Here is a 60948-nt window from a genome sequence, read left to right on the forward strand (position 1 = left end):
GATTATTTAGGTGGCATTCCTGAAATCCAAAAATTTTCCTTCCAAGATAATGTGAATAAAGGAAAAGTTGTATCTGTGACGTGCCTAGCCGTTTCGAACACAAAACCTTTGACTTTTTCGTGGTTCAAGGATGGAGCACTATTAAAGAATGGAAAGAGATTGAGAATCGAACACAGCACTGAATTTTCTGTACTGATTTTAGACACTGTGGACCAAGACAGCGAAGGAAACTACACATGTACCGTCTCTAACAGAGATGGAAACGCCAAACATTCTGCTTACTTAAGAGTGAAAGGTAATTTCATACCTCAAATACACAGTCCCTGGGGCCATATTATGAGACGCACTATTAAGATTCTATGTAAAATCTTAATAATCACGTGATACTTTACAACGTTTATTGTTTTTACGTGACTGTTTGCACACTTGTTTGCGTTCGTGTATCAACGGATTAAATTAGACGATATATAATATAGATTCGACAATTGGATAAATTGGGCGATATATATTACGTAAATATAAAATATTTATTACATCGGGTATTATATTAGTATATTATAATAATGAGACCCAATTATTAGACACAGTGTAGAGTTTTAGTAATGACATGTTTAGCTCGAGTTTTAGTGCAATACTTTTATATTTAAACATACATGTAATGGGTTTTTATTCAGGAGATTTTTTATGCACTTCCTATTTGTATTTATTTCTAACGTATTGCATTGCAATCTTAACCAATTAATACACGAACGTAAACAAATGCAAACCGGTTTCAGTTTCCTAAAAATAATAATGCTGTACAGTATCACCTGATAATTAAGATTCTACGTGGAATCTTATAGTGCATGTAATAATTTGGCCAGGCACTGCAGTGTCCAGTTCCTTGAAGTTTCAATAAAGGAAAAAACTCTCAATCCAAGCGTTCATAATGTGAAAATTTTGGAATGCTTCTTTTCTTAATATTTCCTTTTTAAAGATATTTCTTTCCGTACACAAGTGATCAAAATTTTTTGAAAACTTTATAGATAATCTTTAGATTTCCGTTACTACTGAATAAAATCTCTGCATTTTTATATCATTATACATACATATGTTAAATAGTTGATCTATGGTTTCAATTGCATTTTAAAATGTAATTATTTCTGTTATTGCGTGTTATTACTATGATAAAAAGCTTTTTCTACATTAAAAATTGCTATTGCAAAAGCTTTCAAAAATAAAATGTATATACTGAAATATTGACTGCAGCTCTAACTTACTGCAAAATTCTGTGAATATTAAATATACAGTCTTCAACATAATAACAAACTCTTCCAGTATATAGATTTATTTCAATAGGAACCAAAAATTGTTTTGTTTTTTTTTAAATTTATCTACTTTTTCTTACGAAAAATAATATTATAGGATTACGTAAATTGCAAAGCTAGTGGTTATTTTTCTTAAAGACTATGACAAAAATGACTCGTTTTTAAACTTCCAAATAAAAATTAACTATGAAACCACTAGAAACTAGTCACGATTATCCTTTTTTCGAATATCAGAAATATTTTTAGTAAACAGTCAATAAATTCTTTATTTTAATTTGGAAGTAAAAGATATATATTTCTCATTATTTAACGACTAAGCGTTTTTTTTTTCTTTTGGAAGAAACGCTTTAACTTCTATAAATATTTTTAGAAGCTAAATACTTATTAATTTATTTTTAATATAAACATTTAATGCAACGAAAAAATCACTTATCTCAATGCAAAAATTTAAATTTTTGAATTACAGTGAATTTTTTTTAATGTACTTGTCTTTTTTGACAGTTCCGCCCAAGTGGTCAAAAATTCCAAGCAATGCGATCGTTTCTTTGGGAGAATCTCTTAAGATGGAATGTGAGGCTACAGGTTCTCCCTTACCTCAAGTGGAGTGGAGAAAATACACAGGTAAGCATCAAATCTGCTTTATTTTTAGTTATTAGTTTAATTCAGTGATCGTGTGATTGTCATATGACATTTTACAGCTTTCTATAATATGTATATCGTATAACGGTTAGATAAGTGATTCTCAATTTTTTTTTCCGTCGCAGCACACATTTAACGATTTCGACATTTGACGGTGGTCAAGGAAAAAATTATTTTTAAAAGTTATTCACTTATCTGTAATACACTGTGTAAAATAATTTATGATAATAATTTTGAATGCAGAATAAAATATGTTCTACGAAAAGACGTTTATTAAGAGATTAATTAGCTTTTCTACTTGTGCAGTTCTTATTTTGCCTTCGTACCTTCGTTCCCTGAGTAGTTCGTTTGTTTAGTTATTAACTGTTAGTTTTATTTGTTTGTTTATTTTTTTGCTAGTTATTAATTGTTAGCTTGTTTCTTATTAATTGTTAGCTTGTTTCTTATAGGCATTAATTACTAGTTTTTTTTTAACTTAATTGTTTGTTTTCTTGTAATTCCTTGTAAATTTTTTTTTTTTAAAGTCAAATATTCTTAGCGTATTTTTTTTGTTACTAACCTCTGTTGATTTGTTTCTATAACTATTAATTGCGTAGCTAATTTTAATTGTTAGCTTTTATTTCCTTTTGTAAATTAATATTTAGCTTGCTTTCTTTTATTTATTAATAAATTTTAGTAGTCCTTCTTATTTTAAGACTGTAAGAGACAGAACTATTACCAACAAAGATGTCCACGCCGTTTAAACGTGGAAAAATTATATATATATATATATATATATATATATATATATATATATATATACTTTCATTTAACCTTTAATCGTAATAAAAAAGCATCATAATTTTCACTATATCATTTCTAGAATTTGGCGACACACAAAAGTGGCACTGCACAGTGGTTGGGATTTCTCTGGGTTGAATCATGCTTGACATGCTTCTGGGACGGTACTAACTTCTGATGAAACCCTACTTGTAAAGTATTTAAAATAAAATAAAAAAGGAACACCTTAATAATTTTTTATCTAATTGTCAGATTTTAACAAGCTGATGTGTGATCTCGACTAGACGAGGGCATAACTTTAACTGTGATATTTTAAATTACGAAATCAGACATAAAAACGTACTTTCTTTAACGTACTCTGTTCTTTTTCTTTTATTTATTTATTTTTTTTCTGTTGATGGATTTTAAATTTCAAACATCAAAATAAGAGGGGTCGTGCGTAATTTGGAAAATGGAGTTCCAATACTACAGCCAGAAAAAAGTTTCCAGTGGCGCTATCTAAGGCCAAGAATTCGACTTCTGCCAAACCCATTCGTCACACCAGCTTAAAAGGCGGATCCATACATCCATTAGTCCACAGATCCTAATTTGGACCTCAACCAGAAAATGATCAATCTCCAATTTAGTACCCCCAGAGGTGTAATTTGTTATAAGAACATGGTGGACTTTGTGACCCGACAGATTTAACGTGCACCAAGTCACCGTTTACTACACGGAGTCTTCGACCGGCTGAATTCGAACTCCCGTTCTCACGAACGCCTTGCTATCCCAGCCACCTCGTTATGTTAAAATCCCGTTCTGCGTAATTCACTACGTCCTTGAATGCGTTAAGTAAATCACAAACTTTGTGCGTACAATTGTAAAATTTGTTCATCCAAAGGTGCAAAAAGTTATTTTTTACTAAATTTTTATACAGCGAAAATAATTGCGGTACGCAAATAAATTTTTGAGCTATTTTGATCTACGTAACTTTAAATGACAGAATCTAAAATGCGAAAGGCATCGGTCGAATAGTTCTTGAGTGATAAAATGTTAAAAATACGGCCTCATTGAGATGGCGAAATAAGAAGTGAAGTCAGCTCTTAGAGGGGACCGGGAAAGCAATTTCTTTTTCCAAACTGTGGACGTATTTTGAATTCAAATTCACTGGGGGAAAAAATTTATGTTCGTTCAGAGAAAGTACGTTGTTGCGTTAGTCGTATGTACTAACTAATAAACATATTTGATATTAGGTCTTTGACCAATTAAGATCATTAAAATCTGACCATTAGATTAAAAGTAATTAAGGTATTCTGGTTTTTATTTCTATTATACTAATTTTTTCTCCTTTATTTTATCCTAAAAACTTTAAACGTAATTTGGTCGTATAGTTATATGGTTTCTCTATTACTGGCCAGTATATTATGAATTGATTGGTTAAAAAGTAATTTTAATTTTTTATTGTGGCTAAGTGTATGTATATATATATATATATATATATATATATATATGTGTGTGTGTGTGTTTATATATAAAATAATCACTTAGAATCTACTTTTTATCTCTTATGCTTTTCATTCTGTTTTTATTCTGTAGGCAAAGACCTAACATCGACTGTCTTGTCAAGTATCAAAGATGTATTACATTTACAACATGTATCCTATGAAGATGCGGGATTGTACGAATGTATAGCTTTTAATAATGTAGAATATAATATTAGCACTAATTTTTCCATCATTTTACGCGGTATGTTGCTTTTCCTATCTATCTATATAAGTTGTATTCATAATCAAATCATTGTATTTCATGTTAATTTTCACTAAACGGTTAATTATATTAACGTGATTAGCACAGAGGCGTATACATATGTAATTAATTTACTCTTTAAGAAAAATAACCTAATTTCTCATGGGATTCTTTCAATCATTGCAGTAATCAAAATGTTTCATATTTTTGCCATTGTGTGGCGCTGCAATACCTTCATCCGTGCATCAACAAGCCATGTTGGAAAGAACGCTGCCTACTTTAACGATATTACAAATGATGTTTTGAACTCACAATTATTACAAACCGAGATTTAAATTACGTAAGAATGAAGATTTCGGCATTCGTTGTGTGGTTACTCGTAATCAGCTGCTCAACTTATACGAAGGCGGAAGGTAAGTTTCATTATTATACCAAATTTGTGAAACTGTTAACACATATATTATCTAAGACAAAAGTGTATATAGAATATCTTCAATGTTTTAGCTTGTTACTTTTACATAAATAGTTACTCCATGTAGAATTAACTCACACTTTTTTTGAAAATGTCACATGTATTTAAATATTTGTATTTATTTATTCTGATAACGTATTAGAAATATATATAGAGAATGTTTTAAACAAATTGCAACCTTTTCATAACTTATTTTTAAATTGTCATTATTCATAGTATTTTTAATAACATTAATTGATTGTTGTCTTAATAAACTGCGACTTATAAAATTCACGTGAGCACGTTTTTAAGAAAAAACCTTTATTCCTATATTTTTGTTGTTAGAAATAGTAATAGTTGTAAGTTGTAAAGTTGTAATAATCGCTTAAAATCATACATTTCAGTTCATTAAAATCATACATGCATTCAGTTTTATCAGACGTTATAAATAGTAATTGATTTAAACAATACATTTCAGAATAAACTGTGCCTCAGTTGTAATAAATATTAATAAATGAAAAATCATATATTTTATTGAGAATTGAACCCCTTTTTTATTTATAGTAATTGCTTAAAATTGTACATTTGATTCAGAATTGTATCCATTGTTATCATTAATAGTTGGTGAAAACTACTATTTTCTATTTAAATTATGCCCCAGTTATTAGAAATAGTAATAATTGAAATATCATACATTTCAATGAGAATTTAGGCGTAGGTGTTATTAAATTGTAATTGTTGAAAGCATCATCGATTTCAGTGGCAATTAAGCCTTAGTTGTTATAAATAATAATTTATTTAAATTGCAAAATTGTGTCCCAGTTGTAATAAATAGTAATTGATTTAAATTATAAAATTGTGCCCAGTTGTAATTAATAGTAATAGTTGAAAAATCATAAATTTCAGTCAGAATTGAACCCTGCTTGTTATAAATAGTAATTGCTTAAAATCATGCATTTCAGTCATAGTTTTACCAGCTGTTATAAATGTAAATTGCTAAAAATTATTCAATTCTGTTTAAATTGTACCCAAGTTGTTATAAATGGTTATAACTGAAATATCTAGGTGTTTTTTAAATAGTAATAGTTGAAAACATCGTCCATTTCAGTGAGAATTGAGCCCTTTCACTTCATGCGGAGGTACAGAGTGGGCGAGAAGGCGCAGGTGACTTGTTTTGTTTCAACTGTTGCCGATGCCGATGTGATACAATTCCGTTGGATAAAAGATGGCGTGGGCATCGCATCAGAGACATTATCAGGAGTGCGATTAAAAAGCAGTAATGATTACTCTATTCTGATCATCAATCCCGTCACTCCGCATCACTCAGGAAATTACACATGTACTGTCTCTGACGGAAGCAGTGAGGACAGCTACACGGCCCAGCTCAACATAGAAGGTGAGTCTTCCTTCTTTTTATTTATTTTTTACCATAAGAATTTGCATACAGTAACATACTAAAGAAAAATATGTTAAATATATTCGAAAATGTAACATTAAAAAAGGAATTACAAAAGTTTAGCCGAATCAGAGCACTAAAGCAGCATGAGCATCTTCTAAGCATCTTCATATTTCATTTTATAACCGTCATTGAACATTCTACCCAATTTAGACTTTACGGCTACTAATGTTAAACTCCGTAGCCTTGTCATTTTGAACCGAATCCAGAAGACAAAAGAACTCCTGGATCAGATATTGGGAAAAAGTTGCCTTCTTGGAGCACTTTTTTAATAAAGCTAGCCAGCACTTGCGTTACATGGAGAGGAAAACCACGAGAGCCATACACGATTAGCTTGATGACAAAAGGACTCTAACCTATGATCCGTCTTCCACTGAGAATATTTTACGTTAGTGCTGTGGTCGGTGCTAGCCGGGTGCGAAATTCGTATAGGCCAGCCATCGGTGGGATTCGAACACGGTTCATCTCATCTATCCCTTGAGCCATCACGGCTCAGCATAAGAATATAAATTGGCATACAGTAACATACTACAGTCGAACCACGTTGTAGCAAAATCGGCTGAACTATCATAATTATTTCATGCTAACCGAATTTCGTCATCATGAAAACAATTTATCACGTACTATTAATACATGTTATGTATTACATTAATGCATGCAAAAAATACTATTATGAACCAAACAAATTAAAATAAGCTTTAAAGTTATAACTACTTTAATTAAACTATTTTATTTATTTGTCCATCTGCAACTTCTAGCAAAGGAAGAAAATAAATTGCGATAGCATTCCTCAAAATAAAGTATGGGGATTTTATTCACATGCCTATTATCTGTGCAGTGTCCAGTAGTTTCCTTTCATGTTAAGTGATAATCAGCTTGAAAATTTCATGTTAAACATGCAAAATACAACGATAATTGTTTGAAGACTCACGTGAGCAAACATGTCTCGTGTAAAGTGATATTTCATGTTCAGCGGTTTCGCATTAGTGAGGTTCAACTGTCAATAAAAATGTTAAATGCATTCGAAAATGTATCATTAATAAAGGAATTACAAAATCTAAGCCTAACTTGGGAGAGCACTAAATCAGCATAAGCCTAAAATTTGTCTTCAAATATATTTATAAAAATTAGAGAATTAATTAAATAGAAATAGGAAAATAATAGAAACATGAATTCAATGCATGACTTTATCAGGGGACGCCATGTATGTGGGAACTTTTCTGTAAATAACTTTAAAGAAGAAAAAAAGCGAGTTAGTGGTGCCCCAAAGTCTCATTTGGAAATTACATAAAAATAGAAGAAATTCGCATTCAATACTTGAAAGGCAAAACAATCTGTAGGAAGTAAAAATCTTATGATATTCTTATTGTTTTATTGTTGAAATCTTACTGCATCTATAATTCATTCATGTTTCTTTTATTTCATTTTTATAATTGAGATTAATTCTCTATTTTTATAAATTTACAAATTGGCACGTTTGCAACTGATGAATGTTAAAAGTGATTAGGAAATAAATTGTTTATATGAACTGTTAAATTAAAAAGATGTTTGTATCAAATGTAATATGCTTTGTCTTTAATATTGGTATTAAATGTCTTTAATATATAAACGTAGATTTTTAATTTTAATGATTGTTTCTTTTTCGTTCATATTAACGTATGTAACGTTAAATATTCTTAAATAAGTAGAATATTTTGTTTAAAATGCGTTTTGATTTTTAAACAGGAATGCATTATGAATTACTTTGGTAAATAATGCGAATGATTTTAGATAAATAGTTTAGGAGTTTTACTGTTGCAAACAAATAATTAAACTATAACATTAAGAAAAATAATTCATTCACTCATTGGTTTGATTAAGATTAAATTTAGAATGCATATTTAAAAAGTAGAATTGTATTTATTTTCGTTGAAATTACAGTTTAGATTTTATAAATTCTTTGCACGTTAGCACTTGTATTAGTCTTTTCCGTATTTATTGTTTTTTTATTGTTATTGTTTCTTATTGTTATTGTTTTGTTTCTTTTTTTTTTGTATTAGTTAACAGTTCGCATCAAATGTTTGTTGAGTAAAATCGCACTAAATTTCAAAGATATATTTATCCAAACCACAACAGTCAAGATTTCAAAAAAAAAGAGTAATTTAAATAAAAATAACGGTTTAAAAAAAATAATATATCTAAATCATAACACATTTTTTGTTTAAACTATTTAAGAGGTTTTCTTATTTATTTCTCTTTAGTAATTTTTACAAAATCCCTTAGACTATAGATCCAACATTATTTTATGTTAACGGTAAAAGGAATGAAAATACATGTTTTATTTTTATTTCACTTTTCAGCTCCCCCCGAGTGGCTAGAAGAATCAAAAAATGTAACTGCAACTCTCGGATCCACTGTAACTGTGCAGTGTCTGTCGACAGGGCATCCAGTACCACTTGTAAAACTGTACAAATATGCAGGTTTAAGGAATAAAACTCCAGTTTCACTGTTTGTATTTTTTGTAAATTAACCACGAGTGCTGATTTATTTTCTTCTCCTTGTATGTGTTGTGTAGGGTCTGGTTCAAAAAAGGAATTATTCGAATCTGTCAATGGTACTTTTGTGCTCATACTGAGTGACCCAGACTACGAAGGTGTATACAGCTGTGAAGCAAATAATGGTATCGAAAATACTATTCGAAAAGATTTCGCAATAAATATTGAAGGTGAGTTTATGACAACGAACCTGTGAACTGCCTTTGCACATACAAACCAAATGACACAAATTTATACAGAGAAAGTTTACAATATATAAGTGTACCGTCAACATTTTACCTTCTTATAAATGTTTTTTTTTTTCATTCCGTTTAATTTGCTCGTGTATCTTATGTAATTGAATGTAATGATACATTTGTGAAATTTTGTGTTAGTTTCTACTTTGAAACCTTGCCAATATGTGGCGCTGTACGTTCTGTCCATCGAAAATAAATGACGCCATATTCTGCTTGAACAGCATTCGAGGAACAGCTCAACCTCACTCTTGAATTAAACTGTAATGCCGCCGCTGTTTCCTTTCAATTAGAATGTTCTCCATGTCTGAAAGACACCTTGGTTTCACTCTTATTGAAAAGTTATTCTTCCTCCTATTGATGACGGTAATGCATATAAAATCTGAAGGTAAGCATTATTTATTTGCAGACTTTTCTATTTTATCATTTCAATGCGCTCGATCCAATTGAAATATAATATTATTGGCTTGTTGTTCTGTGTGTTAGAACTTTAAAAATATTTGTCAGCATGCATTGACTATTATAACAATTTCTCTGAATGTTTTTAATTGCAATGTTTAAAAATACTTGGACTTATGCATACGTCTTAAATGCTTATTTGTGAGTGGCAATTATTGAATAAATTATAAAAATGAATCGAAAAGAATCATGTGAGAAAAAGTTCTGAAAATATAAGAATCCTTTTCTTTTTTTTTAAACGCAATTATCAAGTACGAATGTGTTGATCCTGATAATTTTGACTATTATTTCGAAATTTTAAATGTTAGCTAAAACAAATGTTCCTAATAAGAAATATATAAACATTTGTATTAAAATTTTCAAAATAAAAAACATCTTTCAGCGAAGAGCTGCTTTAATCATCTAAAAATTATAAAATAAAATATTTGATAATTTGTCCTTTTTAAATTTATAAGAAATTTATATTTTCGTAAAACGCTTCACCGAACTTATCATTTAAAAAAAATTATTTTAGACATTAAGACATGATCTGGAAGAAAAAGAATTATTAATGTGTGTATACTAAGTTAGTTTAATGCATTAAAAAATGCAAATTGATTTGAAAATAAGCTTTACTGCTAAAAGAAATTCTTTAAAGTCCAATTCATGTTATTAAAAACCAATCTAAAGTAACCAATCTGTAGCTTATTATTACAGTCGACGTAAAATTTATGCGCAAATGCATTTTCGTTTAAATTATTTTAATATTGTCAATTGACAGCGAAATAATAAAACAAAATTTGAAAATATTCGTTCTTCAACTGATTTTTATTTTTTATTTTTTTCGATTTTATTCTTCACGTTCTCTAACTCATGAATAAATAGAAAATGTTTAAAGCATAATTTTTTATAATTTATTACACCAATCACAATTTTTTTAAAAAAAATTATTCTTTTTAATATTTATTCTACTCAACTTTTTAAGAACTGAAGTTTAGCATCATTGAAAAAAAGTTCACTAAAGTCATGTGAATAAGTTTGAATTTATTTGATAAAAATATCCTTTAGAAAGAATGCATCTTAAGAACTCAAGCAAATTAACGATTCATAAACTGCAAATTATAGTTTATGTATCGATTTGTATGCCAATTGCGTAAAATTTTGTATTTTAATAATGTCTCTACAGAAAATTGTATTTCATTAAATTATTATTCCGAATATTATTCTATTAATACTATAAGATTGCCTTAATTTTTTCTTAGTTTTTCATTTAATTCACTTTTAATATCCTATTTATATTTGTATTACCTATTTATATATCATATATTTATATATCCTATTATATATTCTATTTATATTCTATCTATATTTATATTTTGATATCCTATTTATATTTATATGCATCTTAAATTGAAGTTGGTAAAGCAATCTGAAAGTTCCAAATAAATAGGCAATCTCGCAAACATTCTTGTAAACTTTAAAAATATTGAAGGAAAAAAAAGCTGGAAGAAGAAAGATGAGTCTAAAAGGGTATCTTAGAGGAATTAGATTTCGTCAGAAATCACTAAATATTAAGTAGAATTTAGTTTAATATGATATGTAATTTGTGGTCTTGACTAGAAATTTCGATAGTTAAAATGCACAGGAAGTTATACTTGAAATATATAATGAAATTAACATAATAAACTTAAACATTTATAACTTTAAAGACCCACCGTAGGATGAAGGTCACGCTGTTTTTAAATCAAAAATACTCCATGATATCTCAGATTGAACATCTTAATATTTAGTAATTACCACTAAAAACTTAATTTCTACACCCCGATATGGGCCATGTCTGAGATTTAAAAGGTTTTCATAGATTTATAGTTTTGTGATTTAGTTGCATTTTTAGTGTTTAGAAAAATATTTTACGCTTTTTTTTTTTAACAATGCATACCGCAGTTCTGAAACCTTTTATGTTTAATATGCCCAAATGTTTAAAAAAATAGTTTTTTAATCAAATTTCCGTAAAAAATAATATAGCTTTACTTATTTTTTTTCTCTTAGGTTAATCATCTTAAGTTGAACTTGGTAAAGCAACTTGAAAGTTTTAGATAAATATATAATCTTGCAAACATTCTTGTAAACTTTAAGGACTGAAGAAAAAAGAATATAAATAGAAGTTGAGAATAATCAAATAAAGACTGCCATATCTTAAGAAAATTAGATTTTGTTAGATAAAAATTAGATTTAAGGGAATTTAGTTTAATATCACATTGAAGACAATGTCCTGATAGTTTCCATAGTTAAAATGCACAGAAAGTTATATTCTAATTATTTAATGAAACTAACTTATTAAACTCTATTTTACCATTTAAATAATGACCTACTGCAGATGAGTCACCCTGTTTTTAAATAAAGTGAAATATATGATAGATTGAGCATCTCAATAATTAATAAATTCCGTAAATTTAATTTCTATTGTCATATATGGGACATTTCTTAGATTTATAACTTTAGATTTTCTTAGGTTGATAATTTTTGAGTAGCACTGTCTGTGTTCGAAATATTTTATTACTTTTTTCAATTGAAACACATTTTATGATATTATATACCACAGTTCTGAGACCTTTTATGATGTTTGAAAAATTAATTTTTTTAGCAAAATTTCCATAAAAAATATTTCTTTTAAGGTGTTCCCAGAATTCAATCCTTTCAATTTCCATCACATGTCAAGGCCGGAAGGAAGATAACCATTGCTTGTTCTTTAGAATTGACGTCTGGTACTCCTCCTTCCTTTCGGTGGCTCAAGAATGGTCAAGAAATTCGAAACTCTGCCGAACTGAAAATAAAGAATGACGCCGAATTTTCAGTTCTGATTTTTGAGCCCGTGAGTGACAACAGTACCGGAAATTATTCCTGTATAGCTCGTAATAATTATGGAGAAGATAGCCACACAGCTTTCCTCCAAGTAGAAGGTAAGTTTTTTTTTTCCCTTCTAAGTTGTGGCTATAAATTTTCAGAGTTGATCTTATAACTCCCGAAATTTATTATGTGAATCACATTAAGCCTTTAATATGCTTCGAAGTAATCTCCAACTTTTCATAATGAGCCGCGATGACTCAGGGGATGCAGCGCCCGCCTTCATAGAGCGTTCTTGAGTTGAACCGGGTTCGAATCCCAGCGATGGCTGGTCGATACGAATTCCTCACCCGGCTCATATCGACCGCAGTGCTGATGTAAAATATCCTCAGTAATAGGCAGATCATGGGTTAGAGTTCCCAAAATTGGATCGGCTGTTCACACAGCGACGTATATAAAATAAAAAAAAACCTTTCATAATAGTCCCGCAGTGGACTGATCATAAATACACGTTTTCGAGCAGAACGCGGAAATCAAGCATCACTCTCTGCTGTCAGTAAGCGGGTGGGTAAGCACTTTGATCAGCCTGCGTAGGGACTGAGGGTGCGCAGCATTGGTTCTCGTTAAACTGTTCTACCGTAGGGTGCTCGACTTCGCGAGCAGGTCATCGAGCTACCAAAGCAGGGAAGTCATCCCCTCTTCAGACGATCGAAATTGTAATGGCATGTCTTCAGATCGTCCTCAGGGATGATTCCCTGACAGTCGCCAATAGCCCAATGTGTAATTCTAGTGCGACATAAACAAAATATCTACTTACCTTTTATAATACACTTCTGTTCTCGACTGAAGTCAAGTTTTTTTTCAAATCTCTTCATTCTTAAACTTTGTTCAGTGTTTAACGAATTTTTCAGTCTCGCAAACAAAAAATATCTGCTTGAGATTTATTCGATGAATAAATATATTGAAAAGTAAATAAATAAGTAAATAAATAGTAAATAAGTAAGTATTGAAAGTATATTAAATAATACATCTCAATAACGACCGATGTGGAAAAAAATTCCATAACAAACAAGGTAAAAGTATGTCGAAGACATCAGGGAAACATCGAATTGAAACTGCATCCGGAAGGAGAATTTTAAAAAAGAAATTCTGCAACTTTCAGAGGACGCTATACTGTGGGAGAAACCCCTCAAGGCAAATTTTATTTTACACCCAATGGTACTTTGAAATTTAGAAAAAATTTAATTCCGGAAGACCATGAAGTTTCAAAAGCAAAAAACCTCAAAGTGCGAGTAAATTATGACAGGATTATAGTTCGTCTAAAATAAGAACTCCCCTAGCCATTCGTCTGGACCCGTTGCGGTGACTATGATATCAAGGTATAACTATTTGAAGTAGTGGTGTGAGGTCACTGTTTAGGACAGGTTTGGACTCTGGTCGGCGAGAGAAAGGGAATCTTTTTTCTCCGGTTTATTGTGTTAACCATGGAGTGAAGAAAAAGCTGCCCTCCCTGAAATGAACTATTCTTGTTTCCATAGCAGCAGACGGTCTCATACTTTGTGGTGGTGGGAGTTTTTATCATAGACAAACTATAGTTAGGAATCCGCAGTGGGGAAATTATCCTGCCATAGTTTGTTTGTCTATATTTTAAAAACATATCTTTCAGCGTTTAAAACTTCTTCGCTTACTCTATGTTTACCTGCACTTAATTTTCTTTTCTAATTTAAAAAATACCCATATAGGTGAAATAGAATTTGCCATGTAAAATTTCGCTCGTGGTATAACGTCCTTTAATAGCTGAGTACAGAATTGTTTCGAAACATATTAAATGAGTAAACTATGATCCTTAAGTCAAGCTAATATCTTCATCAAATGTTCTCTCTTTGCCATCAGGTCCTCCCAAATGGTTGCAAAAGCCCCTGAATGTGACAACTCGTGTGGGTGAAAGAGTTATTCTGGGATGTGAAGCATCTGGGCATCCCAAGCCACGCATCATTTGGACAAAATGTAAGTCTTTAAAAATTGTCCCATTATATTAGGAATATGAAATTTGTGAGTTACCGCAAATGAAAAACTGAATATTAAATATTTATTTTCAAAAATATTACAAAACACTAAATTAAGGAAAAAGTCAAAACTCTTGATGGTTTACGTTGGTTTCAGTGCGATTCATAATAGTCCATTTGATGGTCACCCTCATCCAACATTTCAATTATGCATTCATAGTTTTTGATTGATGCCAACATAGTTTTTGATATGCCATTCCATCGTTCCTAGATGGAAAATTCTACTTAAATATTCTATGATGGTTAACCAACGAGAAAAGTTTTGAATCTCATGGACCAAAAACCAGTGATGATTCGTTCTGGTTCCAACTATACATTTCCATGGTGGTTTAATGGGAATTATTGTTGGTTCAGCAGGAATATACCATCAAAACAATTTGTTTGTTTTTTTAATGTTGGTCTATCAGAAATCAGTCTGAATATCGAATTCCTACATTGGGATGATGGTGGTTCCTGATCGTTACAACATTTCATTTTTAAGAAACTATGATGAAAATTTCTGGCGGTTCAACATGAATAAACCATCACAACAAGTTGCTATTCTAATGTTGGGCCATCATGAATCAGTCCGAATTCCTACATTGAGGTAATGGTTACTTATGTTGGTTACCATCAAAAATGTAATTTTTCATGATGAAATTATTGATGGTTATTATGTTGGTCAATCAATGGAAAACCATCAAAAATTTTGACTTTGGTACAAAGTTTCTTTCTTCTATTACAGTTCTTCTTGTAGTTGACCCTTTTGTTACAGACAGACATCGAATCTGTCATGTCAATAAATAATTTAGCAAAATAATTCATAGCTTTTTTTATTTGTTATACTTTTGTGCTTTTTTTAATTTAGTTATTTTAATTAGCTTCCATGGTTTTCAAAGTTATTTAATTATTCGTAGATTGCAACTTGTTACTATCTCTATTTTTGTTTTAAATTACGTATAGTTCAAAAATGCTTTGTTTTATATACATTGAATTTTTGGGATAGTCAAAATGTGTTTAAATTTCTTTAAATTATTGCATATCTTAAAAATGCTTCTGTTTATGTGTATGTAATTTTTTAGTTCGATTTTACACAGTATGACATGTTACAGCATGCCCGGGGACCCAAACAGTTACAGAGCCTTCGAAAAATAGTTTGAAATTTAGAAAACGAGGGGGAAAACTCTTAACTCTACGAGGGGCAGGAAATTTTCTTAGAAATAAAACAATATTGTTGTCGAAATCGTTTTAGTTTGGCTCTGGCAGCACAATTTATTTAAATGAATTTTTATATTATTTTAGCATAGAAAATCACCACCCTTCAAAAAGTTAATAGATTATATTCCAAATTATCACTTTTTTCTTTTTGTTTAGATATGACTGACGATGTGAAGAAGTCTGTGGACACATCAATGTGGAATGAGAGCGTCTTACACATTCCCTCAGTCGGAGTCGAACATATCGGACATTATGAGTGTCAGGCTGATAATCAAATATTAAAACTAATCGAAAATATTCATATTAAGGTCATTGGTAAGACGACCAAGACGTTCTACCTTTCTGGATATTTTTTATTACAAAGAATCTCACAATATGATATGTCATTACACAATATCTCTCATCGATGTTGTAACTTGAATATTTTAAATGTTGTGCTTTCATGATATGTCAAATAGTTCTTTATTTTGTCAATATGTGGCGCTCATTTACCGTAACACATTGAGTGGCAACGCTTAGGGGTAGCTCTCTCGACAAATGCTTTCATTATATGAGAGTATGCATTTGTAAGCAAAAATACTGTCGGAGTCTACGAAACTCGAAATTCATCGAATAACATAACATATTTTTTTGTTTGCCTAAATATGTAAAGAAAGAAGCTTAAGAGAGAGATCTACACGATGCTAGCTGATGATGTACTCCGACGACGAAGTCTTTCGAAAACATATATTTCGATTTTATTGTCTTGTTCGATGATTTTCTCAATGCAAGGTAAGTCTAATTTCATTTGATCATTATTGAATGATAAAAAGTGTTTGTGATTTGCAGATGTTATTTCTCTTTATATCATGATATGCATATTGTCAAAAGCATATCACGATTTATAGAGAAATAACAGATTCTTTTCGCTAAGTGTCTTTTTTTTATTATTATTAATTTGTAATGTAGTGTAAGTTAGCGTAGGTAGTGGTAATAATTTTTAAAAATATCTTAAATTATGACTTAAAGTTATTATGAATAAATGTTATTGTGAAATTCAATTTATCTGATTTCAATTTCAATTAAGAATTATTGTTCCATTTTTTTGGAAGTTACCATGAATAAATGTAGTTGAGAACTTCAATTCATCTGATTATAATTCCAGTTAAGATTTATTATTCCATTTTTTAGAAGAATAAGTTACTTAATTTTTTATTTAGCTTCATCTGTGGTAATCCAGAAGTTTCATTTTGAAGAAGGTATTCAGGTTGGGGATAAGACGTCAGTACTCTGTACAGCCAAATCGAGTTCAAATATAATATCTTATTCGTGGCAGAAAGATGGAGAGCCGCTCTCAGAAAATGATGAGTTTAAATTCCGAATGGACGAAGAATTTTCAGTTCTGACTATAAAAAGCGTGAAGACAAATCACTCTGGCAATTACACTTGCATCGCAACCAACCAACAACAGCACTTTGATAGATACACAGCAGAGTTGATAGTAAAAGGTATTTTTTTTTAATTTATTTAACTATCTTTTGTCATCCAAGTTTACATTTATATGAAATCCGCATTTTTTTCTTTTGATTTAGAGTGAGCAATAATGTTTTTATAAGCTGGATTTTTATCTCAAAATCAAATATAGCTGTAACAAATCGAACTATATTAAAGAAAGTTCTTTTTTTTATTTTATTTAAAAACACATTTATTTGACAAACTTATGAACCTTAAATTCAAAACAGAAACCATTCTCATCATAAACAAACATCAACTCTCTGATATTCCATAAATTGACTCATGCTTTAATTTTTAATTTATCTCTTTATATGTTTTGTTTTTATTCATGCTTTTGTTAGCCAAGTATTTTCAAGACTTTATAACTCAAAATTAAAATAATATGCAACATACTAACTAAAAACTCATAATTAAATATAACTATTTATTAATTCATGAGAACAAATAAAAAAAAATTATTCTGCTACTAAATATAACTTGTTACTGCTTAATTTATTTTAAAAACAATATGATAATATTGAATAATTTTAATAGCGTAATATATTATTTTATTATTATAATTTACATGCAAACAAGAGATTGTCTGAATGTTGTAACAATATATATTAATGTATAGCTCATGTTAAAAGTTATAAAATACAATCTTAAAAACTGTATTGAAGTTTAACTTACTTCTTAAATGTATTTTACTAATATTTTCAGTCTATATTTTTTCTATGATACTTTTAACACAGTTATAATTTTTTGTAATTTATTTATAGTTATATATTTAGCATTAAAATAGGGACAAAACCAAAAATTCGAATATTAAAAATATTTTTTGTGTATGAAAATTGCAAGCAAGAATCTTGGGTAACAATTTCTTAATCTTTCTTAAAAGAGCTTGTTGAAGAACAATTTTACTGTATTTTTTTTCTTTGTAAAAATACAAAAACTCTTACAATTAATATACTTTAAACATTGCTTTCATGTTTGAAAATAACTATAACTTGCTTACATAATGTTATAATTGTTTAAAAAAAATTACAAATTCAATGGTTGACTGTATATTTCTGTAAAATATTTATTACTACTTCATTTTCTACTTTTTATGACTATAAAACAAATGCTATTCCTGAAAACTTTTTCTTTATTTACTTATTTTTGAAAATAAAAAACTGTTTGTGAGACCATGAGAAAAAATTATATTGAACGCTAGATTGGAGAAATAGCAGATGTCTAACTATTTAAAAACAAAACTGCAAAAAATTAGTGGAAAGAAACCATGACTATAATAAGTTTAAACAAATGATATCATAATAATGGTTATATATAAATAATTTTAAATTAAATAAACTGCTCATAACGTATAAATGAAATCACTAAGAATGTTATGAACTTATTAATAACTTTTTTTATTCTTTTTAATTAATCATGAAGCAAGTTACTGCGAAATATGGCTTTATATCACATTGCATTTTTCCTATTTCATACTAATACCATAACAGGTATAGAAAAAATCTAACAAACATAAAAGAAAATTATAGATTGAAGAGTAAAAATGTGTCTTTAAAAAACGAAAAATAAACGATGTTCCATTTTATGTTTTTTAAAACAAATACTATATTCTCAAGCAAAAAGTGTGCAAATAGTTTTCTACAAAATAATTGATTATCATGCAAACCTCAATGACTTGGATAGTTTATCACCAGAAAAACTTATACTCACTCAAACGTACTCAACTCTCTTAAGTCATAATGTCTCTAAATAGGCTTGACCATCACCAACTCTGTTTAGTATTTACAATTAGCTAAATTAAGCAATAAAATTGAAAGAGTTTAGAATTATAGAGCACTAAGGGACAGCAATTTTTAAACTGGTTATGTCTTATGTGCATTGAAAAGTATTTTACTGATATTGACTTTAATAGTTTGGCGAAATAATTCGTACCTTTTCAATTTTCTATCTGTTATACCCCTATGTTTCTTAAATTGTTTTCATTAGCTTCTTGATTTTTAAAATTATTTTATTATGTGAGGATTGCAACTGGTTAATATCTCAATTAATTTTTTTTAAAAAGGAAAAAGAATTATGTATAGTTTAAAATGCTTAATTTTATGTGCATTGAATTTTTAGGGGTAATAAAAATTTGTTTAAGTTTATTAAAATTATTGCATATCTTAACAATCTTGCATATCTTAAAATTATTGCATATCTTTATTTTATGTATGTGAAGTCTTTTTAGTTAGCTTTTTAAACAGCATGTTATAGGGACCCAAAACATTTCTCTGCTATTAGGACGACCCTTTCTCTTCTGTTGATATACGTTTTTATTTCACAGCTCCACCCAAGTGGCTCATTGAACCGGAAAATGCTACAGTTTTAGTCGGCTCATCCCATTCATTTCGTTGTTCTGCTCATGGATTTCCTACTCCACAAATGACATGGATCAAAGGTCACTCCCTTTAATTTTTTTTATTCAATATATGCATCGCTAATTACAATTGAAGCTGTCAATGTTCCCAGGGGGTATGTAACATTTTTACAAAAATAAGTATTTTGTTGGTTTTGGAATATCAATCACCTATTAACAAATACAGAGTAATTTTCTTGACTACATTAAGAAGAGAATCCAATAATTTAGAAGCAATTAAAATAATCTATCCCCAATTGACAAAGTGTTTTGCTTTTTCACGAAAGTGCAAATATTTAACATACCTCCTTTTAACATTCACCGTTTCAATTATGATTATTAAGAAATTAAGATCTGTAGTCACCATTTAACTTGTTTTTTCCTATTATTAATAATAATGCTATTGTTATTAGAATCTATAAAATATCCGAAAAGTAAGGAAAGGTCAAATATCTTGATAAATTTGCATCAATTCCAAAAACTTAACGAAAAAATATAAGGTTGCAAATATTTTAAAAAGATCGATTCAATAAATGCAAACTCGATCTCCAAACTACACTTACTTTGACCATTTTAAAAAATTAAGAAAATATTTATTTAAAACTGAATGTATAATAATTAGTAAAAACACGTTTCAGAAAATGAAAATTTTTACTAAATAATATGGCATGCATTATACCCATTCGAAAAAAAGAGATCATTTAGTGATGCACAGCCTGCGACCATCTGGAGCTTATAAATTAATTATTGTGAATTGTATTGTGTATAAATTATTGTGAAAAATAAAAAATAATTTTTTAAAAATGTTTTTTTAGTTTTAAATAAATTCAAATAATTAAAAGTATTTAATTTTTTGCAAAAATGTTATTAGGCTTACTGTTATTCTGCAAATATGTTATTAGGCTTACCTAAAAAGCTTGTGCACCCCTCATAAATGATATGTCTTTAATGTTAACGTATTTCAACGTTTACAAATTTTAATGTCGATGTGTTTAATTCCTCAACAGCTTAATTAATTCTAAAAAGTATATTGTAAACTTTTTTAAATTAGTTTAATTACAGGAGTAAAATTATTCTTTATTGCAGGCAGAGAAGAAGGGATGAAAGGAGAGATCCTCAATTTTGATCACATTCAGAGTTCTGATGATGGAACATATGTCTGCGAAGCAAATAACGGTGTTTCACCTCCCCTCAAGAAGTTGGTAGTATTGAGAGTGCGTGGTACGATGTCATTCATTATTATTATTCTTTAAAGACGACGGTCACTGCTCTAACGGTTACTGTACTCTACTCCGGGTTGTGGGTTCGAATCCCACCGTAGGCATGGATGTCACTTTCTCTCCCTCTCTCTGTTTTATGTCCTTTCATCTGTGCGTGAATGTAACCCGCCCTGTAAACGGGTTTGTTGTTGTATGACGTGGGAGACGTTACTCCATCGCCATGGCTTAGCCGCAATTTTCCACTGGGTAATAAGAGATTCTGCCCTTTCTGGTGCCAAAGGGAAATAAACCCAAATGCCCGACACTTAAAAAAAAAATTATTTTTTTAAGCAAAATAAATATATTCTAATCAATGGTTTTTTTTCTTAAAAAAATATTGATGCGTATGTATAGGTCTCAATAAGTGTCATTGCATTTAAGTTGAATCTGAGAATGCTTCCTAATTGCATCTTGGAAGCTGGCAATATATTCCTGAGATTATATTGGCTTGTTCTAGACTGTATTATTTTCTCATCGCACTAGAACACGCACATCAATTCAAAATTGAAATTTTTAGAAATAATCAAAAGGTTCCTTCAACGTGTGATGTGACGAGCTCGTACTTTGAATTGAAGGAACCTTGAAAAAGAAATACAGTGATCAGATTCCTTACTCTAGGAAAGTTTTGAAGGACGGTCATTTTAAAGAAACGAAATAGTTAAATAGTTAATTTTATACATTCAATCGTATGTTTTCTTTAGCACATCTGTCATATATAGAATACATCTGTCTTTAATACATCTGCCATATGCATGTTTTCTTTATACATCTGTCATATATACTAGAAGGACGGTCCGTTTAAAGTAAAAAAAATATTTTAAATATTTTTTATAAATGTAATCGTATGTTTCCTTCATACATCTGTCATATATAGAAATTTTTGTACGACGCGATATCTTGGACAGTTAAATAACACTTAACTGACTATATAAACTTTTAATGCTGTCTCATAAAATTAAATTTGAACTTTATCATGTAATATTTCTGTATTGTGGTTGCATAATCTATCAATGTTATACTAACGTGATACTGTGATGTATTAAAAAAAACGTTCATATTTTTTTACTGAACATTCGCTAAAATTGTTATTCAATTCAAACTTTGTAGAAATAGCCATTTAACTCAGCTGGACTCTCAAATTCAGCGATTTCGAATTAAAATGAGATATTTTGTATTTAAATTTTTGTTATTTAAATGCTTGTAATTATTATGCTGATGAATTTTTACTATATTATAATTTCCCGTAAAATGTGGAAGTATTGCGATTTTACAACTTTAGACTTCAATCGCCGTCACAGAGTGGCGCTACAATACAGTATATTCACCCTCTTCGGTATGCTTGATGTGTTTACTTCTTTCTCAGAACAAACATATCACTTGTCGTTACGATTTAGTGTTCCTTTTTATATCACCTTTTAATGAAACTGATTGCTGAGAAATTCTGGATATTGAGGATGCTCTGGGTATTCCTCGTGTTTGCGATGATAGCTGTTCCTGTGAACTCTTCTAGGAAATCCGAAAAAGGTGTGTGTCTTCTCCTTTTGTTATATTCATTGATTAAAAATTTATAGTTATTGAAAATATAATATATCGAACATTTTTATACAATCCCTTTGTATGTTTATTTAAAAGAATTGTGATAGTTACGTTCTTTATTAAATCGTCTGCTATCCCCTTTTATGTTTCAGATGTACCAAAAATTCCGCCGATGTCTTTTCCCCCGAATGTCCGAAGTGGATTGTCCACAAAGATCCTGTGCACCATCGAGAAAGGAAGCAGACCTTTAAAATTCCAGTGGACATACAACAACGAACATTCAGTGTTAGTGAGTTCGTACGATGATTTTTCGGTGTTGAATATAAATCCTGTTTCGGCTGCTCATTCGGGTAATTATACGTGCACAGTCGAAAATGCTTACGGTAGAGACATCCGCACGGCACAACTATTGGTCGAAGGTATGTTTTCACTCTTATTTATTTTTCTCAATTATCTAAAAAATATCCTGAAATATGACCTTTTTTTTCAATTCCTACTATTAGTTCACACTCTCCCTACATCTTGTTCGAATTTTCAATCGCTTAAAAAAAATACTTTTTATTCGTGCACTCAAGTTCAAATACATTTTTTTAAACTTGACACTTGATGTTAATACAGTTTTTTCAAATATTAATTGATTCATTAAATTTATTTAATTAATTTTAGTTTTATATGGGAGAAAGAATTAAAATTGTTTAATTAAAAGTAACTAAAATAAAAATTTTCTTTGTTGACATTAATAGGAATTGAATTCAAAAAATGTTTTTTATATTACTCGTTGTTAAGATATTTCTCTACTATTTGTGACTCTGTAAAAGTGTGTTTTCTGCAATATGAGTGTTTCTGCAGGAAAACCAAAATACTCACGCAGAAATGAATATACTGTCGGATCTCTATTTAACAAAGTCGCGAATAATAAGTTCGTTACATGGAAAAATCGTTAAATAGGAAATCACCGTTTGAAATACTTAAAAAATATAAAACTAGTTATAAATTCTTAACGCTAGACTTAATTACAATAGGAATTGATACACCTTTATCTTGTTAACTAGTATCTACTATTTATTTTAGAAATCTTAACCATGAAAAAAATCTGCATGAAAAGCAAGAATAGAACAAAACATTATCCATTGTTACACTATCATGCTACATACATTTTCAGCTAAAGAAAGGCTTAATGTATAAAATTATAGCTGCATTTATTATAAAAGTAATTTTAAACGTACATTACGTTCTTAAGTTTAATTGCTACTGATTAAATCCGCTCATTTTGTCTGAGTTTTTCGTTTGAAATGCAAACAAAAATTGAAAGGGATTTTACTGCTTTCTCTAAAAGTTAAATTGCTTCGAAAATCAATTCAAGGTCATTTCCCCTGTAGAATGTGTTAACAAATTTGAAACGCCCTGAAATATTTTGAGAAATAGAGAAAGTGGAAAAAAGTCCAAAAAAAATTTAGTTAAATAAAAAATTCTCTTCGCTATTTGGAAGTTATTTTACGAAGAAATTTCCAAAATTTTCTTTGGTTCCTCGAAGCAAATCACAAAATAGAGAAACTCGCAAAATGGAAGTTCGTTAAATAGAATCCCGACTGTATATAAATCTACAAAATATATCCTATTTTCCTGTGATGTGTGTCATTTCCTTTTACGAATTGTATAACTAAAGTTAATTATAAAGTCTTATTTATGTATTAATGCATGCTTTTGTATTTCAACAGAGGAAACGATAGACTCAAACGTTTCTTCAGACTTTTCATTCGACTTATCTTTAAATACAATTATTCTAGGAGAAAAAGAAGACTTTTTGGGTCATTCATAATGCGCGGTATTTTTTAATAGTCTCAGATTGATGTTAATTTGTTACTTGATTTTAATGACTTTGTCTAATGAATTCATTACTTAGTTGTTTGCTTAAGAATCTAAATCAGGGATTATGAATCTTTTGTCGCGGTGCACTTTTAACGATTTCGAAATTTGATGGCACACAAAAAAAAAAAATTTAAAAATTATTTTCTTACTGTGTAAAATACTTTAGAATGTGACATAAAATAATAAGTACTACAAACACAATGCGTTTATTAAGGAATTAATTACAAGTTAACTGTTTTCTTTGTTTCTTTTTTGCTATTTATTAATTGTTAATTTGTTTTGTTTTTTACAATAATTACTTTTATGTGATTCCCTGTTAACTTGTTTTTTATACTTTTTTTTTGTTAGCTTACTTATTTGTTAGTTATCCTTTGTTATTTTGTTTCATAACTATTAATTGCATAGCTTATTGTAATTGTAAGCTTTTATTTCCTTTTGTAAGTTAATATTTAACTTGCCTTCTTTTGTTAATTAATAATTGTGTTATTAATTAATAATTGTGTGTAAATTTCAATATAATTATAACCCGTGAATTTATTAATGTTTCCTTTGTGTAGAATTGGCATTTTGGATCAACGAACCATATGATCGAGAAGTATTAGAGGGTCAGGCATTCGCTATTCATTGCATTGCAGGTGGACAGCCAAACCCGATCATATCTTGGTACAAATATCAAAGTAAGATTCATTCTACTTATTTATTATACTTTATTTTTAAAGAGCTGCTAACAAAATATTTGCTTGATCTAGACACATTCTTTACTCTAAAAATACTTTCGTTAAAATGTGGCACAAATTTAAATGCTCGCTATTCATTCCCAGTAATTATAAGATCTATAAACTTAAATGTACGCAATAACTCCTAACGTTGGACACTAAATAACTGTTGCAAACGGCATTTCAATCATTTACATCTCTTTACAAACCAGTGTAGCTTCAGTTACAAGTACTATTTTTTTATACTTTTAAAACAAAGTGATTTTATTTTATAACTGTCATTGAAAAGACTTTTGGTTTACTGATACCAATGTTCAACTTCGTAGCCTTGTAATTTTAAACCCTATCCAGAAGACAAGGGAACTCCTGGATCAAGTATTGAGAGGAAAATTTGCCTTCGTGGAGAACTTTTTGTTGAAACTGACCTTCATTTGCCTTACATGGAGGGGAAAGCACGAAAACCTCCTATGGTTAGCCTGAGGGCAGGGGGACTCTAACCCGGGATCCGTCTACCATTTAGGATATTTTGCGTCAGCACTGTGGTTGGTGCAAGCCGGATACGGAATTTGTATCTACCTGCCATCTCTTTGATTCGAACCAGTTCACCTTATGGGAAAGCGAGCACCCTATCTCCAAAGCCACCACAGCTTTGGAGATAGAGTGCTTAAACCAAACTGATTAGCGAAATGTAATTTAAATTTATTAAAATGAATTCATTGAATTATGAAATATCATTTAAACCCTTTACGATTGACTGTTCACTCTATAATTTCATTAGAAAAATATTGTAAGGAATCATTGACAAATTTTATTTTCCCAAATATATTCAGTTCTTGATAAAAATATAAAACATCGTATATATCAGAGCATACACTAAACTTTGAAAAGAAATAAAATCGCCCACTGCAAAAAAATACCTTTTAGGTTACAAAAATTTGAATAAAATTTAAATTCGTTTTAAAATAATGTGTTTATAAATAATGATATTGTTTGTAAAGCTTTTTTGTTGGTTGTATAATATAGTTTCATTGATCTGAACACAAATGCCTACTCCATAAAGTTGTAATAAATGTGTAATAATTTTTATCCAGTGATACAAATTGAATTTAAAAAATGCCGCGATAGTTTCAAATTTTGTGAAATCAATTTTAAAATTAATATATTCAAGGAGCAAATCAAGCGACGAGTTGAAATAACTTGATATCTAAAAGAGAACTAAGCAACGTCGATATACATATATAAGATAGACATGTAGCCTAACCACTATTCTTATATTTTTATGCCTTATTTTTCTCAATATCTCTGGAGATTGATTTACCTTTTTCTTCGATGAAATGTTATTATAGAGTAATTTTTTATGATGAAATGTTAGGATAATTGTTGTGATGTGAATTATTTTTTCAGGTAGTGGAGGTTTCATCAACGGAAGTAGAATCCGCGTGGGAAACAACGGAACCTTATCCGTCCACTCAGCCGGAATGAAAGACGGAGGAATGTACGAATGCGAAGCGGACAACGGCATCGATCACCCTCTCAAGAAAACCGTTCAAGTGAGGGTGAAGGGTAAGGGATTCGCGAATAAACATTCAAAACCATGGCCTCCTTTTATTTCAACCTCCACTCTACACACACATACACAACAACAACTTCTTCTAGAGATAGCGTTTTCACAAACCTCCATTAAAAGAATCTTCTTTTTCAGTTCCGGCAAAGTTCGAGGAGAAGTTCGCTGTGGTGAACGTGAAGAAGGGGGACAGCGGTCGAATGAAATGTGAAGCCCTCGGAGATCAACCCCTCTCCATCACCTGGCAGAGGGATGACGCTACCATCAGCAAAACTGGTGATGAACGGTAAATAGTATCCCCCTCTTTCTTCCAATACAGTTTTCATGCACTATATATATGTATGTGTATATATGTATGTATGTGTATATATGTATGTGTGTATATGTGCGAAATCTATATATAAGTTCAAAACGTAGAGAAAACATGGAAAAAATTACAGAACAATAAAAATAAGAGAAAAAGAAAAATAATAATAATAAGATTCCGAAAAAAAAATATTTAAAAAAAAATTAATAAATCCTGCTTTTCTTAATTTTCTTCGCTTTTCTTTTGTCCTTTTTGTATTTATTTATTATGCTACATGAATAAATGTATTTAGCACCATAAAGAAAGAAGAAAAAGGAAAACTAAGAAAATTAATAAAATTGTTGAGTTTTATTTACTGCGCATAAGCTGCAAGTATTTAGAACTCATAAAATAAGTAAAAATTATAGAAAATAATAAAAATTAATGAAAAGTGAAGAAGAAAAATTATTAAAATAAATTTTTTAAAAATATTTTTATAAAAATATAATAAAAAGCCGATAAACAAAATAATGAAAAGATATCTCGACAAAAAGGAATGTTTTATAATAGTGTCTCAATATAGCCAAAGCAAAATATATCAATACAATGAGTGTGAGGAGCTCTCAAAAACAATTTAAACGGAAATGGCACATATTAAGTAAAAAGACATACGAAATAAAACATATCGAGCAAAAACCAGAAAACACTAAACAAAGCACGAGACGAAATCTAAAAAGCTAGTAGCGAATTCAAATGAACTTACACGTATCGGAATCTTTAAAGAATGATTTAAAATATTTTAGTAATAAGATTGCAATAATTTAATTTCATTAATCTTTATCAGTTTCCCTGTTTTCTTTATATTTTTAACTTATTAACTATGCCAGATTACAAAATACAAAAATAATAGCGCAAAGGGAGGTTCGAAGAGTAAATTGAGAAATATTTTATGGCGTGTTCTTACTGCAGTAGTGAAGCACGTTTGATCTTATTGCGAAAACATCTTGAATCATTCTTAAGATTCCGGTACGTGCAAGTTCATTTGAATTCGTTACTCGCTTTATAGATTAAGTTTTGTGTTTCGTTCTGTGTTTTTTTAAATTTTATTTTCTGTTTTTTTTCTTGATATGCTTTATTGCGTTTTTTTTTTTTTTTTTTTACTTAATGTGTTCTATTTTCGTTTGTTTTTTGAGTTCTCCTCGCACAATAGTATTGATATATTTTGCTTTGGACAATAATTAATACAATATTAGAAAGCACTCCTTTTTACGGATGACCTGATGACGAGATTATATCTTTTCATCATTTTGTTTTCCATCTTTTTAATAATTTTTAATTTTTTTTTAACATTCTTCAGGGCTCTGTTTAGAAGAAATTTGAGTCCGTTAACAGATCCTTCACAAAATATCTTTTCATAAAAACGGACCCTTCACAAAATAGTTTATCTTTTAATCGGACCTTTCACAAATTTGCTTATCTTCATTATTGTTTTGTTAATCGAATAAACCCTTCCCAGGAAGGGGGGGGGAAGACAAATGTAAACGGACTAAGTTTCGTCTTCGGTAGACGCTTCTTTTATTTGTCCGAAGTCCATATTCAGCAGTGTAGGCTAAATACCAAATATTTGTATGTTGCATCTCTAATTTAGTAGCAGCAATTGCTGTTTATTTTTTAAATTTTAATTTTTTTTAATTGTAATTTTGCAGTGTTGAGCATAATCTTGTATCTATTTACAATTTAAAAACTCCTTGAAAAAGTTTTTTGCAATAACAGGACCCTATTCACAAAAGCAGGACCCTGGTTGAAAGAATGTGATTTAACGTTTATTTCATATTCACAAATTACGAGTAATTTTTTCACAATTTCACAAAAACGAACCTTTTACAAAATGTCTGGACAGACCCCTGTTCTTAATTATATTTTATTTTCATTTTTTCATTAATATTTATCTCTATATTTTAACTTATTTTATGTGCTCTATATACTTGAAGATTATGAGCAATTAATAAAACTTATTACTTTTTTTTTATTTTTCTCTTTTCTTTTTTGTCTTTATGGTGATATATGTATTCCGATTCTTGGTAGATACGAAATATTTGAGACGATGGTTCCAAAAGGAGTGGTGTCCGAATTGATAATTCGAACGTCAGAGAAAGAGGATGGAGCTCTCTACACCTGCATCGCTGAAAATGAGTTCGGCAACGATCATCGGAAGATACGACTCCTCGTTTTGGGTAATTTCCTTTTCTTAATTGTTCTTATTAATTAATTAAAATTTTCCTATATCTTTTTGTAAAGAGTTGAATCTCGAAAATTGCTTAAAATACAAAATAAAACCAATTTGTAGTAGTATCAACTAGTATTAGTGATAGTGAAATTCTTTCTTTTCATATAAATTTCAATTTCTTGAATGAATTGGGGATATTCCTTTTTCTGCATTCAGATCTGACCAAAAAAATAGAAATTATACCTATTATTAAGGAAGAATTTCATTGCTCTATATAATGAAATTCTAGTATTTCAAACAAAAATTTTGCTTAACGGTTCTTTAGTAGGATAACAAAACTTTTGGTAAAATTACATTTAGTTCATTTGTTTGCTGTTATTATATTGTTATTTAAATAATTCTTTTGTTAAACCAAAAAAATTAGATTTTTTCTAAGACTATTTTAAATACTAAATCTAGGGAAATACGTTCAATAATAATTAAATGATTCAATCCAGTAATTTAATAATAAAGAGCAAAAATAATTAAATGAAAATTTATTTAGTTTATAAAATTGAAGAGCAGTTTAGATAAAATGATTGGTATTTATAGGAATTGAAACATAATTAATCTACAGTCTTAAATGTGGTACTCAAATATATAATTTAATTTAATATAATATTTTGAGTTATTACCTACGTTGGCGGTCACTATCTTAAAAATTTGATTATATCCATTTAAAGTATGATAATATAAAGTTTGAAAAAGTAAAGAAATGTGTGTTCAAAAACGATAAATTGAAATTTGGTATCAAAACGTTTCTTATAAATTTAAATATATTGAAATTGAGTTTTAATCTGGGCATAATAAGTATATTTGAGTAATAATAAGTATATTTATATTAAAAATTATCTAAATAACTTTTTTTTTGAACGTTTAAAAGAAACTGAAATATATCACGCATTCATGGGCAAAACTGAATGGCATACAATATAATATACTATAAAAATGTTAAATGTATCCGATCTTAGTATTATTATTATTTGGATATTATTAATTTCGATAATATTGTTTCAATATTTGAATTAAGAAAAAGTCACTAAATGCACTTTTTTGTTTTAATGAAGTTAGTAATACATTTTGAATTGCGTTCTACAGTTCACTAATTTTGAAAAGTTATGAATGAAATGTATAAAAATGATAATGTATAAAATGTATGGATGTATTAACGGATGTATAAAAATGAAGTTAAAACACCCATATTTGATTTATAGAAGATATAGAACCCAGTTATAGAAGATATGTCTAAATTGTTTTAGCAAAAAATTATTTTTGAAAAGTTTTTTTTTCTGCGTGCTGTTTCTGCTTAAAACTGTTTTAACGTATTCCAACTTAATTTTTTAATGAAGAAATTTTAAAAATATTTTTTTTGGGAAAGGGTGACTTGATTTAAATCACTGGATTGAAGAAATGACTAAGTCGTAATTTAAGTTACTTGACTTTCTAAAAAAATATTGATTAAACTCGATTTTTTTATTAAAAAACTCATTCATTTATTATCATTTCAGTTAAAAAATAATTAGTACTTTAATAATAATATAGTTTTAGAGTGGTATTAAGCATTATTTATACATTTTATAAGAGCTTTTATATGGGTATGTAACAAAAAAAGTGAAAAATCTGATTGAAATCTAAAAAAATACGGTTTTACTAATAAAAAATTCATTTCTGAATTGAAAAAATTCTACTTTTTATTTTTTTAAGAAAAATCCGGGATTTTTGATAATTTTGAGTACTTAAAGTTTATATGATTTCAATTCCATGTTTGTTCATTTTTGTATTCTTGATGGTAATGGTAAAATAATGAATGTCTCGTAAATTGCAGAAGTTCCAGCTCCGCCTCTTGATGTCAAAATCCGTGAAATCTGGAGTCGGAGCTCCAGCGTCTCCTGGGCTCCCCCGTACAGTGGCAATTCTCCAATCACTAAGTACATTGTGCAGTACTGGCGAGACTTGGGTACGTTCTTCTGTGTTTGCTATCTTAAGAAAACTAATAAGAGTATGGTTCGTCTAAAGTAATTACTCCCCTAGCCATTCGCCAGTACCCGTGGTAGTGACTATGGTAACGAGATATAACTATTTCAAGTAGGAGTGTCGGGTCACTGTTTAGGACAGATTTCATGCGCTATTCTTGTTTCCATCCAAGCGAACGGCTCAGGCTTAGTGGCGAGAGGATTTCTTACCATAGACAAACTATAAGTGAGTCGTAATAGCTCAGGAGATAGAGCGTTCGCCTTCTAATGAGGTGAACCGGGTTCGAAACCCAGCAATGGATGGTCGATACGAATTCCACATACGACTTGCACCGACCAATGTGCTGGCATAAAATATCCTCAGTGATAGACGGATCATGGGTTTTATATATATATATATATATATATATATATATATATATATATATATATATATATATATATATATATATATATATATATATATATATATATCGTGAATGGCCGAAATCAAGTAAATGTCGACTTTCCCCGGTGAGTGTCAACAATCACATAGTCGCTTTGGGGTATATCAGAAATGCTCGTATTTGTTATATCCGATTTGATAGTAATTTATTCGTTGATATTATATATATTCGATATTTTCATATCTGCTTAGGATAGATTAGGAGATGCATCAGTGTTCGGAGTACCGGTAAAATACATATCGAACAGTGACACTGAAACTTAAAACAACATTGATATAGTGTATACCGGACAAATGTATACCGGGTAGTGGCATTTAACTAGACGCGGTACGTAGCGAAATCTCTCAGCAAAAAATAACCACCTTTAATGTGTTTTTTTAAGCAGTCAAAAAATATTTTTAAGCACTATATACATTAAAAAAATGCAAAATAATTTCTAGACTTTGCATGATCATGATAAAATAACTAGTTTCTGACAACGAACTCTTTTCTTGATTATATTAGCCACGATAAAAACATCGAGATTTTTGGTTCAATTTCAGAGTGTTGTAAATGAAGTCTGAAATTGAGAATATCTTGCACAATGCAGCAGAGTTGCACATAAGAGTACAACAATCTCACCGAACACAGCTCAGTAAACGCGCATGCGTTGGCAAATGAATGGGGTAACTAAATGGCGCTAGGGCAATGGCGCTTAACTAAACCAAGTATATTTTCATATTTGGTTTAGTATAGTATTGGTTTGGCTTAGTTATTCTCTTTCTCTCGTGAGCTCAGCTATGATTCAGAGACCTTAGACCTTAACCTTTAGACTCACTATATTACTTATCATTTTTTAATCCTAATTTAAATTAGCTAAAACTTTGAAGGCCCGGGTCACATTTTATATCAGGGGCCATAGTGGTGAGAGATTTCTATTTTACTTGATGTTTTTGACCATGCTCTTCAGTTTAAGCTTAGTTTTGTTTAAATAGGAATTTTACAGACGTATACTTCTTTTATCAGATAAAAAATGATTAATGAAATTAAACTTAATTTTATTAAAAATTCACTCAGATTCGAAATTGTTAACCTCCAACTGCACACTTCAAAGCAAAGCTATTTGTAGGGTTCAGTAAAATACGACTGTAATTAAGACTGCTGCTGTTTGTTACGTTGCTTAAACATTCTTTAAGAGGACTCCACACTGCTAAGAGTAATTTTCGTCACTAATTCTCCTTCATTACTAATTTAAATAAGTGATAAAAAAAAATGTGAGCTCAGACAAACCTAGAATAAGTCATGAAATTTCAAATACTGAAAAGAAAATGTTAAAACATACAAATGAAAATAAACTGAGATGATAACTTAGAATTATGCAACGGAGAAGTTCTCTACTTGTTTGCATATTAATATTGTGAAGTATTTTTTTCAGTAATAGAAAATTCGTGACTTATTCTAGGTTTGCCTGAACTTACTTTTTCCTTCCTTCAAATTAGTAATGAAGGAGAAAGAGACGAAAACTTTCTTCCGCTTTATGGCGTCCTCATAAGTCAGATTTGTAATGTACATTCTAGGCCCAGCAATTTTGTTTATATTTCTCTTACATTGAAATATATCTTTTTATATTGAAATATATCTTTTAATATTGAAACGCATATTTTTTTTATTGAAATATATATTTGTTCCAACTTTCGACGTCAATTAGAGTTTGCTGGCATTTATTTATTTTTTTAAAAATTGCTCATATGTGTGTGTACATTCAGTGCTGAGTTTTTGTGCTTGATGTACAGGTGGTGCTCCCCATAGACTCATTGAGATCTCAGTTCCCAGTTCTCAGTCATCTGCCATTATGAAAGACTTGCATCCAGGTGCGGCTTATGTTCTGAAACTAGTTGCCGAGAATGCTGTGGGCAGAGGAGAACCTTCAGATGCCGCTACTTTCCGAACGGGTGAAGAAGGTGAGAACACTCTATCACAAAATCTTCACGCACACAATTTTTACACCAAAATCATGCTCATTTAAGACCATGCTTCTTCCACACATCCTGGAAGAATTTTTTAAAAATTAAAAACTATTAAGTGTAAAAAAACACATCTTTACATATACATATTAAGTAACATGTTTGTACATAGATGGAAGCACAAATGCTAATGTAGATGGCAGTCAGTTAATTTTTTTTTCTGTAACTAAAATAATTTAATAAGTTGAAATAATGTAATTTTCTTCCGTAAATGAAATACTAGTCTAGCTTCAGCCTCCACCAAGGTATGTAGTTATAATTCTTTCTTGCGACCTGCATCCTTAACTATTGGGTTAATTGTTCAACAACACGCATTAGGAGACGTTGCTTTTACAGAGACATTTAAACCTACGGAGGGGACGAGCATTCAATAATCTAAACAAAATTAGAATTTAAATAAATAATGTTGTTGTTGTCGTTGGCGATTGGTGCGATTGTTATTGTTTTCCATTGGCGCCATCTTTGGCCAAGAATTCGACCCATACTCATACGTCGCACCTCTTTAGAAGGCGTACCCGCATTCATACATCCATTCATCCACAGATTGTAGTTTTGACCTGAACCAAAGAACGATCCATCTTCAATTCAGGGCTCCCAGAGGTATTGATTTGCTGTGGGAACATGGAGGACTTTGTGACCCAACAGAACATATATAGCGTGCACCGGTCATCGTGTACTACACTGGAAGTAAATAAATAATAAAAGAATATTTTGCTATAATTTTACCATTTAAGAAAATAAGAAAAATTTTAAGGAAACCAAAAGGTTTAGGATTATACAAAAAAATAATAAATAATATAATAACAAAACCATTAATAAAAACTTTTTTTAATGAATGTTTGAGGAAAATGCTCAAAATTGACATTGGAAAGAATAAAACATGTTTTGTTTGTTAAAATGAAGCATAATGAAGATGTAGAAAAGATGGATATTCAAAATGGATGGTCAAAACAGAGCAAAAAAATCGTATTAGCATATCGTTATTCGTAACGTTATACTAATACGATTTGTATACCGTTATACTGATACTATAGCGATATACTAATACTATTTGTATATCGTATTAGTATATCGTAATGCGCAACGATATACTAATACAATAATTATTGGGCTAAATGTATGTTTTTATATAACTTATTTTAAACGGGCAACGTCTTTATAGTTTACCAGAATTAAAGGGAAATAAAAAGAAAACATAGAAAAAGCAATCTATTAGCTTTATATTATGGTTTAAGAAAACTAACAGACAATAAGTCACTATAAAAGGCACAAACTATGTAACTCACAACTCCACAAATTCTAAATGGAACTTTTTCGAAATTTCTCTGCCAGTTCCTAATGCTCTGAACTGGTAAAATTCAATCACCATTTCTCTAATCGTGATTTTTATTTTAATTCACCATTACAAATTCTATTTATATGAAAATATTGCTTGCCTATTAATGTATACACCGTAAAAACTGTGTAATATCTCAATTTTATTTTGAAAATCTTCCTGACACGCTTTAAAAAGTGTAATTATGTCTGCACTCCTATAAATAAGAAAACTTAAGCCAAAATCAGATGTGTAATGATCAATTTTTGCTTCTGAAAACACCAACTTTGGCACCTTTTAGGTATCGCTAGCAGTTGGTGACATCGAGTAAGAGTAGGCGCGCGGTTTTTTATTTTTGTTTTGTTTTTTCCCCACTATACAATGTCTATTGAAACAGAAGATCGCCGATAAAATATGTTTGTATGTTTTTAAATGTGTCGTAAGGATAATAATAATTAAATCTTGAGTATCTGTGAACTGTATTAAATAGTTTAAAAATATTTAATTACTATCCGCCTTGTTAAATGAATTCATGTTTCCTTTTAGTAGTGTCTGTATGTTTAATTAACAAACTAATTTTATTCTAAAAAGTAATGTATAAATGATTATTACTTTATAATGCATCTTGAAAAAAACTTTACTGATTGTTATGTGTATTGTGCCATAATGTATAATAAATCTTCAGTGTTACACCAAAAAGCATTAAAAAAAACTTTCCATATGTAAATTAATGGAATTCCACCTAGATGTAAAGTAGTTGCCACCATTTTCGGTGTTTAGATTATCATTTTAGATACATGATCTTACACTTAGATACATGATCATGAAAAGTATAAATCCATATGTCTAGCTCTATATTTCTCTGTATATCCGAAATGCAACAGAAAACAAAAAATCAATTTCTTTTAAGCACCATGTTTCAGAAGAAGAAAATATATCCGTTTGTTTCTCAGACATTTTATATGAATCTGCCCTTTTTCAGGTTTGTTACATTATACGATTATTTCGAACCTAGGTTTTATTTAAGGCTATCTAAATAAATTTAAGTAAGATACATCGTTTCTATTTCAGTTGCACACTTTGAAAAATAAATAACGGAACACCCAGAATAACTTTTGATCTAATAATCGGTTATTCACGTAAAAGGACTCAATCTTGACGATTAGAAAACCTGATCTCAAACATGTTAAAGAAACAAAATCTGACGCAAAACCAACTTTTTCTCAACAAACGTTCCTTTTATTTAACGGATTCTTGTCCCTTAAAATAGATGGGGGAGGTAACCACAAACTGGAAACCACAAACTGTATTACGTCAAAAGGATGGATACATTTTTAAACATCTTCATGTTAATTTTACTTATTGCTTATTTCGCAGCATCTCAAGAACATTTTAAACTAGTTAAAAAAAATTTGCACGCCATTATAAAATTCATATATATATAAAGTTAACTCCATACAAAATATAACTTTCAGTAGTTATTTATTATTTTTTGACATTTTATTTAATAACAGTTTAGAAATGTCTGAATTGTATTGTATTCTATTTTTACATAACTTTAAAAAATGGAATTTTAAATGAAAAAAAATACAAACTTCAACGAATTCGTTCCAATAGTTTCCGAATTATTAAATTTTCAATAGGTCTTTCTTTCAAAGATTAATTCCCAATCTGGCCATTAGATAAAAAGTTATTCCAATTGTTCCGTTTTTTTTTTTTTTACTTTGTAAAATTCCTTTTAATTTTAATTGTGATGTTCTCTTTTAGAGCCAAGTTCTCCTCCTTCAGATATTATTGCTGAGCCAAGAGGTTCCTCTACAATTCGAGTGTCATGGAAAGTGAGTCATTCACTATCTGGATAAAAGTATTCAGAAATATATTTCTTATTTTCGTCTTTTAAAAGTGGTGATCACTCAAAGTGCATTCTATGGGATATTTAAGGATGATATTTCAGCTATACTAAACTATTTCATTTACTAAAGCATTATTTTCACTATGTTCCTTTTTTCCTTAAGTTTTTCGGAAAGTTTAACTAGTATATTGCCCAATACAGTTCATACGCAGTAAATGTGTGTTTCCTCTTAATATATTGTGCATAATATGTGAAGGAAAAACTCAGGGTATTTTTTTCCGGATTTGAGTGGCAACCCTGTCGTTTGGGTATGGAGATTTCAAATTTAAAATTAATTTTGCTCTTAAAAGTACAATTTTTTAAAAGACATTTTTAGTCTATCTTTTGTTTAAATGTAAGAATTTAAAAAGTTTTATATAAGAGGGGTTTGCATAAAAGTTGCAATAAACTTCTAGGGGAGTTCAAGCGTATCATCAGGGTTAATACTGCATAGTAAACCTATGCCTGAAACTCTAATGGAGCGCTTACCTATTAAGACCTGTTCAGAAGCACACGAAGAAATAGAACACTTTTTGTATATTATGTTGCTTACAGCAGAAAAATAAGTTTTCATTGAAAAAGAAATACTTGCAATTGGTGAATTTTTAACCCATTCTAAGCATAACAGCCTTTATTCCGAAAAAGTCGGAGATGTGGCCAGGGCTGTGCTCCATGCCTTCGGTCCTATTTGAATTGTACTTTTCTGCACTTGTCAAACGACAACAACAACAGCATAAAACTTTTGTACCTTTATTAGTTTGATGGTAGTTTAAAAACTCATCTTGATTTCAGTCTTCTCGTAATATGTTATACTCGTTACCTTTAGCTTTTACTGTGCAATATTTTGAACTACACTGTCTACCTAAAAGTATGCAGAGAGTTAGGGTGGTGGGAGCATAATGGTTTGTGTTCGTTAGTTCCTGTGGTTGGAACTCTGATATGTATGTGGGCAATGAAGCACTCTTTGGCAATATTTCTGGCCCATTTCTCTTCCAGCATTCACACATTGAGGTTTGCACAGATGAGGTTTGACAAAATGGGTGTTCGAAAACTGCCTTCTCAGAGATCCGATCCCATAGAACACCTATGGGAGGAATGAGGGCGCTGATTACGTGGCCAGTCAAATCCTCACTTCAGTTGTGGTGGAAGTCAATTCCTATTTAAAAACTGATATAAAGTCTTTCCAGAAGGCTATCATCGATGCAAAGGGAGACAAACATCATGCTATTAACATGTGCCTCAGGACACTAAGTCCACCCCACTGGTTGTCAGGACACCTTTCGCCAGATAATGTATTTATCTTATGTTTTTCAGAACACACTCGGTTACACAAAATTGTCAAAGAAAACAGATCGATCTATTTTTTTTGGTATACGAAGCAGACATTCAGAAAGTAGATCCAAAATTGTAATTCAAATGTTTCAACGAATCATTTGGAAGGATGTAAAATTTATTTTTAATCAAACTTCTTTCTTTCCTTTTGATTGTTCGAAAAACCCCAATTATAAATATATGCTGATATTTTTTTTTAAAAAAAGCAATACATAGTTCCAAAAAATTGAATTTCGCAAGAAGCCCTAAAATTTTACTGGATTATAAATACATCGCTATTTCAATGAAGTGATAAAAAGCAGATCAGTTGATAGATATTCTAACTTCAAAGCGTGTCAGTTACACTTTCTTAGCTGCCAATTTTACTGGATTTTGCCAGTTTCTACTGGTTCAGTGAAAATTCTCCTGGTTCTTAAAGTTTTCTAAAAATATATATTGAGATAGAATTTTTACGAAATTTCTTTCTTTCTTAAATATTTAAGTAAATATTACTAACTCATAATGAAACGAGCCTTATGTATAGTAATCAGTTTATAAGCTTTTCTTTTCTCTTGTCATTTTTTCCTTTGTTCTAAAATTTTCAGTTAATTTTTAATCAGAAATCCTTTTTTTAAATAAACAGTCCATTACTATTTAAAATAACAGTCAATAATAAATTACTTGTCCATTACTATTCAAAATTATAATGAAATACGTATATATAATTAAAAAAAACATTTTAAAATCAAGTTCTTTTAATGTTAATTATAAATGGAAAACTTTGAAAGGTCATTTATAGTTTTTAGTTTAATAAAGTTTTATGTATTTTGATTGAAGTAAAAATCCTTAAATTTTAAATATTTAGTATATTATGAAACAATTATCCTGAAATTCATATTCTTTCCTTAAATTTACTGGATTTTTTTCCCATTTATGTTGGCAGCTATATACGATATTTACAATAAAACGAAGGAATTCAAAAGCAAAGAAAGTGTTTATTTTAGGGTGAGTTTTTAAAGAACACTGATAGCTTTGTGGCGTAACTACCACTACGATAATTAAACATCAGCTCGCTAGTATATAAGACATGTTAACTCGATTCAATTTTGGGGTACATTTTGACAGATGAAGGCATTGTCGATATCATCTTTCATGGGTGACTTGAACTCTCCAACTACGAAAGTAACGTCCACTTCGTTGGGTGGTCCACATTGAATTATTGACTTGCTATTTGTGACTCTTTCATCGTCCTCCTTGCGCTGTTGCTTCTCAGTCTCATTTGTAATCCTGCACACACTCGACTGCTGAGAGCCACACACACAACCGTTAACTTAATTCAACCCTCACGACAAACATTCACATCTCGGTGAATTTAATACAGCTCTCATCACAGGCGCTCAATATCCGGTGAGCTTAGCACAGATCTCCCCGTCTTTCGCAAATACGGCCACTAGCAGTATCTATTCATCGAATTCTATCCCTGATAAAATTCTAGTTTTGGCTTAACTACCACTACGATTATTAAAAATCAATTCACTAGTATATAAGACATCCCAAGTCAAAATTTGTGATGGTTTTTCATTGATAGACCAGCAAAATGTTGATAGTAGCCATCAATAATTCTACCATGAATCCTTATATTTTTGATTGTAACCAACATAAGGAACCATCACCACAATGTAGGAATTCGGACTGATTTATGATAGTTCAACATAAGAATAGCAATTTGTTTTGATGGTTTATTCGTGTTTAACTGTCAGAAATTTTCATCATAGTTTCCAAGAAATCAAATGTTGGAGCGATCATGAAAATAACAATGATTTATGATGGTACAACATAAATATTGTTTTTGTGGTATATTCCTGAAACCAACAAGAATTCACATTAAACCATCCTGGAAGTGCATAGTTGGAACCATCATAGATCATCACGGGGCATCATAGATTGCTGGTTCATGAGAATCATTCTCCTCAAGTTCGTTAACCATCATAGTAATAAGGAGCATTTTCCATCATTCCATGATAGAAGTTTGCTGACTTATCAAAACCCACGAACGTTTAATGGAAAATGTTGGATGACGTTGGACCATCATGAATCGCACTGAAACCAGCATAAACCTTCAAAATATTTTCATGGAACCATCAAGAATTGCGACTTGGGATGCTGACCCGATTTGATCTTTTCATAGAAGAGGGTTGACATTTCAGTTTTCATGAATTTTCCTTTTCATTGTTTTTCAGCCTCCACCCAAAGACAGTTGGAACGGAGAACTGAGGAGTTATTACGTGGGATATAAAGTGAGAGATTCCAACCAGCCTTACTCTTACAAGACAATAGAGTATGCACCGGAAGCGCCCCAACAGGAATTCTTTCTCACTAACCTCCTCAAAGCATCCGACTACAGTGTAGTGGTCAAAGCTTCCAACACTGGAGGAAGCGGACCTCCCTCACACGAAATGTATGTTCGAACACTAGATGGCGGTGAGTATCATTACTATAATAAAAACAATATACATATGATGTTTTGCAATACGAGGAAGCGCTGCAAGCTCTTGACTGTCTATACTTCTGGCTTACTGTTTTTGGTGTGTTTTGAAGCCATTTGGCTCGCAACGTGATCATTGTGTTTTGAGACTCTCCTAGAGTAGTATTTCTTGTATACGTGTATTTGTTATGTGAATTATTATTTGTGCTTGAAACATAGGCACGTACTTTACTTATGTCACACTAGAGCTGCACAATGGGCTATTGGCGACTGTTTGAGAAACATGCCTGAGGATTTTCGCAGTGAGGATGGTCCTAATGTAATCGCTGATCCTAATGTAGATTAGTGTAAAAAATCGAATTATGACCGAAATTCAAGAGGTGCCTCAAAGAACATGGAGTATCTAATGCCCAGGCATTGTATAAAAAAACTACTATCTGAATGAAACATTAATTTATACCAAGTGGATATTTATTTCTGCTACCTACCACTTTAAAGAAGTAATATCTAATTATAAATGTTTGACGCCCGGTGGCTAAGCGGTAGAGCTTCGCGCTGTCGTGCCACAGGTCCCTGGTTCGATCCTCGGACAGGGCAAAGTTGACTCAACCTTTCATCCCTTCAGTGGGTCGATAAATAAATGAGTACCAAGCATGCTTGGGAACTAAACAATGGGGATTCCGCGTTCGGCTGACCACCTGACCGGAACATCTGCTCCTGCACCCCAGAGCCAAAGGTCAAGAAAAATGATATGGGCACAGTAGGCCTTGGCCCTCTATGGGCTGTCATGCCGCTGACTTTGGTTTAGTAATTATAAATGTTTGCATTATTTTTTTATGCCTTGCTTCTGAAAAATTAATCTTAGCCACTTGTGCTACTATATTTTTGAAAATAGTAAGTGTCCTTTTATAAGTCAAAGCATAAATGGCTGTCGAAATTCTTGAAAGGGATAACTCTGCACTTTTCTTAGTAATTTACTTAATATCTCATTTATATTTTTCATTCGTTGAATGTGTAATGAGTTGTTGCATACATCTCTTAAATGTGTTCATTCCCTTTATTTGTTTTCAGATTTACCACCGGCACCGTCGTTGTACGTTTTGTCAACGTCATCCACTTCAGTCAGTTTACGTTGGAACACTCGGAAGATTGACAATCCACTCTCTGGTCAGTTCATACGTTTTCATGCATAAGTATTTATATTTAAGACAAAAAAACGTTTATAATTCAATGCCTTAAATCCATTAAACAAAATGACCTACTTTATGTTATTAAAAAAATACTTTCACCTCTCTCTTATGCACCACCTCTTTTATGCGACTTTTTCATTTATACGACGACTTTTTACAGGTGCTTACTCATTATATAGGAAAATAATGATAATTAAATAAATATTTCAAATATGCGACGAAATTATTCTTTGAAAATCAAAAATATAATTTTTTTTCCTCAAATAGAATGTCTGATAAAGTTAAAGTGGAAAATTAAAAATTGTAGCTAAACAATGTTTGTTACAGATAAAAAGAATACTCGCAATGTTGCTGGATAAAGTGTAATAGTTCATTTTTCGTCCCCTTGTAAACTTATAACCTCTGTCGTTTCTAAGATTATAAATATCAATTATACGATTAATAACTATTATAAATATTAACAAATAATGATATTAATTTATTGCAATTTTATTTTTAGAAACATAATTAATCATGTTTTTAATGCAATTTATGTTGCGTTTTAGAATTTTGAAAGGTTTTCACTTGCGCATTTTTGGTTAGTCCCTTAAGCCGGTGTATAACTGAGAGTTCACTGTACAACTGTTTTCACTCACATATCAGAGGTAGTTTCAAGACTTTCTTTAGTTAATCTTCGACAGATTCGGTCTCTATAACACCTACAATTGGGTTTTGGATCACACAGCACATCTGTCGTCTCAAGAAGACTCCATGCCGCCGAAGAAAATTTTTGTCGCAAATTCTTTTTCTCCTTCATTACTAATTAAAAGGAAAGAAAAAATATGTTCACGCAAACCTAGAGTAAGTCATTGCTGAAAAAAAGAGCTTTAAAATATTAAAATGCAAAAACAAATATTAGAAGAGAACTTCTCCGTTGCGTAATCCTCAGTTATCATCTCATAATTTATTTTCATATATATGTTTTAAAAAAATTTTTCTGTATTTGAAATTTCATGGCTTACTCTAGGTTTGTCTGAAAGCATTTTTTCTACACTTTAAATTTTAAAATAGTAATGAAGGAGAAAGAATTTTCTTTCTCGGTATGGCATCCTCTTAATGTGCACCATTGATACATTAGGCCATATTTTAATTACACTAATGTTAAATGCTCAAAAGTATTTAGCGTTGTAACAAAACGGCCAAACTTTATAAATGTCTCGTGCCGCAATTTCTGTAATGTAATGCAGAAAACAATCATTGCGCTTTTAGAAAACATGTATGATGGCAAATTAATTTTACGCATATTCGTCTTTCTTGACTGTCATTAACGCTTCTGCTCTTCGACCATTTGGTATTGTACTTAAGTGTAACCGATCGACTAATACTCATTTTTCATTCAATTACAATGAATAAAACTATTAGTATTGAACCTACAGTGTATAATTAAAACATAATACTGAACACTTCGTTTGTTTGTTAATATGCGCTTTTAACCTTTCAATTCTTACCAATTTTTGCTCATTTTGTTTCAGATTTTCGTTGTTCAAGCGAGAACAGAATTCACAATGAGATATTTGTAAACATATGCTTTTACGCTTTCATATTTATGACGTAGCTCACACGCTTGATGTTTCAAGTCCTTTCTTGCGAGTCGTGGGGGCTCTGGGGATACAGGGTTCACCTTTTAAGGAGGTGAACTGGGTTCTAATGCCAGTGACGGTTGGTTGATATGAATTCCGCACCCGGCTTGCACCGCCCACAGTGCTGACTCAAAATATCCTCAGTGGTAGACAGATTATGGGTCCCCTTGCTATCGGGCTAACCGTGGGCGGAATTACTTTTCATGTAACGGGATTGCTGGTTAGTTCCATGAAAGAGTCTTCCAAAAAGACAAAATTTCTCCCAATACTGGAGTTCACTTGTCTTCTGGATTGGGTTCAAAATGACAAGGCTACGAAATTGAACATTAGTAATCGTAAACCAAGAAAATAGGGTCGTCTGTTTAATGACGGATATAAAATAAAATCCCTTCTTGCCAACGTGTGAAGGAGACTTTTTTCGCGTAAGATTTACATTTTTTGTATCATCCAAAGTAAGTTAGATTATTGTTGCTTTAAATGAACATTGGATTTCCATGCTATGTTAAGTGACGTCACTCAAAATTATATTTTTTTTATCGTACCTGTAACGATAGGCAGCGAGAGGGCATTTTTCTATACCTATGTAAGCATTGTAATGTTTCCCAAATAATAACACAAAACCATTTACTTTTTTAAAAAAAAAGATGCATTCTTTTATCCAGCGCATCTGCTCTGCCTATGAATATAATGAAATCTGGCAAATATTTCTCGACAATTCAAACTTTAAACCTTTTTAAAAAAAATAATAATAATAATTTCAGAAGCTATTGCGAACTCAAATTAAAAATTATGCCATTCAGAATTACATTCTGTAAAATAATGTTTAAAAAAAACTGTATAGTCAACAATTCAAGCATTATTAAATAAAATAATAAATAAGTATTTTTAAAAAAAATTGTATTGAATTGTATTTGGATAAACCTAATTTATAATCATGCTCAAAATTTTTCGCTTAAAACGTTTTCAAGATATAGTGAAATGCTCAAAAGTAAGATTAATATTTAGAGACTTTCCAAACTTTCAACCTCTCACATGATTAACTTATTGGGAATCTTTTTTCCTGATTGCCGCTAACCTTCCTATCTAAACCTCATTTGAGAACCTCATATCAAAACCTCATATCAAAACCTCATATCCTCATTTGAAAGCCAAAAAACGGAATCTTTCAACAAAAAAAGGAGTTTTCGTAAAAGAACTGTGTAATTATCTTCATTTCCAAACTGGCGATCTATTTCATATGACACTCATAAACAATTTTAAAAAAACGTGTGTTGCTGATCACAATCATCAAATTAAAAAATGTGATCAAACCCATTAAGATTGAGTCTTAGTGCGTGAAAATCAGATCATAAGTTAAGTATTTACTCACTTGATTATATTTTGTCTATAGAACGAGCTCCCTTCTCCACAAAGTCTGAGGTTGCTGCTATGGAAACAAGAGACATCACATTTCAACGAGGGGAGCTCCTCTTTCCCCTGATTCTCTTTCTCCCGCTGACTCGAGCCAAAACAAGTCTTAAATATTTACCTAAAACCCCTACTCGAAATAGTTAAACCTCGTAACCATAGTCACCGCCACTTTTCCAGATGAATGAATAGGGGAGTTCTATCCATAGACAGACTGTACTTAATGCGTGTTGCATTTTCAGGTTATACGGTCCATTATCGTGAGGAGGATCAGGGTGAGTGGCAGGAGGTTGCCGTGATTGCCCCAGAAGACAACACCTACATATTAAACAACCTCCACCCACAGAAACTCTACCAGATCTACGTCACGGCTACCAATCAGTACGGAAAAGGAGATCCTTCAGAGATAGTGGCTGTCAAAACGGATGAAGGTAATCAGGGGTCTGTTTAGAATCTGTTATGGGTCCGTTAACGGATCCTTCACAAAATAATTTATCTTTTAATCAGACCCTTCACAAATTTGTTTATCTTTATTCTTGTTTTGTTAATCGAATAAACCCTTCCAGGGGGGGGGAAAGACTGTTCGAAACTGAGTTTTTCAAGCTTCTCTTAGTTTAAATCCCAAATGTAGTAGTATTCTAAGAAAATATTTCTACTTTTACAAACATCGTGTGCACATTCTTATTGATATTAAATTATAACTTTGTTATTGATATTAAATGATATTGATATTGAATGATAATTTTGTTTTAAATAATTGATCAATTTATATTTATTCATAAAATTAATAAATAGAATATTATGTAAATAAAAAGCAATTTCTGGCAATTTTTTAAATAAAATGTTAAAAATTCAAGAATTGTTTAAGTTTACTTAATGCGTAGTACATTGTTAAAGCGATACACTTCTAAGTTGTGTTATTTAAAATACGTCAACTGAAATTATTAAAAATGTGAGTGATTTTGTTTCCGTTATTCGTCGGAAATGAATATTCTGCGTTGAGCAGTATAGGCTAAATACCAAATAATTGTATGTTGCATCTTTGATTTAGTAGCAGTAATTGTTGAGCATAATATGTATGCTCAACAATTGTAAAATTTAAAATCTTCTTGAAAATGTTTTTAGCAATTTCTGCAATAACAAGACCCTATTTGCACAAATTCACAAAAGCAAGACCCCGGTAAAAAGAATGTGACTTAACGCTTATTTCATATTCACAAACTATGAGTAATTTTTTTCATATTTTAACAAAAACAGGACTTTTCACAAAATGTCTGGACAGACCCTTGGTAATTATTTTGACATTATTTCTGATTTTGGACCTTTTTTCTTCAATATACAGCAGAGAGCCGTGATAGCTTAGGGGATAAAGTGCTCGCATCCTAGTGAGGTGAACCGGGTTCGAATCCCAGTGACGGCTGGTCGATACGAATTACGCACCCGGCTCGCACAGACCATAGTGCTGACATAAAAATATGCTCAGTGATTGACGGATCATGGGTTTATGTCCCCGTGCTGTCAAGGTTACCGTGGGAGGTTTTCGTAGTTTTGCAATAGTTCCCTTGTCTTTTGGATTGGGTTTAAAATTACAAAGATACGGAATTGACCATTATTTGACCCTAAATTGATCGGCTGCTCAGCGATGGTAATATACAGTAGAGCGCTTACTTTTTACTCGACTTTGGCGATTAAATGACTGTAACAGAGTAAAATGCCTGATTGACATTAGAGCAGTGGTTTATATTTTAGAGCCAAATATATGTTGGTAGCTTTTCTGCTTTATTAGTTTTAAATTTTTTTTTCTTACTTTAATGATATGACGATGGCCTTATGACAACCTTATTTTGAATTAATTTCATTGATTAGGGAGCTAAGCTCCCTGTTCGCAACCGCTCACCTACTCCGATGATAGTTCGCAATAATTGTTGATACTTGGCCGGAATCAGTTTTTATACTAAGTTAAAATTTTTCACTTAACATATATCTACTAGAAATTCTGTTTGCTTACACCACGTCCAAATATTATCTGTTAGTATTATAAATATCTAAATCTATTGGAGAACAGAAATAATTAATCATTTTTTAAAATAACTTATGTTCTTATAACATTATATTGTTCAAACAAATTTGAGATTACAACTGTAATTTAATATTTTTGGTTTCTAAACGGACGGATATATTAAATACTATTTTTTATATATATACAGAAACGGATCGTTAAGTTCTAAATCATTTAACAGATCACTTCAGCTGTAATTTATAACAGCATATTAGTGTTATTTGCACAAAAATAATGATCGTAAAACGGTTAATAAGATTAGACCAGTTTTCTAAATAACTTTATCTTAAAATGTAGCGCATAATTGCTTAATAAACAATTCTTGGCTTTTAACTCTTGAATTAAAAGCGTAATAATATCAGTGCAGGAAAATAACTATAAATGAGGGATACAAAAATATTTATTGAAAAATACCTTTATGACTTTTATGCTGATGGCAACTGAAACAATACGGAAATAAATGAGGAAAAACTGGATCCAACCTCGTGATTTTCCAGCCAATAAAAATGCACGGACAGCAATGGAAAACTGCGAACACCATCCATTAGATTTTTATGAGCAGTAAGATACTTTGTAAAAAATATGATTCAATTTTTTAAGTTAATACTTTTTTCATAATTTCGGTCACTAAAAAGTTCTTTATAATACACTTTTTAAAATTTTTAAAAAATTTCATATATTTTCAAAAAATATTGGTGAGCAAATATTTTAGCCTAATTAGTAGTACTTTTAGAACTGAACTTTCTTGCCCAGCACTACGATGTTGATCTTAATAATATGCTACTCTGCAAAAGATTATAAGCCAGGGCTCGAAAAAACTCAGAAATTTTACCCGTCTCCGAGGACGGCTTGCCCAACAATGTACCCGTCCTCCTTTGAAACTAACCCGTAGCTTCTAAATAAATAAATATATAATTTTCTCTTATTACAAACATTTATATAAATTGCACAATGAATTAGTAGTTACTTGGATTACATTGTACAGTAATAAACGAAATACTAGGTTAATAATAGTAACCTTAGTATTTCTTTTATGAAATAATTTATTTCTTTTATGAAATAATTTAAATGACAAAGGTCAGGTTATCTGGAATGTCAATTTATCCAAGGGTACTGCGTTTTTTAAATGCATCAAATATGACGTTTGCCAGTTCTACAATCAAGCCAATGATTTGCAGAGGTTTCTGCACAGAAATCTGAAAGGGGTTTTCCATTTAGTTAGATGTTCATAATTGCGTTTAACGCTTTTTGTTTACGACCAGTGCGTAATGTGTTTTTTGTAAGTTCATTGCTGAAAAGCCCCTTTCAACCACTGCAGTACTCCCAGACAGAGAAAACATCAATTCTAATAGCAAGAATTGAAAATGTATCACGAAAATTAACGGGAAAATGGCCATCCGCGCGGACGTCGGATTCGAGAGATTCGTTATTATTTTTGATCGCCGAGGACAGGCGGTTTATCGAGCCCTGTTATAGGCTGTACTTTCTGCTACGTATAGAATAAAGCAAAACAGTGTTAATAAAGCACAAACTTAGTACACTTCTATATTTCCATTTGTTCTTTATTCACTTGCTTTACGATTTTATCATTTCTCTTTCTTTTCGATATTGCTTTACCAATTTAAAAATAAAATGATTTGCCAAAAAACTTCACTCATTTTTTAATCTCTTAAATCTCCACAGTTTTTTATGCTTTATAAATAATTCAGTATAATGAATAATGTTATTTAATAAACATAAATAATTAATAAATATGAATAATTAATACATATAAATAATTAATAAATATAAATAATTGATAAATAATATTAATTAATAAATAATATTAAATCATAAATAATAATTTATAAATTTAAATAAATTATATGCTTTATAAATAAATATTTATGATAACACTCTTGAAGACAACGCAAATTTCAATCATTTTTTGACATCCACAAACAGAATTTATCGTTACAGTATCTCAGAAGGTATCGTGCATAACAATTTAGACCACTTGTACAAAAGAGGGTAAATAATTTCCTTCTTGTTCCACTAGTTAAAGGAAATATGTTGATGGTATAGGTAGAATAGAATAGAAGTAGGGAAATTTTTCAGTGCTGATAGAAGTTTATTACGGAAGCCTCGTGCTTTAAACTATATGTATACCAAATTTTCCAACCGACATTTCTAGACATTAATTTTTATGTATATATAAATAAACACAAACACCATTTTTTTCCGTAATTTCGTGTAATTACTTGGTTATTTTTAAAATTATGGTTTTTAAAAGTGTTTAAAAAAAATTATTTTTCTTTTATTGAATGAAAGCATTGATGTTACAGGTGGTCACTCCCTATTGTCCGTGGCAGGTGGAGGAGTTGGAGGTGGTTACATGGATGTGGCCATCATCATTCCAGTGGCGGCCTCTCTCTTGACCATTGGCGTAGTTCTCTTCGTCGCCTGCATTTGTGTTAAAAAAATCAGAAGTCGACACAATCTTGAAAGAGGTTAGAACAACTTTTGAAAATCTTTTTCACTTCTTTTGGATTTTCAACTGTGATGACAGCTGTAAGATACACTTTTTGCATATTCCCGAGATTATACACCTTTTTCGCCGTACTTCTGGAATTATTTGAGCGAATCTAAAAAAATTTGCACAGGCATTTTGAATTCAGCTTATCCAAGAATAATTCCACACGAAAAATAATTTTCAATATTCTTTTGCTACTTTCTTATTTTATTTGCTTTGTGTCGAAAACATTTAAAATTGTGAGAGTTTTAGGTATACCATTACAAAGTATTTATTTTCAATGGCAAAATCCAAAAGTTGAATGAAATGGGTGGAATAGTTGAGTAAAAATATAACTTTCTTGAAATTTTATAATTCATGAACTATCTAACCAATTTCGTTCAAAATTTCGCATTTTGCAATTTAAAATAATTTAGTTTAAAATGGTGTAAAAAAAATTTATAGTTATAATTATAAAAATTATAATTCAATATTTCGACCCATATTAGATAAAATGATTATGAATTATTTTTTATATGGATTTATCTTTGATTAACGCAATTGTATAATTTGGTGAAAAAATATTTCAATTCGCTTAAAAAGTTCTCAAGGCGTGACGAAATGCATAAAAAGGGAAGTTAACAGTAAAGAGCCTTCAACCACTCTCCTGTTGAAATTATTGGGGCCTTATTCAGGGTTGCCGCTCCACAGGGACAATAGGGAAAATACAGGGAATTAAAAAATCACCTGAATGCAGGAAAATTTCACCTTTTTTTTTCTTCACAAACTAGGAAAATACAGGGAACTTTGTTTATTTTAAATAATGGTGACCACTCAAAGCGTGATGTATGGGATATTTAAGGATGATATTTCAGCTTTACCAAACTATTTCATTTTCTGTAGCATTATTTGTTTCAAGCAGGGTTCGTTGATTTAAATCAGCTTGACTTAAATCATGATTTAAATCAAATGATTTTTTAAAAAAAATCATTGATTTAAATCAACTAATTTTTTTTATCTATATATATTGATTTTAAAAGTTAAAAAACAGTGTTTTAAATTTTTGATACTTTTATTATTTTCTTAGTATTAAAATTTAATTTAAATAAATTGCTGCATTAATTAATTTTAGTTAGCGAAATTACTTTCTTTCTTGGTGTGTATTAAATTCCAACACATTTGAAATTACATTTTTAAAAATCTTTTGATTCTTGAGATTGAAAGTACAGATTAAAGTAAACATTTAATGCTGTCTTAATATAGATTTGCATAGCTGTAGAAAGTAATTAATAAACGTGAATTTTTTTCAAAAAATGATACAAATAATGTTAATTAAAATTCTACCTTTTGAATGAAAAAGCGTGAATTAAAATCTACATCATATTTTATTGGAGGAGAATGTTTATTTCTGAAGCTTGAGGTTATATTAAAAAGAAATTACCCTAATATGCCAAAAACAGAAGGAAAAAAAAAAGGGCTGATGAATTCAGATGTTTTTTCCCTAATATAGTGTCATTCTTCCCTTTCAAACTCTATTTGATGCAGTAGGGTTATTAATTGGTATTTTTTTCTCATAATATGCTTACAGTATCTTTGACATCTGATTTTCTATAAAGAAATTTTGTGAAAAAAAAATTCCAATGAGTGCATAGATTTTCTAATTTTTTTAAAGCTTAACTTATCTATTTTGATATAGAATTAAAAATGATTATTTTAATATAAAAATATATAGATTAAATATTTATTTATTTTTTGATGAATGACTACATTTATAAACACAGTCTGCTACATTTACTTTGTCATTTTAAAAATCAAGAGAAAAAAAAAGAAATCACAATTTTAAATTAAAGTTATGGTTTCTAACTGAAACTTTGTTTTAATAGTTAAAGTACAGGGGCCAAATTTACTACCGTTCAACGGTACCTTTACGAATTCAACTTTAGTAAAAATGATAGAATAATCACACAAAATACTTTTTCTTAAAATTTTATTTTTGTGTCTCGTAAGAAACGATAAATCTATATTTTTACTATATTTGTGTTGATTCTATAATATAATTTTTAATTTTCACAAAATAGGTATTTTGCCAAATTTACTACCGTTTAACGGTACCTTTACGAATTCAACTTTAGGAAAAATGGTAGAATAATCACACAAAATACTTTTTCTTAAAATTTTATTTTTGTGTCTCGTAAGAAACGATAAATCTATATTTTTACTATATTTGTGTTGATTCTATAATATAATTTTTAATTTTCACAGAATAGGTACCTCTCAGAAAAACCCAGACTGACCCCTGAAGTATTCTTTAAATTCTCTATTTCATCTAGTCTTTAAATTTTAATCATGCATTTGTTTCAAAATGGTTGCTATGCATTCAAAGCCATGTATTCTAATGAAAAAAAGTTATTTTAGTTAGAGCTTCTAAAATATTGTTACAATATAGTTTTAATATTAAGTTAATTTGATTAAACATTTATAATTTTTTTAATCATAAATTAAAGTTCTTACAGTGTATTTAAATGAAAATCAACAAAATCTGATTTAAATAAAAAAAAATCCGATTTAAATCAAAAAAATCTGACTCTTTTGATTTTTTTTAAAAAAATCAATAAAATCACGAACCCTGGTTTCAAGTATGTTTAGCTGTTCCTTTCTTATCTAAGTTTTTCCAGCAATTAAAACTAGTATGTCTAGACTAATACAGCTCATAGAAGAGCACAGTGATTGTGTGTTTCCTCTGGATATAATCTGTATAATATGTACAGGGAAAACACAGGGAATTTTTTTTTCTCCAGATTTGACTGGTAATCCTGATATTAGCCAGTTATTATTACAGTTTTAATTTAAAAAGAAAATTTTTCGGCAGAGACGGGAAACCAAGAAAATATACCGAATCCTCAAAAGTCTTTTAAAAAAAACATTAAACTGTTGCAATCTTCTTGTGGTAGCAAAAAAAATTTAATGAACAGTCTATTACATTGATAAAATAAGGAATCCAATGCATGTGCGTAGGTAATTTAAAAAAAATAATAAGCTCCTTTTAAAGCATTTTTTAAGCACTAAGAAAATTGTAAGCACTTTTTATGTAATAAATTATAATTAAGGCATGCAATTTTTTTCCTATTGTTTAAAGTTTTTCATATATACACCACCTTACAATAATTCATGAGACACCTTAAGTTTTTGACATTTTTTTTAACTCTCCTTGTGTTTTATAAGAAATTTATTTCATAACTTTTAGGATGCTTAGGTCATGCAATTTCTCATACTTAACATGAAGATTTGTGAGGTTTGACAAACTGCCAATAAATTACTAACGGAAAAAAAATTTTGAACACCCACTGTTAGAAAATATAGCAATAAGCTAATACTTGCCTCATTTGCTTTGGTTACAAAATGCTATAAATGTATAAAATTTCGAAAGCATGGGCTGAATATTTATGGCGAAATTTAAATTTTCACTAAAAAAAATAATATATTTATCTTAGGTTTCTTGCTATAACTCTGAAAATATTTAATAAAATTAAACAATAAAATTTCAATTAAAATTAACTTTCATACTATGCATGCAAAGAAAAAATTATAAAAAAATTTCCCATAATTTTGTAGATAATCGTTTTTGGTTAGTAATGATAAAAGTTCGATTTGTAAATCTCGAAAATTTCAAACAAATCTAGCAAAATCTAAATAGAAAGTTTCGAGCAAAAAAAATCAAAGCACCTTTTATTAACACCCAAACAAAAAAGCACCATAAAGGGCTTTTAAAAGCGAAAATCAAAAATAAGCCACCTTTAACCCTTTCAGGGGTCTGCTTAAAAGAAATTTGGGTCCGTTAACGGACCCTTCGCAAAATATCTTTTCATAAAAGCGTACCCTTCACAAATTTGTTTATCTTCATTATTGTTTCGTTAATCAAATAAACCCCTCCCAGGGAAAGATAGATGTAAGCGAACTAAATTTTGTCTTCGGCAGACAGTATAGGCTAAATACCAAATATTTATATGTTGCATCTCTAATTTAGTAGCTGCAATTGCTGTTTATTTCTTAAAATTTAATTTTTTTAACTATAATTTTACAGTGTTGGGCATAATCTTGTATTTCTTTACAATTTAAAAACTCCTTGAAAAAGTTTTTTTGCAATAACGAACCCTATTTGCACAAATTCACAAAAGTTAACCCTGGTTGAAAGAATGTGACTTAACGTTTATTTTATATTCACAAATACGAGTTATTTTTTCACAATTTTACAAAAACGGACCTTTCACAAAATGTCTGGACAGACCCATGCATATTGGGCCATCACATGTAACAGCAGTAAGCAGAAGGTTAAGTACTTTTTAAAAAACGCTGTAATATGATATTTCAGATATTTAAGTGGCAATTTCTTAAAATAAGAGAGTATTTTCTTTATGTGATTGTGCAGCATTGGCGGCAGAGAAACATCTGGCGATGGTTGGCACATTGCAGAGATATGTGGACATAGACAAGACCCGTTCTCTCATGGATCCAAGTCGACTGGGTCACTATCCACTTCCTTATGAAACGATACAAATGATGGCCGAGGGAAAAGGAGCCTTTATAGGAAAAGTAATGCTTTTACTTACCATTATTTTTACTCACATGTAATGTTACCCATAAAAAATTAGCCTGTCTAGGGAAAGAACTCCCCTCGCCATTCATCTGAAACAGTGGCGGTTACTATGGAAATCGAGGTTCAACTAATTAGAGTTAAAAACACAAATCAAGCAAGGAAAAAAGAATTTCCAAACATATGTATGTTAGCAAAAATAGCAATTCATTACAGGACACACTGTCAGCTAACACAAAGGAGTTTTTTTGTCGCCAGTGGTAATACCAAAAAGTGATTGTGTGCTAGCAGACAGTGAGTACCCTGATGATGTCCTGTTTTTGCTAGCATACTTATCTTAAGAAATTCTTCTTTTTTTTGTTGCTTGATTTGTGTTTCTAACTGTCTAAATTCTTTAAGACAAATTTGATTTTAGCTGTTTCTAGCACTTTTCCATTTTGACTTATTATAATTTTAAATTTTATTTTCTTAATTTGCTTATATCAGTTTCATTCTTTGATTGGGGATTCAACTTTTCTGATCAAGTTGGGTCAATATTTTACAGGCGTTGGCTTGGGTCACCAAGAGAAAGGTAATCCCCATTTTGAAATGTGCTGCATAGCAGCAGGGAGCAACCTTAGAGGAGGGGAGTTCTTTCTATAGACAAACTATAATAACCTTTAGCTTTACATATCATAAGAGTGACTACACTCTTTATGACTACAGCTGTTCAATTACGGTTATAAAATATGAAACTTGTTGAAATATTTATGAATGATAAACCCCTTTCGATACCATGGGATTAATATCATATTGATGCGGTCAGGAAATAATTTAAAACTTTTTTTTATCATCCAGTATCCGGTTAAATTTGAGTTATCCAAAATTTGGAATGATGCTAAATTCTCTTTGTTGATAAATTCTGTTTCGGGAAACGAACGAATCAAGTTGACGAATCACAAGTCATGAGAATGTGGTACATTTTTTATTTTTATATTTAATAAATAGTTACTTATTCCCACATGTTGCCGTTGTTTCAGAAAACTTTTAGCCGCGAGTGCTTCTTTCTTTAATAATACATAAACTGTTTGATGAAAAGGTATGACTTTTAACTTTTTTTTTTATGAGAAATATTCTATTATAATAAAGCTAATGAAGCAGACATTATTTTTTTAGAGCTTGTCAAAACTAATGATATTTTCTTTTCTTATTTCAGGTAAACAAAAACTTATCAGAATTATGATTTTTTGCAGCAATATACGGTTTCATTTAAAGATGCACAAAGCTCAAAGTTAAAAACGGACCACCCTGAATAACTTTTGATCTAAAGATCGGATCTTTATGTTCGAGGACTCAATCTGAAAGGTTCAAAGGGGTGACCTCAAATATGTTAATATTTATTTTAAGTGATTCATTTTAAGTCACAAAATCGGACACGAAAGCGTACTTTCATTAAATAAACATACCTTTTTTCGACGGATTCGGATTTCGGACTTTGGAAAATTGTCTCAGTATTGTCAAGAGAGCGGTCCAAAGTTTGCACCCCTTAATGTTAATCTCACTTTTTCCGTATTTCGCCTTATCTCGAAAAAAATTTATTTAAATTTTAAAAAAAAAATTGAGTACAAATATAAAATTTATTCAGCTAAAGATAATTTCCATGCCAAAACAATTTTTAGTGAGTATTTGCCATTTTTTATTAGTTTATTTTATAATGGTCGAAAGAATTTTGAAATATAAGGCATACAATTTTTTACAGAATTTTAAGGAATGTGTTTCATGTAATGTATGACATGAGAAAATACAAAATTTGAGCAAAATCGATCGAATAGTTCCTGAGAAATTATATTTTAAAAATACGACTTTTTCAAAATTCAATCTCTCAGGAACTATTCTACCGTTTTCGTTTATGTTTTGTATTTCGCCATTTGAAATGGTATACAATTTTTCGCATTTTAAATAATATCGACTATTATTAAATAAATTAATGAAAAATAATAAATGTGTACTGAAAGTTATATTTTGCATAGAATTATCTTTGGATAAACAAATTTTATAATTGTGCAAAAAAATTTTTTTAATTCTCTTAAAAATTTCTCGAGATGAAAAATTTAAATGTAAAAAGTCAAATTAACATGAAGGGGTCCAAACGTTGGACCGCTCTCTTATTGGGACAATTTTTCCCAGATTGCGGCTCTATGATTTGAGAGTCAGAAATCGGAATCCATCGAAAAAAAGGCATGTTTATTCAGGAAAAGTACCTTTTTGTGTTTGAGTTCGTGTCTTAAAATATCGTCTGCACTAAAAAATTAGCATATTTGAGGTTATCCCCTCCAACCATTAAGATTGAGTCATGGAACGTGAAGATTCGATCATTAGATCAAACATTATTCAGAGTGGTTCGTTTTTTCGCGCACTGTACGTACAATAATGTTCATTCAACATTTATAATGTTAGGGTTAGAAAAACAAATAATTTAGTAAATAATATTTTGTTAAAGGTACCTATAACTATAAAAAAGAAACATTACAATGTCAGCTTAAATAAATTATATGAATTTAAAAATTATTATGCACGTTACATCAAGTGATTTTTTTTCCTCCTTTTTTTTTTATTTCGAAAATAGTTTCAACGTTTTTAAATCTTTCGGTTTACTTTTTTTTTTGCAGCCTTGTACTATTATTATATTATTATCTATTAAAAGCCTTTTTTTCCTCCTACATTTTTAAAAAACTTATTAATTCTTGAAGAAATAGTTTTGTTTTTGGCCTAAACTAATTTGAATTTTACAGAATCCAATAAATTATTGAATCACCAAAAAAGTGTTTTTTGTAAGAAAGAAAGATGGGAAATGGGTGCAAACTAATTTCTGAACGAGTCTCAAAATAACAGTTTAATTGAATCATTTGTTTTGATAATGAAAATATTTAAAACATTTATTACTAAATTTCATACTTTTAAATTTTCTTAAATGCACAACGTTCCAATGTAGATTATTTAAAAAAAATTGTTCTGCTTCATGTGTTCAAATTAAACACTTCCGGCTTCCCTGATTATCCCGAGTTAACTCGGATATGTATATATTGCAAATACTTATCATCCCGAGATAACTCGGGCTTAGCAGAATTTGTCAGTGCATTTTGTTTCATCACGTTTTTACTCGGTCGAAAGCAAAAAAAAAACATCTGCTGTAATTGGAAGTAAAGTTTTATTTGGGAGTTTAGTTGTTGGAGTGTCCATGTGTTTTACGTGATTCCATGTGTTTGACGTGTCCATGTGTTTACGTGTCCATGTGTTTTACGTGATTTGCATAACGCCATTTTAAAAAAATGGCGTATTCCTTCACTGACGTTTGAAAAGTACCATTTTGTGTTGTCCCTTGTGTTAAGAACTATCATACAAAGACTCATATATAACTCATTTCATTTGAACGAGGTCCCGCAGTGGACTGATCGTTAAGACACGGTTCCCAGCAGATCACCGAAGTCAAGCTTCACTGGCTACGGTCAGTGTGCGGGTGGGTGACCACTTGGATCAGTCTGCGTATGGGTCCTCGTTAAACTGTTCTACCGTAAAGTGCTCGACTTCGCACAGGTCGTCGGGCTACTGAAGCGGGGGTGCCATCCCCTCAGCAGAGGATCAAAATTGTGATGGCATGTCTTTGGATCATCCTCCGGGATGTTTCCCAGACGGTCGCCAATAACCCATTGTGCAGCTCTAGTGCGACGTAAATTAACAACAACATCATTTGCCCGAGGTAACTCGGGATAGTAAACTGATTTTAAATTAAATGTTTCTTACCCATAAAAAAAAGAATCTAATTTCAAGTTAAAACTTGTACATTTTGTTTTGTTTTAGTTCCTTGTATTTATTTATAAAATAAAAATATATGTTGATTTTTGCAGTTTTTTTTTTTTCAAAATAAGTGATAAGGAAAGTGGTTAATGTTTGTAATCTGAGCTATATTTATGTATAGTAATTAGCACACTTGAATAATTTATTAATTGCAGTTTCTTCTTTCAGGACGGCACGCAGACAATTTATAACAAAACAATTTCTACCCTAAGGGCAAAAGAAGATCAAGATCATATATATGATAGTGCTCAGTAAAATTATGAATTTGCAAATAAATTGAAGAAGATCCTCGCTGAGACAGAAAAAGAGTTCGTTTTATGCAAAACAGCTTTCAAAATGGAGGATTTCAGAGAATGGATATTTGAAGACTCTCTGTGATTGATTTGTACAACATTCAAGTCTCATTTTTGTTGAGTTATATCATTACTTTTTTTCTATTGAATATTCTGATATGCCAATAGAATATTGACAGTGGAACAATGGAATACACAAAACGATCTGTCTCGCACAATACAGGGTTTGTCCGAAAGGTAATGTAACCTAGTCAATCAATACAACACCTTAAAAGGTTTCAAAACACTCTTCTCTTGCCTTAATACTTCACTTCCGACAAGATGTTCAGAGGTCGATACTCTTAAGATAATCTTCCGGCGATATTTTCAGATATCAAATTTCAGATTTTTTGCGGAAATGTCCTTTACAACCTCTCTGACTCAATCCGAAATGCTGACCAGTTTATAACAGCGAGAGTGGAAAGAATTTTGGGAGAGCTACGTCAGAACAGTATGGTGGATTGTAATAAACTTTTTGTTCGTTTGCCGGCCGCAAAACGTTGAGGAGAGTGGATCACGACGATTGCGAAGTGACGAGTTCGTGGTGAAGTTTCCAATCGTGTCTAGTGTCCGAACTTTTTGGAATGTTTAACGCATGTATATGCGTGAGTTCACTAATTTAGCTACATGTTGCATCATGTTTTTGTTGGTTTGATGTCACAGATTTCATGGCCAATCTCTTTATAGCCTTCAAATACTGCCTTGACTCAGCGTTACGATAAACAATCATCACTATAAAGCTCTTAATTTTTAATGCGAAATTTCGCTTGCAAACTTTCACGAAACTTGATAGCAATGGAGACACAATTGGAGGCTTACACCGAAGAAGAAAATGAATTTCAGGACAAAGTTTCTTTTTTTAATTTATTTTTCTTATAACCACCCTTGAAAAGCCGATACAAATTTGAGTTTACAACAACAAGTGTTCAACTCCGTAGTCTTGTCATTTTAAAACTAATCCAGAAGACAAGGAAACTCCTGGATTAAGTAATGGGAGAAATTTAACTTTGCGGAGGACGTTTTAACAGAACTAACCAGCATTTGCGTCACATTGAGAGGAAGACGCGAGAACATCCCACGGTTACCCTGGTGACAAGGCGACTGTAGCCCATGATCTGTCGACCACTGAGGATATTTCACGTCAGTACTCAGGTCGACAAAAGCCGGATGCGGAAATCGTATCGACCAGTCATCGCTGAGATTCGAACCCGGTTCACCTCATTGGAAGTTTAACGCTCTATCCTCTGAACTATAGTGGCTCGTACTAAGTTTCTTATACTCAGGGTGGTCGGAAGAAATAAAATAATCCACCATGCATATGCTGAGTGTCCCCTATACCGATCAAAAATAGCCCAGACTCGCTCAATTGAAAGAAAGCCAACACTTTTGTGACAAACCCTGTATTCTGATGTGAAATATTGACGCTAAGCAAAGCGATCGCAGCAGTAATGTGGCAATGAAGGATAACAACCACATCCTCGACCATTCATCAAGTGCGTTTGTAGAAGAAGTCATTGAACAATCCTTTTTCGAAAGGAAACTGCATTTTTCAATTTTCTAGATAAACATTTTTACGTATTTTTCACCTACGAATTCATTGTTAACAAAGGAACAAGCATAAAAAGCTGTAGCTAATAAAAGAAATATCCTAGAATGCGATTTGCAATTTTAAATCTTCGATATTATTTGAACTAACAAATTTTACAACCTATTTGTGCGAAATGCTTTTGATGGAACTGGCTGTTATTTCATTCAATTCTCTTACGAATTAAGAAAATTATTATTAAACAAATCCAGTCTATTCATTAAGTGTATCTTAAACAACTCAGTTATTTTTGTGTAATACGAATGTATATTGAAAAAAAAAACATAGGTTATGGATGATTGACCATGTAAAGCTAAACACAGATGGCGTTAGGGGTTAAAATTCGTAGTAAGACTTTCGCGTTACCGATTGAATTTTAAATTTCAACGAAGCAAACAATATAGGAATTTGGAATACTCCGCAAGCATCTCATATCCTTCAAGATGCAAGCCAAAAAATAATTAACTTTCATATTTTACAAAAGTATAGCCAAATAATTTATAACACTCAAAACATGACAAACCTTTCATTTAATTTATGTTGTGATATTAATTTTATTAAATTTCTTTTAGCTTCACAACCAGTTCGAATTTATAAATTACAGGAAACTCTTATGAATGGTGAAATTAAGCGTAAATTTAAACAAAAATTTCATTAACGAAACTTACAAGAATATTAAGCCTGTTCACACTTCGCCTCGTAAACATCTGGCAGGGAAGCGGAGAGATACACCGGAAGTTTTCTAAATTTCTTCCCGTTTCAGGAAGCTAGTTATTGTTTACATTCAGTCAATCATCCATTCTTGTGTGCATAAAATTTTGAATCTGTTCAACAAATGAAACACGTAGTTCCTAAGACACAAAAAGTGTTAGCTCAAAATGGACAATAATAACAGCGAAACATTATCCACACAAATAAATTAAGGGCCCATAAATGCACCTTTTAAACTAAACTGACGTTTTAACACTAGGTTTATGGACGTTTCTTATATACCTATCTCTGCGAACACGAGTCAATTTGACGCATGAAAGATTAGTACATATAACAGCTCTTAGAAAGTAATGTAATTATATAGGAAAAAAATGAGATATATTTATATTTACGGAAAGTTATTATTATTCAATAATTTTATTATACATTTATACTCGCATCTTTTACGCCAATACTTAATTTTGTTTGTACGCTTTCACATATCAAACAGCCTTATCACATATTTTACAGGTGTTATTGATCCTGTTTCTTTTACGAAAGCCAATTTGGCAAGTCTTGCGTTCTCCCGAAGTATTAGATGGTGGGTGATTTTAATCTGTTTTTGTATTTTTTCTTTTCTCCTTCTGCAAGTTCTTTGGCCAACTGCAATAGAA

At 30.5% G+C, this 60948-nt stretch overlaps 4 protein-coding genes across 4 annotated transcripts in view; all 4 read left to right on the top strand.

The window, feature by feature from the left end:
- Positions 1 to 1529, top strand: part of LOC147810018 (vascular endothelial growth factor receptor kdr-like) — a 2938-nt gene extending 1409 nt beyond the window's left edge. The window contains exons 2-3 of the mRNA XM_087164850.1: positions 11 to 319; positions 873 to 1529. Of these exons, the coding sequence (XP_087020976.1) occupies positions 11 to 319; positions 873 to 898 (335 nt within the window). The 3' untranslated portion in view covers positions 899 to 1529. The remainder of the gene's footprint in view (positions 1 to 10; positions 320 to 872) is intronic.
- Positions 1530 to 4678: 3149 nt separating this feature from the next.
- LOC147810019 (opioid-binding protein/cell adhesion molecule-like) lies at positions 4679 to 9003 on the top strand. Its single transcript, XM_087164849.1, has 3 exons — positions 4679 to 4864; positions 6011 to 6298; positions 8698 to 9003. Exons 1-3 carry the CDS (start codon positions 4798 to 4800, stop codon positions 8865 to 8867), a joined length of 525 nt encoding a protein of 174 aa, XP_087020975.1. The 5' UTR covers positions 4679 to 4797; the 3' UTR covers positions 8868 to 9003.
- A 347-nt stretch (positions 9004 to 9350) lies between these two features.
- On the top strand, positions 9351 to 59653 carry LOC107445852 (cell adhesion molecule Dscam1). Its single transcript, XM_087162966.1, has 20 exons — positions 9351 to 9513; positions 12239 to 12523; positions 14301 to 14414; positions 15827 to 15985; positions 19485 to 19598; positions 20643 to 20777; positions 22504 to 22770; positions 24778 to 24897; positions 26341 to 26499; positions 26639 to 26786; positions 28872 to 29020; positions 30878 to 31009; positions 33244 to 33411; positions 36557 to 36627; positions 40232 to 40472; positions 41548 to 41643; positions 44935 to 45123; positions 49076 to 49240; positions 53669 to 53832; positions 57836 to 59653. The coding sequence occupies exons 1-20, from the start codon at positions 9420 to 9422 to the stop codon at positions 57920 to 57922; spliced, it is 3057 nt and encodes a 1018-aa protein (XP_087019092.1). The 5' UTR covers positions 9351 to 9419; the 3' UTR covers positions 57923 to 59653.
- Positions 16219 to 17293, top strand: LOC147810020 (cell adhesion molecule Dscam2-like). The gene is made up of 2 exons (XM_087164851.1): positions 16219 to 16441; positions 16870 to 17293. The coding sequence occupies exons 1-2, from the start codon at positions 16351 to 16353 to the stop codon at positions 17169 to 17171; spliced, it is 393 nt and encodes a 130-aa protein (XP_087020977.1). The 5' UTR covers positions 16219 to 16350; the 3' UTR covers positions 17172 to 17293.
- Positions 59654 to 60948: the final 1295 nt, after the last annotated feature.

This window comes from Parasteatoda tepidariorum, chromosome 5 (genome assembly GCF_982258835.1).
Source record: "Parasteatoda tepidariorum strain Cologne lab strain chromosome 5, Ptep-v5.0, whole genome shotgun sequence".
NCBI classification, from domain to species: domain Eukaryota; kingdom Metazoa; phylum Arthropoda; class Arachnida; order Araneae; family Theridiidae; genus Parasteatoda; species Parasteatoda tepidariorum.

Bases quoted from the DNA above. Each gene is read 5' to 3' on its own strand.
- LOC147810019 (XM_087164849.1), top strand. From the start codon at position 4,798: ATGAAGATTTCGGCATTCGTTGTGTGGTTACTCGTAATCAGCTGCTCA. The intron at 4,865-6,010 runs GTAAGTTTCATT...CGTCCATTTCAG, and splicing joins AACTTATACGAAGGCGGAAG to TGAGAATTGAGCCCTTTCAC. The intron at 6,299-8,697 runs GTGAGTCTTCCT...TTCACTTTTCAG, and splicing joins GGCCCAGCTCAACATAGAAG to CTCCCCCCGAGTGGCTAGAA.
- LOC107445852 (XM_087162966.1), top strand. From the start codon at position 9,420: ATGTTCTCCATGTCTGAAAGACACCTTGGTTTCACTCTTATTGAAAAG. The intron at 12,524-14,300 runs GTAAGTTTTTTT...CTTTGCCATCAG, and splicing joins AGCTTTCCTCCAAGTAGAAG to GTCCTCCCAAATGGTTGCAA. The intron at 14,415-15,826 runs GTAAGTCTTTAA...CTTTTTGTTTAG, and splicing joins ACGCATCATTTGGACAAAAT to ATATGACTGACGATGTGAAG.
- LOC147810020 (XM_087164851.1), top strand. From the start codon at position 16,351: ATGCTAGCTGATGATGTACTCCGACGACGAAGTCTTTCGAAAACATAT. The intron at 16,442-16,869 runs GTAAGTCTAATT...TTTTTTATTTAG, and splicing joins GATGATTTTCTCAATGCAAG to CTTCATCTGTGGTAATCCAG.